This window comes from Conger conger, chromosome 1 (genome assembly GCF_963514075.1).
Source record: "Conger conger chromosome 1, fConCon1.1, whole genome shotgun sequence".
NCBI lineage: Eukaryota > Metazoa > Chordata > Actinopteri > Anguilliformes > Congridae > Conger > Conger conger.
Genome location: NC_083760.1, coordinates 23,200,961 through 23,265,431, shown reverse-complemented (window position 1 = coordinate 23,265,431; position 64,471 = coordinate 23,200,961). Strand labels below are relative to the sequence as shown.

Sequence of the window (64,471 nt, the reverse complement as noted above, 5' to 3'; positions counted from 1 at the left end):
CATGCACCAATGCAGGGTGTGGTTGGATGACTGGAGCCTAATGAGCACAGAAACCAGGAGGAGGGAAGGAATGTGTGTGTGTGTGTGTGTGTATGTGTGCGTGCATGTGTGTGTGTGTGTGTGTGTGTGTGTGTGGGTGTGTGTGAGTCCCACGGTCAACTGAACCAGAAACCGACCTCTATCTACACCAGAACACAACATTTACAGCCATTTTCTCTTTAAAAATATGCCTAATGGGAAGACAAGGGAGGTTGTTAAAAGCTACTGTCCATCAGAATAAAGAAATTGTCATTTAAAGCATTAAGGCATCAAAGCATCTCACCTGCAGTGAGTGGGTGATGCACATTTGTTTTTGTTTTTTTTGTTTAGCAGAGGACTTCATGATCCCCACACATACTACCCATGACTCACTTTCTTGGACCAGTCATACTGTTTTGCTGTAGATGCCAAAATTTTGATTGCTTCATATGAGTCAGTCATTGACTCATATGAATCAATGGTTGCAACAGCCATTGTGGATTTCAGGAAGTTGCACTGTGCCATTGGTTGGTTTTACAACACGGATTTTGAAGAAAAAAAAGAATAGAATAAAGCTTGTTATGAGCGCAACTCAGATGGCCTGAGGTGTGCACTTAACCCCCACTTGGGGTGTGAGGAGGATGGCAGAGACTGATTCCAGAATACTCCATTTACACTGAAAGGCCTGACATGCCCTGGAGCATGGTTGAGTGGGGTTTCATTGGGATGGGATGGTACAGTTGTGTTTCATTGGGATGGGATGGTAGAGTGGGGTTTCATTAGGATGGGATGGTACAGTTGTGTTTCACTGGGATGGGATGGTAGAGTGGGGTTTCGTTGGGATGGGATGGTAGAGTGGGGTTTCATTGGGATGGGATGGTAGAGTGGGGTTTCATTGGGATGGGATGGTACAGTTGTGTTTCACTGGGATGGGATGGTAGAGTGGGGTTTCATTGGGATGGAATGGTAGAGTGGGGTTTCATTGGGATGGGATGGTTGAGTGAGGTTTCATTGGGATGGGATGGTCCAGTTGTGTTTCACTGGGATGGGATGGTAGAGTGGGGTTTCATTGGGATGGGATGGTAGAGTAGGGTTTCATTGGGATGGGATGGTTGAGTGGGGTTTCATTGGGATGGGATAGTACAGTTGTGTTTCACTGGGATGGGATGGTAGAGTGGGGTTTCATTGGGATGGGATGGTAGAGTGGGGTTTCATTGGGATGGGATGGTACAGTTGTGTTTCACTGGGATGGGATGGTAGAGTGGGGTTTCATTGGGATGGGATGGTAGAGTGGGGTTTCATTGGGATGGGATGGTACAGTTGTGTTTCACTGGGATGGGATGGTAGAGTGGGGTTTCATTGGGATGGGATGGTAGAGTTGTGTTTCACTGGGATGGGATGGTAGAGTGGGGTTTCGTTGGGATGGGATAGGCTGGAACAGGACCTGCCAGATTCATGCTGCTGAATCTCAACACACCCTATGAGCATATGGGTCAAGAGCCGGTGAAATACTTTGAAAGCAAAAGTAAGTTGTGTGACCACTGTACATCCCCAGTGTTCACTGAGTAAAGGAATCCTCTGACCGGCAACTACAGTGTAATTTGACCCTTGTGATGTGAGCTTAGCAATACAAGCCAAAGTAGGATGGTATTGGAATCAAAGTAATTTTTTTCAGCTAAAATGAAGTGGAAAGAATAACACTTTAAACGGAGTAAATGGTGACCATGACCAAGTAAGCACAACGATAAATGGATTGTGACCTCTGTGCCATCTGATTGGTCCACGGCTGCAGCTGGTTTCACAAAATGGTCACTCAGAACAGTGCAATGGCAGTTGACAATGTAGGCACATTTCAGGTGGTGACATCATGCAGTAGATTTTAAGAGAGGCTTCAATGTAAATTGGTTACGTGAGAACGCATCATATTTCAGTGAGGGTTGAACTGTCAGACTAAAAGACCGGGTAGTTATCGCAGATGATTTGTACAATATATGTTACAACCTAGAATTATATTTCACAGGTGTTGTTAGCTTACTAGATCCAAATAAGCAATTTTACTGTATTATCCTGCCATAAACACCTTAATCCAAACATCACAGAATTTTAATTCTGATTTAATTGAGGTAAGACTCAAATTATATCGAGATCATCTCATATCTTGGTCTAAGAGTGAATCTTGCCAGCTTCATATGAATGCAAGAACATGTTTCTAAATATAAACTGTAAAATCTTTCCAAGGAATTTCCACAATGCCATTTCAAGATAAATTCTTAAAACGCAGTTATACCTGTTGACCAATAGAGGTCTCTCTCCTCCTGTATCTGACAGCTGTCTGTACGCTTGTGCGCTACCACAGAGACCGGTGTGTGCCAGGTTGTGATGAAGATGGAGCGCAGAACCAACTAAATTGAGAGGAGGCATTGACCCGGGGCTGTAGCACACTGGTGCACCCTTGTGGTCATGAAATGGAATTACCACACTCATAATGCCCTCAAGGTTAGATAAACGGAACTACACAGATTCACCTTCCGTAACAATGGCTTCTGTGTCTACTCCTGTGTCTAGTATCCTAGGTCTACTATTTTGAGCTGTTTGTGCAACTATTTTAAAAACATAATATATACTTACAGTCGGTGAGCACTTTATTAGGTATTTATTAGGCTTATATTTCATACATATTAGTCTTTTGCCTGGTGTAGCCTGTCTGCTTAGAAGTGTGATGTGATGTGTTGTGTATTCAGGCATTTTTGCCCGCAGAACTGCTGCTCACTGGCTGCTTTTCATTTTTCACACCATTCTTGGCAAACTCTAGAGATTGTTGTGTGTGAAAATCTCAGGAGATCAGCAGTTTCTGAGACATTCAAACCACCCTGTCTGGCACCAACAATCATTCAATGGTCAAAGTCATTTAGATCACATTCCTTCCCCATTCTGACATTTTGCATGCACTGCATGCTTTTATGCATTTAGTTGCTGCCACATGACTGGCTGATTAAATATTTACATTAACAAGCTGGTGTACAGGTCTACCTAATAAAGTGCTCACTGAATGTATGATTACACAAAATAATTATGCATTCAAGGAATTATGTATGGCTCACAAAAAAGGCTTTTATTTAAATTAAAGACTGAGTGTACATGGACTTCTGATAATCCACTAATTGGTGATTGCTAAGGACTTCATGCATGGCTTACAACAACTGGCTCATCCCTCCCCTACATTCACGCCTCTATAAGGTCAATCCTGTTTTAGCCAACTGGCTTGTGTTAACAGCACCATTAGTTCCCAAAACAAACAGAGTGAAGGAATCTCTGCCACACAGAGCTTCAGATGGTTTAAAGGGGTTTCATATGACCACGGCGTGGCCTTTAAAAGGCTCTAAATCCGCTAAGTCGTCCGTGTTTGAATTTAGGTTTACCTAGTTTGTCAACATTGTGGAGCCCGGGCTGCACGTCAGGTCTTGTAATACTCCGCACTGTCGTTCTTTGGGCTTGAGAGGTTTCACAGAGGGGCCTATCCTGGGCTTCCATTACAGTGGGTGGGGAGCGATTATGGCAAGCGCAACGGGACATTTTTCAATACCTTCCTTTTGTTTTCCTCGTTGCAGAGTCAGTGGTGTAATTCAATGTATATTATGTAAAGGAAACAAATGTGACCATGAGTTTTAACTGTCTGCAAAGATTGTGCATCGGCTTGTAATCTAATGGTTCATTTTCCAAGACTGGGAGAATGCTGAACTGATACATACATCATTGCTTGGTGGTTATAAGTTCTGCATTCTTAGGTGCTGGGTTATCATTGTGCCACAGGGTGAAAAATACAGTCTCACAATAAACATGATTATTTGGAAGGGAAGTATGCCACATACAAACCTCAATCTTTTATGCAAACAAAAAATTTGACAATAATCTCATAGACCACCATAATTTACAGAAATTCAACAATAGAAAGTTATGAAAAACCTATTTTGCTTGGAAATTTCCATACTAGACACATTTAAAAAATATGTATTTTCTATTTGGAAGTATGAACTACATTCATGAAGGGTCAACAATAAACATTGTCTTAAAAGATTAAACTAAATGATTAAAATATTCCTGAATACTGTCAGCGAATTATATTACTGTCTATTTTGCCACCTCTATTTTCATGAATTTGCTAACACGGCAAAATCCATTTCACATTAAATTAGACTTTAATTAGGGACTGCAGCCAAACCACAAGTGGAAGAGAAGTGTACTACAAATATCCGAAATTGTGTTCAGAGGATGGTGACGCACAACACTGCCCTCATATGAAAGGCTGTGTACATTAATTAAAAAAAATTTTTTATGTTGTCAGTCAGAATGCTTAAATTCCATGCTGATAGTACCACGGTATTCTGTAGGATAGCTAATATTAAAGGCAAAGGTATAAGAATATAATTTTGAGTCAAACTTTATGCAAGAAGGTGTATATGGATGTATTCCATAATTATTCACTCTGATATTTTGTAAATGAAGGTAATTGATTAGTCTGTCATAGGCTGACACTATACCAAAGTGTACTATGCTCTTTATATTGTTGTATTTGTTTTGTTTATTTTTTAGTTATTCATATTCATATTTAGAAAAGAGACTATGGTTATGGATGACTCATCTGACCTGTCCCCCACATTTTTGCACAACTGAACTCTCAAATGTGGTTTCGTACACATAATATCAACTCTGTACTGTACTGTAATACTGTAATATCCTTCTCTATGTTGTTGACGATGGACTGTTCTGATTCACATCCTGTATTGACATTCTCAGTCACCTGAGGAACAGTTGCTATTCTGTTTTGTCTCATATATGCACAAATGCATGAGCATCATGGTCATCAAATGCGTGTGTTTGACCAATTTACTGATGTCCTTCCTATAGATCTAAATGCAGATGTCACTTTAGTCACTGTTCCTATTGAAACACTAGCCAGTTGAGCAGAGCATGATAGACTATTAACTGCTTAATTGTATCATGCAGTAAAACTGTATGGAAGCATCTGCATTCATTATGTCTCTCCACTAATTTATTCAGGTTTTTCCTTTAATTTGTCACCTGTCTGTATGTTCTAATAATATATTTGTGGTGGAGGTAGACAAAGAGCTAGACCAGAATGAAAATTACTTCTAAACAACATAATGCTCAATATTAATAAATCAAACAACTGCAATGCAAGAAGTCCATTGCTTGACAAGATATATTTAGTGGTATTTGCAACATGAATACATAAAATGTGCTTATTTAAAAAAAATAAATAAATCCTGTGTTGTTCTTGTAGCCTTGTCATTTGGAGGTCTTGAGAGTGCTCATGTGTAAATATGTAAGTAGTTAATGGGCAATCTGCATTTGGCTTCATACCCAGGGCTGTGTTATCTGTGTTTACTGTAATATCTGTAGCTTTTTTCACCACCCTACTTTGAATTGTTTATTTAGCTCAATGAGATTATTTTAAACTGCATTTTGACTGCCATTGTCAAATTAATTATTTAATATAATAATTAATTCTGGTGCTACCAACTGCAGAATGGGAAAGTTATATTCTAATTATATAATATAACCACCCATATCAATTTTGGGAAACAAATCTGCAACAATATATTTACTATCACCAACAACTCTAAAACCCAGCTCATCCAATATAAAATTGTTCACCAAGCACATATCCCAACCCAACACAAAATTCCCACCAATCCAAACATTCTGGAAAGGCATCATCAAACCTTCTGGATCACAGCACTCTCCCCATCCCTGTGCCTGCTTGGAAACCTATCATCAATTCAAACACCACCTAAGCATCAACAACACATTTTAATCGCCTTAATCATGGCAACAAAAATAAAACAATACTCCTCAACTGGAAAAACTAAAACAAAGTTAATTTATCTCAATGGTTGTATCACTAGTCTACATTCATTCACTGAAATCAGGACTCCAGATCTGCCAGTGCACTAATTCCACTACCTCCACAATTTCACATTTCAAGTTCGCCAAATGGTGCTAAATGACCAAACCATACCGAAAACAACAATAATATCATTATACAATAAAATAAAATAGCCTGTTTGAACAAATTACAGAAGTTTCTTCAGTACAGAAGTTGAAAATGGTTTGTGAAATATCAGGTTTTTAATTTTTATATGTCTTTATATAATGCTTATTTTTTTTTAAATTTTATTATTATGTGAAATATGAAAAGGCTATAACTAAATACACAAACAATGCTTTGCCACATTTATGATATTGCGTATATGTTCAGTAAATGTTCCTGTAAATTGAGGCCCTGTCTGATCAAAACAAAACAAAAGGCATTGCAGTATCAAAGCATTTCCGCACATAAGTAGGCCTATTACATTATTAAGAACATAAAGTTCTATTATTAAGAACATAAAGTTTCATTTTGATAGGAAACTTTACACTTTACCAACTACCTTTTGGTATTTTTCTGGCTGGACCCAATTTGGCATTGTATAAGGTTTGAATAATTGATCTATTTGACTTGATTTTCCTTAACTAAAATATCTACTAGTCTTAGAAGTTTGGAAGTCATACACCAAGTAGTACTGTTGTAGTAAGCCATCAAATATTGAAAACAAATTGCATTTTTGAATGACCATAACCTTTTGTTTGGGCAGTATTATGAACAATGCTTTATTGGTAGATTTTTATCGGAATTACCTTATTATAATAGTAATATTATTATTATTATTATTATTATTATTATTATTATTATTATTAATTGGCTACAGTTAGTTCATAAAAACATTGTTATGAGGAACACTGAGATAAGACCATGGAATTCAAAGAGCTGGGCCACAAACAGCATAAGCTACTATACAGTAGATACTGTAGGCTCCCAAGCCCTCATATTTCACAAAACGTGGATGGCAACTCTGCTACTACCAGATAGGTGGCAGATCTGAGCCAATTGAGCGGCACACTCGCGCTGGCGGGGACCTGCGTTCAAAGTTTTCGACCGTACCATAATGTCGACCAGAAGAGGAAATAATAGTAAAAATTATACTAAACAACTAAACAACAACAATGTATCGGAAAAATACAAATAACAGACTTTTTTTTCTTACGAGTTTCTAAAATAATATCATATTTCACTATTCAGTGGCGACACTAACGTATGATGTTAACCAAATAAAATGTTGGACGCCCCTTTAAATCTAGTGAAACGTGTGATGGTGAAGGCAAACAAGGAAGACATGAATCCACTGTTTACATGGAAAGTTTGATTTAGCGTATAGAGTCCTAGAGAAATTATAATGAATTGTTTATTGTCCTCGCATACTACGCTTTATTTTTCATAGTTTACAGACTCAGTTCTTCAAACATGATGCTGATATTGCGACAATATGTCAATTTTCCTGTAATGTTCTATGTCGGGCATTCTAGCTTCCACGCAAGATTATCAACATAACAGTGAGCTGGCTAACAGTTACATATCAAACAACGTTACGGATAATCTGGAACCCTTTCTTGCGTTGATATTTTCAGACTGGTTGTCTTGGTAATAGCTACTAAGAGGGAAAATAGGCTACCGCTGTTTCATTCGTTTCGATTGGCGATCGCCCCATTCATTGGTTGACAAGCTATTGAATTGACAGCATTAGCCTGCTAACATTATCTGTATGCCATACATTCAATTAATTTAGTAAAACTGAGAGACTAACTGTACGATATGACGTCGGCGGAGCGAAGTACCTGGCTGTTGACCGGCGCCACGGTCGCCTGCGTGGCGGCGCTTTATCTGCCGTGCGTACAGAGGGCTGTACCGGGAGGAGATTCAGGTAGTTACAATTGGCTATGCAATCGCTCCATCCTAATCTGGGCAACATGCAGTCTGCTTTACTGGTATTCTCTAGTCTCTATTGACGATACACCTAGCCTACATATCTAGACTGCACAATCATAGTTGCACTTTAGCTGACATTCTGCCAATGCTTTATTAGCCGTAGAAATTAGATTTGTGTCTATTTGCATGTATTTACATATGAGTGTATAGATTATTATTTTAAAGATGTAAACACTAGTAAACACGAATGTGTTAGTTTTTCCAAGCATTAATTTATACACTTTATATACACCTCAATACACCTAAATGTGAAGGTGTAATTTACTTTGCCATCATATTTCCTGTTGAAATAACTAGTTTATTGTCTATTAATCAGAGGTAACGGGTTCAGGTGCATGTTGGGGGGCATTTCATACTCCATTGTTATATTTATTTTATTATGTATGTATGTTTTTAAGTAGGTATCGATCAGGATTTGTAACTTGAATCTTGTAGGTTCAGATCCCCATTGGATAACTGCAGCTCTACCCTTGATTAAGGTATTTGATGTAGCATGCAGATATATCCAGCTGTATCAATAATGTAATCATGTACCCTCTAAATAGCCTTGTTTTTAGAATAACGTCATGAATAGGAAACCTTCTGAAACTTTTGTGTTGTATTTTTATGCATTATGAATAGTCTCTATTTTATGTTCTGTTAATTTCCTCTGTGGTTTTGATATAATTTAGGGCCCCATTCATTTCTTTAACATGTGTTTCCGATGATGGGTAGGTACCTGGCTGCACACTGTTTCACACCTGTTATGGCTGATTTCGCTAATCTGGTATTTGCTGCCACTTTAACAAATTTGAAAGCCCTCAATTTACAAGCTAATCCGCAGGGCCTATGGTGTGCCAGGAGCGAAGCTGTCTGAGGTGGACAGAGATTAGGAAAGGGGGGCTAGGGTGAGGAAGGGGCCCTGCCGTCCTCCCTGCCACTGCCTGGGCAGCACCACACCACCCTGGGGGCAGCAGAGTGTGGGAGTGGGGGTGCAAGCATTAAAAACTATTAAACAAAACAAAACAAAAACTGAAACAAACTGAGTATTAACACTAAATATAAAGTCAAAGAGAGGGCACCTTGACGGGTACTAATGCACTGTAGTGGTTCTAATCACTGTTCATTTGCTGTGAGGGTGTCCGGCATCCCTGTGTCTAGTCACCAACTGAAAAGTTGTATTCGAAGGGCTTTAGTAGACTCTATAATGGGTATTTCTAGAAGCACCTGTGATAGGCTATTACTGGTTTATGCGCCTGTCTGTCCTGAATTCCATGGCATATGGGAGCATGTAGCTGCATTTGTAATGCTGGCGGAAGTTTGGAAAGCAGCTTAAATTGGAAAGGTGGTTCTCCATTTTGGCTCTGACCTCAGCATATGAAGCAGGCCCTTAATTGTAATTGTGCATGCAGCTCTGTGAGTGAGATTTCTCGTCTGGAGCAGGAGCAGAGCCTGCGCTTTTGTTTGGGGAAATTGGTTTAGGTCAGACAGCGTGCAGATCCACAAGTGTGTATGTTACATGGATACCTTAATCTAATCATCTGTGTCCATTATCAGAAAATATAAGCAAGGAGTTGGCATCATGATGCAAAAATAAAGAGATTTTAGTAGGATTAGTGAAAATCTTCAGTTGTGGTTCCACGGTGGTTTGTTATGGTTATTTCTGCACAAAAGATGGTGTGCATTGCGTCACATGGACACAATTATATCAAATGGTAGTTTGGATGAATGTGCTGTTGAAACAAGTGAGTCCACATTGTAGTATTATCTGCAGAATAAAAAAAAACAAAAACATTTTTATTAGGGATGTGCATGACAGGATAAATTCATAATGAAATAGTTAATGCCTGTTAAGAATGAATATTTGACACCCCTCCACAATACAATAAAAACAATTCCAATTCTATTCCAATTAAAGAATTTTAAGTCCATAAATAATATAATAAAATAATATGTAAACAATCTGTATACTTACTCAAACTTGGTTTTTAATTGTAAATGACTAACTTAGAAACAACACAATGTAGGGACATACATGTAGTTAAAAAGCAAATATGAGGATGCATAACTTAAGCTTTGAATCCAGAATTGCACTGTTGATACCAACTAAGACAATTGTGAAATAAATGATATATGGCTCCTCCTCCAGAGAAATCCTACATTTTGGTTTTATCAGAAATTTTTATAGCTACATATGTTTTTTCCCTAGTGTCCAGTTGCTTAGCCATCATCTGCCTCTTAAATTTACCAATTTTCAGAGCAAGCGAGCTAGCTAAAAGTTTCTAATATTTGTGTCTGTAACTCTCAAAGAGTAGTGGTTAATTCTTAATGCCATTGTGTAATCAGTTTTTATTCATATGCTAGCAAGTGTATAATTGACAATCACATTGGAACTGTAAGCGTTTGGAACTGTCCATCAATACATACAAGTCCACTGTAATTTACTTGATTATTTACAAATTGTAAACTCTCCATTATGTGCAATGAATACTGTATATGTTCATTGTTTATTGTATTAGATAATATTGGTTTTGGCTCATTATGCCTTTTGTTTGAAAACTCATTCAAATTCCACCCCAACTACAGTAAATTAAATGCAAATCGACAAATGAATCCCCAGGTTTCTACTTTGAAAAAAACAATCAATTGCAATGAAAACAAAAATTCCACCAAAAACTCAAACTTGACACTTATCACAGATTTTTCACTGATCTTAAACCCACAATCCGACAGTTTTCTAAGGAGCAAAATGCAGTTATCTTGGGTATTTTGTCCAAGGTGGACAAAATGATACTGCCATGGAGCAACAGCATATAGAATTCATTACATGGAAAATGCATGTGCCAAAGTTACAAAATAGAATTTTCACAAACCTTACTGGTACTGACTGCAGTGTGTGATATCAAGATCCATACGCAACAACCCATCACCATGCAGTAGAAGTAAAACAATGTGTATGTGTTGCAATATTTTTACCAGTTACCTGATCAGTGTCCTTCTGGCCAGCAAGAAAGAGATAAATCATTAAATGCATACATGGCAAACGTTTAGTTTCTACATTTACATATTTTAATCATACATTAGCTAGCTCTGAACGGTCCTTGCTGGCATACCAAGTTAGTCACATGGTAAGCTCAGTACATGGCTATAGCTATGTTGTTTTGAATGGCATCTTCTTTTTTATGGATATTTTATAGTACTCAGCATGCTATCTTATCGTTTTTACTGTAGAAGCTTGTTTGATATATTTGGACATTGAGAAAGATAAACATGTATTCCACCCAAAGTTGTAAAAACTAGAGACTGCCAGGTTGCTACTATGGATATTAGTGGCATTTAAGTGCAAGAGCAAAAATGGTTGTATCCCTAATGGAAATCCAAAGCTAGCAATGTGATTATGATTTGCTGGTTAATCAGAATAATTCTGGCGGGCTTGTGGCTTCTCAGCATCGAAGTGCTCTGTTTTTGCTTGTGTGTGCAGACACCAGTGGCAAGTGCAAATCCATGACTCAATGTGGCTTTGGAATCTGAAATATGACAATGTAGACAAGTTATTCTTATTTAAGGTGAATATAAAAAACTGTCTTGATCTGTGGGGGTAAAACTGCCATGCGGAAGTTGTTTTGTTTTGTAATTTTACAAAATGTTAAGGATTTAAGAATTTTGAAAGTAGTTAAGTGTTCAACTCTGTAAAAAAAAAAAAAAAGTCTAATAAAATATAGATTATAATAATGATAATAATGTATTTTACAAGCCTTTCCAGTTTAATATTTTTTCCTTTTAGCACAAAGGTTTTCTCATTCTAATAATAAATGTCTTAGAAATATAGTTCTCGATACAAATGGCAAGTCATTTTCCTATTCTATTCCTTACTCATTACAATTTGAGATGATATTGGGGGAAAAAGCTTGCATGATTATTTTTTTGTAAATGGGAAATATTTTTTATAATAGCTGTTGATGATACAGAATGAATTTATCTGAATGGTATTGTTTGTATTTAATGTGAGGAAATATTCCGTTGGAGGTATTAAATGTGAAGTGATTTTATGGAGTTTAGCTCCTTCCCCAACAGACTAGTCTAGTTGCTATTTACACCACTGCCCTTGAAAATAATCCAGAAAGGGAACTTTATTGTATCCTTGAAAATTCAAGTTATCGCCACCACTTCTATATTTTCCCCAAGATAAATGAAATGTCAAGCTTTTAATAAGCTGCAGAATGGCAGTGTTTTCTCCGCCGTAACCTTTTGCCTTGGCGCATTCATAGCTCCTCGTGGTACGTGATTGGGCGCGAGAGACAGTGGAGCGCTCTTTTTCCCGCCGCCCTCTCCCTCACAGACTCCGCTTATTCTGCATTTCACCAGCGATTATCAAACGCGACGCATAATGCAGACGTTCTCAAGTAACTTTGCCTCGAAAGTGGAGATAACCGTGACAGAAAGTGAAGATTATGTTAATAGATATTTTCATTTATTTTTGTTATTATTATTTTGGAAATTACAATGAAGTGACAGGGGCAGCGTTCAGGGCCCCGTTGTGAATTAATGCGTTCATTATGCCCGGGCGATGTCGCGCTGGCGAGGAGCCGGCGGATTGCTCCCGTGTCAGGATTATCGTTGCGGAGATGATCATGTGTGGGGGAGAGCGATTAGGACCGGCGGTGCGGCGGGAGCCCCGCAAGCCTCTGACAGTTGAACTGGGGTGCAGCGCGCTCGCCATGCCTCCGATTTATCAAGCGCCCGCGTGTACCCTATTATTCCCATCCACGACAGATCTTTCACAATGTATTGGATTTAAATGTCAAAAATCCCACCCATTTGCATTATTATTAACATATTTATGTATTTAAGTTCAGTTTTAGACTAGTAAGGTTAAAGATGCAATTTCACATTAATCTGGGAAAAATCAATTTGTTCACTCTATGAAAATAAATGTTAAAAACTACTTTTTTTAGACAGCAAATGGACTTCACATTGATATTAGCTGATAGTAATTGCCCTGTAACCATAAGTAAATTTGTATTGACATCTTTAGGCAATTACTAAGTGCATAAACTTCGTAGTTTCCATGCATACATTCAACCCTAGTCATTTCAGTAGCTGATGCAGTAAATTATATAGCAATATATGGCTGTTAAACAGCAGTCTAGGTAATGGGCATTTAGTGTCCCTATGTAATGTGCTTTTACAGTGTACAGTACATTGACAGGTAAGTTTGGCTCTGGTGGGGGGGGTGGGGTAGGGGCTTACCCCCTCCTTCCTGCCCTCTCGTGCCGCGCTGTCTGCCAAAGTCCTGGCTTATGCCCTGTAAACGGACCGCAGGTGAACCACGTGTTTTCAGAAGTGGCCCTTTGAAAACCGGGCCTGAGAGCAGCAGGGGGGCCCCGTGTGGTGGGGTGGGGGGGTTTTTGGATACCCGGCCAGCCCATCCGGCAGTCTTTAGGGACGGAGCGGGATGCGGTCCCAATAGCGCCAGCCCAGCGCGGGTCTCGATTTCACGTCCTAATCTCTTTAGGTGTGATGCGCCGGGAGAGGCTGAGCGTGGCTCGCGGGGAGGCTGTTGTCTAGGAATGAGAGTGTGGAAATGGCGGGATTATGCGGGGGGACTGGCGCGGGCGCCCTGCTATCACAAAGACGCTTGGCTCTCGTACTCCCGCCCCGTACACTCCACATTTCCCCGCGCACGGCATCTCTTCGCCAATTTGACACTTGGCCCTTTTCTGTCCATTGTGCGGCACACCGGCCCTTTAAGAATGAATTTCCCTCTTTCCCATAAAGCGGCCCAGAAAAGAGCGTCTTTAGAATGCGTGCGAGCGGATGAGTGACAGCCGGAGACCGGGCTGTTGAAAATGTAGCGGCCACGACTCACTGCGCCGGACGCCTTCGCTTCTCCCGGGCGATACGGAACGGCGAAACGACTGAATGGCTCCGTTGAAATATGCTTTTCCGTTGAAAAACCTTATTAAACCGCTTCAAGAGGGAGCTCTTCCCGCACATAAATGGCCGTTTAGACGCGATAACATCGGGGGAAATCGCAGCGCTGCTAACGGAGCGGCCAGATTTTTCCGAGTTCTGCCGGCATGTATTCAATAAAAAGAGGGGTTTGTGGGAGAGATGGGTTCATGTCCTTTTCATGGGATGTAAAGTGCATGGGCAAATAGAATGGGTGTTTGTCAGCACCGGGCCACTTTTGACAGAATGAACCGTGTAACTGTACGGAACGGGCAGCGCGGAGCCGTGTACCTATGAATGATATTAAATGGAGTATTTAAACAGTTGGTGCTGAGTCTTCCCCTTTAATCCAAGGGGTCTATGCTATAATGTACAGTGTGGAATAGAATTGATGTGGGTTAAAGGGTGGTAAGGGAACTGCCTACTGGTGCAGCGGCACAGTTCAGTGGTGAATCGGCCAGCTTCTTCCTGTTTAGCCAGGTCCTCTGAGCCTGTTTCGGTCCTCTATTCAGGCCTCCTGTGTCCTCCCTATAGTACATGGATATTGGGGTGGGGCGCGTGCCCACAGAAATGTGGGAGGTGTGGGGACGTTAATGGGGGAGTTTCAGTGTCGATTGGGGAGTCGGGGAGCAAGGATTTCAGAGATGAGAGAGCTATGAGAAGGGTGTGTGTGTGGTGGAGTGGGGAGGGGGCTGTTTGTGTGTATGTGCGTGCGCATGTGTGTATGTGTGTGTTGACGTGTATTAGTGAGCGTGTGTGTGCGTTCATACTTTGTGTGTGCACGTGTGTGTTTGTGAGTATTAACGATCATGCCTGTGCAAGCATATGGATGTATGTGTGTGTGTGTGTGTGTGTGCATGAGGGTGTATGCATGTTCCTATATGCAAAGGGGGGTAAAAGGGGGGTAGGGGTAAATGGGGGGTGGGCATCAGGGGAACAGGGAGCGCTGGAGAGAGTGAGCTTGCCGCTTAGGAAATGTCACGCTGGGAAGATTTGCAGGTTTTGATCCGGGCAAATTAATGCAAAACCCCAGTGCAAGTATTTGTATGGGGAAAACTTTGGAGGGGACTCATCTCTTAATAGTAATTATTGGGTTTACATTAATTTCCCTCTCTATTTTCTTCCACAGGAGAGCTGATCACCGCTGCTTGCGAGCTGGGGGTAAGCATTAGCCGTATTGTTTAATCAATTCGCTCATTAACTCTTATAAGCATTAAGGAAGTTTAATTAAGCATGGGCAGAAAGCAGATTAATTTACTTTTAGGCTACAGGTTTTTTTTCCTATTTCTATACACTTATTTTACTAAGTTAGGAGTACAGAATGCTATAATTTACAACCCGTTTTTCAAATCCAATTAAAGTCAATGGTAAGGCGATGGCTTTTGTAGGCTTTGCCTTATGTACGGTATAAGGCTTATTATACCCCCCTCTTTTTTTTGTGTGTGTATGTGTAAGCCGCGAAGAATGAACTAAATCGGGTTAACAGTTCTAATAAGTTTTATTATTTAATAAAGTTTATTACGCCGCTGTGATCCTTTTAGGGAGGCTGTGGCGGTGTCAGTGCGCCAGTAATCCGGCCGTTAGTGCCGCAGTCCGTGTGGCCCGCCCGTCCGCTCGTCTGTGTCCCCCTGGGCTCGCCCAGCCTCCCCCGGCCCCGAACCGAGGGCCCGTCCCCCCCTCCCCCGCCCTGCCCCTCTCCGGGGTCCTCCACCAGCACGTCCCTGCTGCAAGACTGCGCCCCGCCCGTCTCCACCTGCCTGCCACGTCCCAAACGGCCTCTCTCTCTCTCTTTCTTTCCTCTCCTCTCTCCTCTCCCCTTCTCTGTCACCCTCTCTCGCTTTTCCTCTCGGTCTCTCCTTCTTTCTGTATCTTTCCCTCATTCTCACATTTCTCTTCCCTCTCTCCTTCTTTCTCTCTTCTTGCACTCTCACCTCTCCCTCTCCTTTCAGCCGCTCTCTCACTTGTGCACTTTTCCTCCCTCTCTCCTTCTTTCTGTCTCTCTCGCTCTCACTCTTCTCCCTCTCTCTTCTTTCTGTCTCTTTCTCTCACTCCCTCACTCCCTCTCTCTGGCTGCCCCGGTTCAGGCTCCGTGCCTCCACACGTGCAGCAGCGTCCCCTGGGCGTGCTCAGGTGGGTCCGCGCGGTCGTGTCAGCGTTACCACGGCGCTCACCTCTCGCCCCTCTTAACCCCCCCTCACCGCCCGTTCCCAGTCACAGGGCTCCATCAGCGCGGAGGACGGGTCCGTGCTTAATAAGGCGCTTTATCAGCCCTGCCAGGGCTTAGGGGCTAATTGCCGGGGTCCCCCGCGACCTCTCGCTGCGGCGGGCGGCACCGCTCCGGTCGAGCCATCACGCGGTCAGGGCACGGTCGTCTGCCGTCGCCCCCGCCGCCACCTAGCCCCGCCCCGCCCGCCGGCGTCAGAGGTGCCGCTCGGGCGCCGCGCTCGTCAGAGAGGCAGTAATTAAAATTACAGGCTTTTAATTACATCTGGCGCCCCGTCCTTTCATCCTCCCTCGCTCCGCCGCCATTCCTCCCTTTCATCATTCTCTCTCTGTCTCCCTGCTTTTCCTGTCCCTTTGTCCTTCTCCTTCTCTCTCGCTCCCACCCGCCCCTGGTCCTCTCTCTGGGACCAGCGGCTGTTTTCGGTTTTCACTTCCATCGCCCTCTCTCTGTCCGTCTTCCCTTTCCGAGCTGGTATCTGCGGGTTTTGGAGGTGGAATCTCATTCAGGACTGTCAGTGATAGAGGCTTATGCTCATTATTAGTGAAATTCTATCCTCTTAATGTAATGTAGATCGTTCTGTAGTGTCCGGGGTAATTATTCATAAACAATTGACTATGAACATACGAAAAATATGAATATGAATATTTTTGTATTTTGAATAACTCAAAAAAGATGTATCTTGATGCTGAATGCACATCAGAATGAACCATTTTATTTTGCAATACAGAGTACAGCATATCACTTTAATTGTTTTACAGTCCAGTAACACATGTAAAATATTAAAAGCAAACAGTTTGGCTGATGGATCCTCCTCAGTACTAAATTATATTGAATGCAATGCTATGCAAAGCTTGTAGGAAGTGTATCTCTCACATTAGAATCAGTCCTTAACTTGTAAATGCAAATGTTTCTAGTGTTTTAATATCATTTTGATGAACCTGCCAAACTGCTTGAATACAAACAAATTTGCATTTCAGTTAAGGTTAAGGAACATTTTCTGATTGGACCCAAGCCTCAGTCTTATTACAGAAACTTGATATAAAAGGATTTCATTTTTTTATGTATGCATGAATGAATGCATTGCACACATTGAGGGATTACTTGTAAACATTTTGCCAAAATAATTTTTCACTAAATGTTTTGGCAAAATAATATTCCACAAATTATTTTTGGTTCAGAACTGATTTAAAAATATTAATGCTATGACTTTGACAAGGAGACAATCCAATATTATATTTGACTATATACATGTCTTTATTCTACCCACAAAAAAAAAAAATCTTTTTGTGAATCTGGAAATTAAGCGGTCTCAAAAACCTATCTTGACAGCCTTCGACAGCCCCCTTCCGTAAGGCTATTGGGCAGAATTAACAATGTAGCATTGCGAAATTAGTGCTGTGGAATTAGCATCTGAAAATGAGCATTTCGCTTCTCAACAGTCTCCAGGCATCTCATAAATAGCAGCCTGTGCGTTTGGCAACTGGATTTCATAGCAGGTTATACAGTCCTCCAGCGACACGAAGCAGAAAACACCTCCTCATGTGCTAACTCTCCAACAATCTTTTCCAGTCAGCCCACTGTGTACCAGAATAATCACAATTAGTAATTTAATGATTAAAAATTATGTGCGTTTGCAAGCCAATTCATGGAACAGTGCTCATGTCCTAAGGCTTGGCTCGTCAAATATTGCTTTGTGTTAAATATCTGTTTTATTCAGCAGTATTCAAGATTCTGTGATGGTAATACGTTGATATCAGAATATGTAACAGAATTTTTGAATGCCATTACACATTATGTAATTATTATATAACATTATTATGTAAAGTTACATGGTATTGTGGATGACGAAAAACTGATATTTACGGCACTTTACAATTTCAATTGTGAGTTGGTATAAAATAAAATAGTCTTTGTCTTCTCTGTTGGTTTCAGTGTTCATGCTTCCCTACTGTTTTTGTGGCAATTCTCATAAAACGGCAACTTTTTTACATGATAAATATGATCTGTAGGCTGTTTTGTAGCAATTCTCATAAAACTGCAACTTTTGTACATGGTAAATATGATCATCCGTGTGACGGCTTTGCAGTGTGCAGAGGGCTTCTATGGAGATAAACTGGCTGAACTGGTCTCCTATAATGCAGTGCTGTGAATACTTGCAGTTTGTGCTAAAGAGATTATATCTGTTGCTATGCACCAAGCGCCTCACACGTTTGGCCTAGAAAAGACTTCTAGATGTTGTTGTTCCTTCCATTGTGTGAATTTTCTATTCTTATCCAGCCAGTTAAGCCAGTATTTTGGTGGATTGCACCCCACTCCCGATTGTTCTCTCACTAATTAATCGCTGCTTATTAAGCTTAATTACCCTCTTATTTCCTCATGTGTCCAACCAGAGTAGGCGACAGTCGCATTTCGTATATCAGCTGAATTACAGTTTACAAAACCTGGCCTCCAAAATGCAGGAAAATTGCTGCGTCCTAGGTTTTAAACCAGAATGTGCATACATAAGAATAAAAAAGATGTATAAATACACACAGTTGGTTGCAGGTTAGCAATTTCAAGAATATTCCTATGGGAGACTTAAACCTCCCTGCTCATCATGTTTGTGTAAGTATGCCATATGTATGTATGGCTTTTAATGATGACAAAACAGGGGTCGTATTTGCGCACAGTGTGTTTATGCTTTGAATTTAGAAAGCGTGTTTTCCCTTCTCGGTCTAATAGCATGACATAAATGGGGATTTAGAAAAGTCACAAAACAGGCAGACCAGTTCACCATTCAGTCCATGGCTGGCAGTATTGTACCTTGCTGTTTGCAAATAGCTTTTCCAACTTATAAATGTGATGGACTTTGTGTTTTCATGTATAACTGCTTGAATCGTATATAAATTTTGATACAGTGGCGGTCCCTCTAACTGAAATGACTGGGCCCTGTGTCCCTCTGCACCCTTCAGGTGGCCCATCCCCCCGGCTACCCCCTGTTCACCCTCCTGTCCCACGCGGCAATGGTTCTGCTGCCTTTCCAGTCCTCAGCCTACAGCGTCAACCTGCTGTGCGGCCTGCTGGGAGCGCTGGCGAGCGGGGCACTCTGCTTCACTGTCTGCAGGTACTCCATTTTGTGGGCTGAAGGCATGATAAGTGCACCGCTGATGTTTACTTGAAATGGCTGGAAAGATAGAGTCTGAGCTTTTCTAAATAATGCCTACTGGAACCATTAATTTCTCAATTGTTCCAGTCGGCATTGTACAGTTATATCCAATTAAGCAATTAAGTGCTTTTAAGAATGGATAGCTAATCTTGGCTCTGGAGATTCATGCTCTGGGAGATTTCCAGCCGTTCATTCAGAATGGTTAGGAGTTATATTGATTTGGTCAGAGCAGCGATTAGGCCAATGTGCTGTGTGAGTGCACAGGTGGGCCCAACGCCCCTGGGACAGCTGACCTCTGTGACCAGGATCTGCCAGGATGAAACAAAATCCCATCAGAAGACAAGGAAGAAATTTGTGGTGTCGGGCTGCTGGTGTCGCTGTCAGCCTGTGGGGGCTCTCTTTCCCAATGCAAGCTGGGACGCGTCAGGGGACCCCTGGCGCAGGTGGGGGGGCGGCGGGGGCGGGGGGGTGGTTTTTGAATCTGTTACAGTTATCTCCTGAGGGCCATGACCCTGAATTCACAACTCAATTTCCTGCTAATCCCCCCACGACCTGGAAGTTATTTATCCAGTTAACCTTCCTGCTCTGCAAGGTGGAAGGTCAGGGACCAGGCAAACGTAGGAGGGGGAATACTCTATACTATTGACATGGTGCTATCAGCGCGTCCCCGGATGCACAAAGACTGAATGCACTTAATCAGCCTCTCTAAATTAAAATATACAGTCCGTCACTGGCTCCCGTTACACGTGGTCTGTTACCGCATTGGTGAAGCACAGCTCTCGTAAAGAGTACATCCTGCTTCTATCTATTGGGGCTTAGTTTGTAATCTAGTATAATTGGTGAACATCAATTTCTGTGGAGTGTTTGTTCTCTGTGTTCCTCCAGCTGCCAGTGTTGCCATGCCCTAGGCCCGGACTAACCTCTACTCTCTGACCTCCACCCTTTCTGTTGCCTCGCCCGTCCGCACGCTCAGAAACTCTGCCGACTCTCCCTTTGAAGGATTAGCTTGAATATTGGGATGGTGTGGCCCTGGTCCACTATCCAGCACACTGGACATCTGTCAGCGAGGCTGGTCGTACTGAATGATGGGTTTTCTAAACACATTCTCATTAGCACCTTATTGTGTGAGAAAGATTTTGACTCTATGTTTTGCGCTAGCTACAATGTATCTTCTTGGCTTTAAAAAGCCTGCCTGATTGTTCCTGGTGAAAACCAGATTGAAGTAAGGTGCATTGCTGGGTATGCGAAACATTAATAAATGGGCTTTTATGGTTAAATTATTTGATGTTTGGAACATATTAAGTGCTTTTGAGGTGATAAGCATGAGGTGATCAAAGCACTGGTTTGCAGCCCTTAGGGAGTCGTACACATCCATTGTTCCGTCGAGAAAGACTTCTTAAGGGTGACAAATCAGTGGTGTAAAATTTGTTGACTGATGTTTGTAAAAAGGCACAGAGTTTAGTTTATTGAAGGACGTCTGTTAAGACAGAACACTGTTGTAATGTTGGGTTATAGCCGTCCACTCCACTGCTGTGGATGGATTGCTCTGTGTTTTCTGGGTGCTGTTGAAATGGTTGCCATCGAGTTGTCCCTGACTTGTGGATGCGCCCCTGATCCCCTGTTTTATATTCATGGGCCAGGTCAACACTCCCTACCAGCCCTGGCTGTTTGCTCATAGCACCCCTGGTGTGTGTGTCCCAGCCCTGCCCCCCATCAAGCAGGCCCTCAGTCCTGCTTCAGTGAGATCTCTAATCTGTGCATGCCGACTCTGAGGCTGATAGGGGGTCCACATGGTCCTCTGAGTCTGATGGGATATCTATATGTTCCTCTGAGGCTGATAGGGGGTCTACGTGCTTCTCTGAGGCTGATAGGGGGTCTGCATGTTCCTCTGAAGCTGATAGGGGGTCTGCATGTTCCTCTGAAGCTGATAGGATGTCTACATGCTCATCTGAGGGAGGCTGATAGGATGTCTACATGCTCATCTGAGGCTGATAGGATGTCTACATGCTCATCTGAGGCTGATAGGATGTCTACATGCTCATCTGAAGCTGATAGGACGTCTACATGCTCATCGGAGGGAGGCTGATAAGATGTCTACATGCTCATCTGAGGCTGATAGGATGTCTACATGCTCATCTGAAGCTGATAGGGGGTCTACATGCTCATCTGAAGCTGATAGGGGGTCTACATGCTCATCGGAGGCTGATAGGAAGTCTACATGCTCATCTGAAGCTGATAGGACGTCTACATGCTCATCTGAAGCTGATAGGGGGTCTACATGCTCATCTGAGGCTGATATGGCAGGATCGCCTCCCTGCCCAAACGCTGAGAGGTACTGGGTGTTTGGACACTCAAACCCAACAAAGGCCAAAGGCCCCCTGTTCCATTATCACGCAGAGATCCCTCACGGAGTGGCATAATGAGTGTTTGTGTTTGTGCTGGGGTGCTTATATGTGTATGTATGCATGTGCCTGTATGTATGCATATAGGGTGTGAATTATGAAGAAAACAGATGGGGGAAATAGGGGGTGTGGGTGAAGTGGGGGAACCGTCAAGCAGGGGGCAACGTGAGCAGTTTGCACCCTGTGTGTATGACTGCTGTATAACACATTCTGTCTTCTTCAACTATCTATATTTTGTAACACATGTGTTTGCATTGACATTATCATTGTCCACAAGAATGGAAATCTTGATCCCAGAGCATTCCAGAATCTGTATATATTGTTGCACTTTGTTTCTCCCAGAATTTCGTAAGGTTGAGTAATAATCCAAAACTGTCGATAAATCACAAAAAACACTAACTGGAACTGCCAAAAAATGGCAAAAATCACACGACGTCTGACACCTGTAACTTCTGTGGCTAACACCCTGCCTTAATATTAGTTTCTCTTTGAATACGGGTATAATAAAATTTCCATCTGCCCAGGTTCCATCACATCTTTTCATATGTTGCTGCATTATGAAATTCAGTAGACGGTAACAAAATGAAAGAGTCATATTACTGACTATGTGTGTGGTTGAATGGCTGAACGTCCACTTAATTTTGGTGCCTGGCGGGTAACAGTCTGTCCTGAGTGCGTGTGCGAGGCCTGTTCCCCTGGCAGCTGTTGTGAGCCGTGGCCATTTCCTGTGAACGGCAGGGCGGTGGGCTGGGGGTCGGGGGTCAGGGTCCTCGTCAGGGGAGGATGGGCGCGAGAGAGGAAGCGCTCGCCATGGCGACTGGCCCCGAGCCCGGGGCTGCGGCCACGGCACCGCCTTTCGGGAGACGCAGGCCTGAGAACCGGCCGTCACCGTGCTGCCGATGGGAACGTCTCCCGTAGCAATGCCGCGGCAACGCTGGGAGGGGCCGCACCTAATCAGATTATTGGGGCAGGCATGGGGTGGGCTTTTCTCTCTCAGTCTCACGGCTGTGGTACTGTGTAGGGCATCCCTACTACCTGCAACAGTGCTACGGACAGGTGATGGATTGAGGGATCATTATGATGGATTGAGGGATCATTCATTGCACTTTTGAATTTTTAGGAAGAAAACCTTCATTTTTGGGGCTCTCGTGAGCCATGGAGGAGGACAGGTTTTTAGTTTAAACATGCAGTCACACCCTTTAAGCTCTTAAATACAAGGAGGTTTTTTACTCTATGTTTATGACGGTAAAAAGTGAACATGCAGAATTGTGCCATTATCTCCCTGAGGTCAGCCTGGGTCAGTGGCTTCAGACAAACTGGCAGACAGGGGACGCCAAGGTAGAGAGGGGATCAGGGAAATGGAACTGGGGTAGTTCCGGAATGGCGCTCTCCCTACTCTGTTATTGGCACGTGGGTCCCAGGTGCTCTGGCCATGCCTGGCTGGACTACTGCAGTGGCATACCATCCCACAGCAGGGGGCTCTGCCCACCAGACCTGTCTCCAGACTGCCGCTGGCACTGACCGCTTCCCCTGCATCCCCTCCACCGGCTGGTGGAAGAAATACCTGGTGTGTCCAGCCTTTTGCGGCCTAGTCCCTTCCACCTTGATAAAAGGCCGGTCCAAAACGTTCGGTCTCTGCCGTCGAAGGACCTCCCTCATAACATTCCTCCAAGGCTGGCCACTCCCAAGAAAAAACGTGGCCCTGGTGGACGGCTGGTTGGTGGGAGAGCGGGTAGGAAACGCAGAGCTGCAGGGCGGAAGCCGTCGACACTTTCCACTTGCGACGGCGCGGTTACATAAGGGGTGCACTAACGAGGCGGGCCTAACGCTGTGCCAGTCCCGCACCCGCACGCGGCTCATCTGCCAGGAGCCTGCCTGCGTGGAGCAGCTGATATCTCAGTGGACCGGAGCCCTGGACTCAGGCCAGTCTCCCACCCCCCCCCAACCAAACGCAACCCGCGCTCCTTATAAGGGCTCAGACCATATGGTCCCCACAGGACCAACGTCCTCACAAACCCCTCTGCAGACAAGCTGCAGCTCTCCTTCAGGCGGATTGTGGGACAGAGGAACTTTATGGGGACATTTTGAAAGGTGTGTGTGTGTGTGTGTGCATGATTGAGTGGATGCTTATGTGTATATGTGTCATTGTGTGATAGATGGAGGTTGGTGGTAGTTGGGAAGACATGAGATTATGTTTCTGTGTGGAGACTCCTACCCATCTAAGCAAAACTACAGGAAATTTGAATACAATTAACTTACATTATTAATAGAGACATGTTTTGGCAAGGCATTTCTTGGGTGCTTTCTTAAATACATTGTGTGAAAAGGATTAATTATACACATTGGAAAACCACAAGACATTTTTGACATCTAATGAGAATAATGATATGTCTCAGGAACTGTGTCAGACAACTTAACAAAACTCAGCTGCATGCAGCAAGAAAGGATTTATAATTCAAAACATTAATTTTTCTTACATTGATGTACTGCATCGGTTAAATACACTGCTTGCTTCATTTAGACCACATGTAAGGTATTCTTACTTGTATTACAGGTAACAGTTTGCAACTGTTAATGGCCAGAAATATAGCCAGACAATACTTTAAGCATTGTCTGTGCAGGTCACTATTTTTACGGTATCATCTAGCAGATCATTCATGCTTGTTGGTACCTCTTGAGTTTGTTGCAGTACACCTGCAGCAAATCCCTCAAAGTTTGGTTGCAGAGTTGAAAATCCCAGTACAGGTGATAAAGTCTTCCTGATTGTCTCCCATCCCACATTTAAAAAAGGAGGCTGTTGAATTGTAGGCCTCAAAGCCACAGAACAGGGCAGCTGTACCGAAAACATCCCGTGTACAGTTACCCTCCCCATGTCTATGTCTGTGGTCCCTGTCATGCCGGGCTCTGCTCCTGTACACTACAGCATGACCAATGGTGCCCCCAGGACCCATCCCACAATGCAGTGTAACAGATTTTTAATGAAGATGTTATTTGCTCATTACTGAATTTTGGGGTGTTACGGCGCGATGCGGCACACCACTGCAGCTAATATTCTTTTTCCGCCCGCAGGCTGGAGATATTCTTTTTCCGCACCGGCCGTGAATATTACATCCCCTTTTCACCACACAGTGTTTTAATGAGAGTCGCCAGCCAAGCAGCGGATCAGACTTGGCAATTATAATTTGCCCAGAATGACTTAATAGAGTGTATAGAGAACTCCTATATATCAGCGCTGCCTAATGACTTTGTCTGGGTGGAGGCGAAATTAGAAATAGTAATAATGGCAATCTGTGAATTGGGTAAACACAGGATTTTTTTTTGTTAGGTGCAGATTAAGATGGCATTCTTGTACAAATTGTCATGCGAGTGAGTGCATTGTTTGAGCAGGGATGGGATTGTGGTGATTAATTCAGCTGCACGCTGAATGCCTCTCGCAGGCTGAGAGGGACCTGCGCCTGTCTTTATCCTGCTCCTCTGCGGGGGCCTTGTCCTCTCAGGCTGTGGGCTGCAGATGCTGACCCCGCAGGAGTGTGCAGTTTACACACTTTCTCACAAAGAAGTACTAACACAAACACACACACACACACCTAAGTCGACCCATAAGCACACATACATATACGCAGTATTTTTATATACTGGCCCATTTGGATACAGTTGTTCACACTCACATACACATACATGCATACATTGAGCTCCATAATGTTTGGGTAATAGATATTTTTTCTCGATTTGGTTCTGTATTCCACAATTTTAGATTTGTAATCAAACAATGTAAAGGGCAGCATAGTGTTTGGGACAAATGACTTGACAGGTGTTTCTGATTAGTCAGGTGTGTATCAGTCAGGTGTGTATATTGGCTTTTGCTTGCTGTTTGAGCCTGTTATTGGTATTTGTCAACACAAGGACCTGAGTTGTGCCAGCCAAAAAAGCCATTATGAGGCTGAGAAATAAGAAAAAAGGCATAGGCTAAACCATGGGCTTACTAAAATCCTGCTGCTTGGAACATCATTAAGAAGAAAGAGAGCACTGATGGGCTCAATTATTGCAAAGAGCCATGGTAGGCCAAGGAAGCCCTCTGCAGTTGATGACTGAGAATTTTCACCATATTGAAGAAAAACCACCAAAAACTTTGGAGACACTCTTCACGAGGCAGGTGTGCACTTGTCAGCGAGTGTCTGCAGAAGACACAAATGGAACTACAGGGGTTACACTGCAAGATGCAAACCACTAGTTTGCTGAAAAAACATGAAAAACATGGTCAGGTTACAGTATGCTAAGAAGTACCTAAAAGAGCCTGCAGAGCTCTGGAAAAAGGTCTTGTGAATGCATGAGACCAATATTGACTTATATCAATATATACTTATAATTTTGAGGCCAAAACTGCCCAAGATCGGAAGCACCACCCTCGTCTGTGAAACATGGTGGTGGGGGTCTTAGAGTTTGGGCATGTATCTGAGCTCCTGGCTCAGCTGTCTTCAGTGATGTTGTAAGTGCTGATAGCAGCAGCAGAATTAATTCTGAAGTGTACAGAAGCGGATACATGTTATCTGCTCAAGTTCAAGCAAGTGCCTCCAAACTCATTGGAGGCTAATTAATATTTTACTATTAACAAACTCATTAATATTATTATAACATAGGGGAAATTACAAAAGTGACAAGAGGCAGCTTAGGTAACCATTTCAAACTGAAACTTTATTTTCTGTGCACACCATGACAATGTCGGTGCTGCTACTCTGGAACTCTTGCGTACAGAACGTCATTCAAGTTATCACATCCCTCCGCCTATAGTGGAAGGCTAAATCCTATTAAGTTCTCCTTGCTTTAGAGGGCCGGGGAAGATGAGCCACTCCTTCATCTTCTTGAGTAGGAGTGTTTGCAGTCATTTGAAAATCAGCAGGAGCTTGTTGCACCTCTGGCAGTGTGTTGGCTTATGGTGCTTGTCTCCATCCTCGTTCCCACTATAGGATGTGGACCTTTCAGCCTGACCTCGGCGGTAGGTGGTGCAGATTCCTTTCTCACCAGAAGGTGCTCTACATAGTGCCTCAGCACTGTGCCTGCAGCCTCTACCCTGTAAGGGATGGGACCAGTACAGGAAACCACCTCACCTGGAATACATTTGGAGGTTTTAGAGTAAGTCCCTTCTTTTCCTGACTGGGCGTTCAAATATGAGTACCGCTGATGACCTTCCTCACGTGAGGTGTCGAGCAGTATACTTCCAGGAATCTGGAGATCCATGTTTTGGGGATCCTCAGTTTGCCTCAGTGGATCCTCCACTAACCCATTTGTGGAAGGTTGGTGGGGGCTGAGGTGAAGTGTAGGATGCAATTTGATGAGTGAAAAGCTTTAAACTCTTAACCAGTAAATATTGCCGTATTGTCAAAGACAACTGTATAGGGAAGGCTGTGAATGGAGAACTCTCTCTGAGGTGTTTAATTGTCGTCACTGAGTTTGCGGTTTAAACTTGGAAAAGCTCTAGCTATTTAGCGTGAGCGGCAACGGCAATGAGGAACATCACCCCTAGAAAGGGGCCAACATAATCAATATGGATCTGCGTCTATAGCTTGCTGGGCCATTTCTGGGGCCTGACATGGCTCAGGCAGTAATAGCAGTCGTCGGGCAGTCGGAGGGTTGCCGGTTCAATCCCCTGCCCGGGCTGTGTCGAAGTGTCCCTGAGCAAGACACCTAACCCCCAAATGCTCCTGACGACCTGGTCGGTGCCTTGCATGGCAGCCAATCGTCGTCGGTGTGTAAGTGTGTGTATGAATGGGTGAATGAGAAGCATCAATTGTACAGTGCTTTGGATAAAGGCACTATATAAATGCCAACCATTTACCATTTGATCTGGGGCCTTTCATACCTGTTGATGTGTTTCACAAGCTCTCACTTGTTCTTCAATTGCACCATCCACTCCTGGCCATCACATGTGAGCCCACACTGTTACTTTCATTCTTCAGATCCCCAGACATGGTTTGTGAGGTACTTCCAGCAATATTTGGTAGTGGTGCCCTGGGGAGGCACCACTACCCTTAAGCCCGAGGGAATTATGCTGTCCTCCATCCTCAACTCCTGACTCCTCTGGAAGGATGTCTGCAAATCCTCTGCTGGACTGCGGTCAGGCCATCCCTCATTGATAAACTGACCAACCTTGAGAGAATGGGATCCCTCTAGTTCAGTTCTTCAACTGTTGAGCATCTATTGGAGCTGTCTGTAGTTTCAGTATGCAGACCACCTCGGGGGGGGCTATAGCGTCGTATCCGTGAGTGGCAGCCTGCCGCACAGGGACCCGACCTGTAGGCCAATTGGTATTGCATGAGGGCCCATCATTGTAGTTGACCAGGGATAGATGGTTGGATACTTTTCTGCTCACCAAGGAGACCAAGCAACGGTTTGTGGTCAGTTTGGATTGTATAGCTGCATCCATATAGGCAGGAACCAACCATAGTAATCATGCCCAGGTAAGCTAGGAGCTCACCAACATCTTAGAGGTTCAGGGCTTCCTTGAATGCCTTAACCTTCGCATCAAGAGGCTGCAGTCCATCAGCTGAGACTCGGTAGCCCAGATACTCCACTACTCATGTGCTTCTCGTCTGAGGCCCCAGTCAACAAGACATCGTTGAGACACTACGGTGTGGCCAGTTCCTGCCAAGAGGCTCTCCATCATCCTCTGAAGAGCAGCTGCTTATGCTGGAATGACCCCTTGTGGGTGTTAATGGTGACCAGCTTGCATGATTCCTCACCACTGTTTTATCACCAGCTGTTGGTGATAGGTAATTCTGAGAACAGCTGCCCTCCTGAAAGATTGGTGAAGAGTGCTTCTGTGCATGGGATGGGATAATGCTCAAGCCAAGCTCTAACATGAGCAGTTAATTTGGAGTCCCCAAGTTCTGATGGAGCCGTCTGGCTTGAGAACTGGAACAATGGGGGCAGCCCACTCTGAATAGGTAACAGGCTTGATTATCCCAGCTGCTTGAATCTTTTCTTCATTATGGTGAAAATTCTTTGGTCATCAATTGAGGTATTCCCAGGCTTCTGTGAGAGTAGCCTCTTTGCAAATACTCACCATTTCTTCTGAATGATGTTCCAAACAGTTTATTTTGGAAAAGCCTATTGTTTAGCCTATGTCACTGGCTGTTTTTGTTTTATTTCTCAGCCTCATAATGGCTCCCTTGACTGTCATTGGAACAACTCTGGGCCTCATGTTGACAAATGCCAATAACAGACTCAATAACAGAGAAGCTGCTGAGAAGTCAGCCATCCAATTACCTTTGGTCCCCTAAAATGTTGAGGACTTTGTATAAAAAGGGATGTGATTCCTAAACGCATCACCCAATATAGATATAAATACCCTCAAAGTAAAGGGGATGGTCTGCACTTTCACATCACATTTATTGTTCCTTTTCAAATCCAACGTGTTGGACCACAGAGCCAGAAGAACAGAAATTGTATCAATTGTCCAAATACATACGGAGTGCACTGTACATATTCACGGGTACACTGGCATGCATATGTAAATATACATACTGGCATGTGAGACATTTTCTGCTCCCCACACAGGCCTGTCAAATGAGAAATTCCAAAGACCATATTGAAAATGCTTCCGTTATGAGTTGCTTTGTGAGCCTGGAATCTCAGACCCCTCTGTTCTATTGTTTCTATGAACTGGTTAAATTTGCTGGAATTCCTCTACAGAGCCCTACTGGGACAATGGCACAAACGCCATACTGAGGTCAGTTTTTTTGTTTTTGTTTTTGGAAGGGGGGGGGGGTTATGTCAGTTTTGCGGTGAAGGGTTTGGATGGTTTCAGCAGTGATGGTATGTCCCCCCTGGACTGCAACAGTGTGAAGCAGTCTCTGGCTGCTCAAATCTGTCCAGGTAAGGTAAGGGGGGCCAGTTGGAATTGGTGAAGCCCTCCTACAGCCACTTCTGTTTGAATTATTTTTCCCCACCTCCTTAAGTGATTCTTTTCCAGCTATTTCTTTCAAACGCATGCCCGGTGGGAGCAGTACAAGGGGGGGCATTGTGGTCTGTGCACAACAGCATCATTGTTCCCCTCTCAGAGGTGAAGACCAGCTTGTGTCAGGGAGCTTACCTCCAGCCGCGGGAGTGTGTGGCCTCGTGTTGAGCTTCGCGGAGCTGCAGGGGGGATGAAGCAGCCGCTGATGGAAGGGTTGGGATTCCGAGGTGGCTCCAGGGCCCCTCGTAGGTGCACGATGGCTCGGAAGAGAGGGTCGGGGTGCGAAGGTCACGACCCCCGGCCGTCGGCCTGCACTGAAGGCAGGGATGAGAGGTGTGGGGTCAGCATGTATTAACACCCTGCGTGTTGTGACTCCTGACAATCATTGTGTTCCTGACTCTGGGCTAATTCATGTGATGTCCCTGATGGTGTTAGACTCGGAGTGTACAAGATAATACGGGGTGTTCAGAGGCTAGCCTATCTGCTTAATTCGGCTTTATTTTACTTTTTTAGGAAATTCATTTTGAACGTAAAGACGTAAAGATTTGACCTTTACCACTGTGCTTTTTTGGGGATTGCCCTTTGGCAACATTTAGCTCTACTGCCTCAAGTAAGTCAGGTGACAGGTAGATCCCTGCTTTGTGTGATTTGTAACCATCCACAATACGCATGCTATATCTTAACTGGGGAACAAGGGAATGATTCTGAACAAACTGTAGTTTTGGTTTTATCGTATATACCAGCTCTGCTAACTAGTAGCGCTGGGTGGGGCCTAGGTAGTCTGTCAAACTTAGAGGCCATCAGCGATGGCAGGACAGAAATCAGCGACGGTCCTGCAGAAAGAGCTGTCAGCGTCTCGCGGGGAATGAAGAAGTCAAACGGAGACCGTGAGCGAGCTGGTGGCGTCTCGCTCGGCAGCTTCTCCCAGGACAGCCTCCCACCCCAACACCAGCCCCCCTGCAGAGAGCGCGCGCCAAGGGTTAATTACCGCGCAGGGGGGGTAGAATTGAGGGTGCGGGGGGTCTGCGCACCTCAAGGAAAAGCTGCCACCAAACCCTCCAATGCTCCCCCCCCCACCTTACCGCCCGAATGACAACTAATTCCTGGAGTGGTTCAGTGAAAAAGGCGCTATCTCCTAGCAGGAGACGAAAGCCCCCCCCTTCCCCGCCTCACACACACCACCCCGCTTCCAATCCTCCCCCCAATTCCCGCACAGGAGACGAAGGAGAAGAAGAAGAGAGGAAGGGGAGTGAGAATGAAGGGGGGGGTAAAAAACGAGAAGTAGTCAGCGAGAGTTATTTTTTCCCCCCTTCTCCCTCTCCTTTTTTCCTGATTTACTGCGCTTTCCTCAGAAAGCTCCATTGTTCCCTTCCCTAAGTCTCATCAGGCCTTTTGTGGCTGACTATCACAGCGGCAGGCAGAGAGCTGGAAATGTATAAATGGTATCATGCCTGTGATTAATGGCGGTGCTTATGAGTCAGGTCTGATAACGGGCCCGCTCTCAACTCAATTTCAGATACCGTTAATGGAATCTGTCTTCTGCGATTGTAATGTGAGAGCGCCTAATTTGCTATGGAGCTTGAAGCTGTCACCGGCAAGGGATTGTGGGGTCATAAGGGACCTGGCAGCCGTTTGGCCTGCAGCTTGTATCTGCCGCTCTGAATAGAGCAGCTCTCTGCCTGTCAGTTAGCTGATAGGCTGATGAGGACTCTAAGCCACTCCACACAATGGAGGATAGGGCCATACTGCCTGACTTCCCTAATTGTCAAGCCTGCTCAAATTTCAGAGCCAGCATGCTGGGGACTGGGCTGTTTTTTTTTTTTCTCAACTTTTTTTTTTCTTCTTCATTTCATCCTCCATCCTCACACACTCTCTACACACCTCCCCCCATCCACTACACTCTACTCTTTTTTTCTTACCCTCTCCTTTTTCTCATTTGTACTCTCTCTTCCTCTCTCTCTGTCTCTCTTTAATAAGTGGTGGGTCTTAGCGTATGACAGATTATCCCAAGTTTGCCTCAATTACTGCTAAAGAGATGGAGGAAGGGGAAGCAGGGGGGGCAACTTTTGTGGAAACATTTAAATTGCTAAAGATATCTCCCGTGGTGGTGATCTATGGTTGGCTGTGCTGCAGAGGGGGACAAGTACAGAGGGTCCATGGCCAGCTCTCTGAGACTATGGGAATGTTGTGGGGTTTTTCTTTTTTTTTTTTGGAATATGGATACAATAATTATTGCAAATGCCAGCAATCTGGTATTACTCTCACAGCCTTGCTATAAACGCTTCGCCAGTCTCCATTTCGATTTTATGGAACCCTGTATATTGGAGTGATTAAGCAGCTGGACTTGGTGGGCTGTTGTAGCCTTGAAAATGGGTCTCAACCCAAATATCTATACTGTACATAAGCAAATGTATACTGGTATATTAAATAAAAATATATATTTTTTGTGAAATGGAAAATTGGTATGAGCATATAATTTTCCTTCGGTAAGAAAAGCTCCGGAAATGTTTTAATGTAAGTAGCACTGGAATAATACACCCCTTCTCTCCTCTCTCTCTCTCTCTCTCTCTCTCTCTCTCTCTCTCTCTCTCTCTCTCTTTCTCCAGGGTGGGCGGGGCAGGGCCGGGGGCTGTCCTTGCCGGGGCAGGTTTTGCCCTGTCCAGGCTGGTCTGGCAGTGGTCCATGGTTGCTGAGGTCTTCTCCCTTAACAACCTCTTTGTAGGGCTGCTCTTCTCCCTAGCTGCCTGTTTCCACCATGCTGACAGCGCCCCCCAGAGGAGAAAGGTGACACCCCCTCCCCAGCCTCACAGCACCTGTTTTACTTCTCTAGCCCTCCTCACACAGTGGTGTGTGTCTTCAGATTTCTGTGTTGTGTTTTAAGTCGACTTCTCTCCTGCACTGCCAGTTTGCCCAGTGGGGGGCGCTGTGCTGTGGCTTGGGCCTGTGTAACCAGCACACGTTGGTGTTGTACATGGCAGTTATCATCCCATGGGTCCTCCTGCGACTCCACTCTCACCAGGTGAGTAAAGACCCAAGGTGTGCTGCAGTTCTGAGCCTCTCGTGGAGCGAGCGTGCTGTGAGACTCACTGTGTGTCGCCCCCTGTCTGCCAGGAGCTGTCACTGCGTGGCCTCGCAGTGCTAGGGTGGTGGTTCTTAGGAGGGCTCCTACCTTACGTCTACCTGCCTGTGTCGTCCTTCCTGAACACGGCGCGCTGGAGCTGGGGAGACCAGACCTCCTTCCCCGGCCTGCTCACTCACCTACTGAGGGCAGAGTACGGGACCTTCAGCCTGGTAGGACCCTGTCCTCCCTCAAATTCTCCCTGTATCACAGCCGCAAACGCACACCGTCACACGGCAACCACATTTTTCTTCAGCCCAGTTCTGCCCTGTTGGCCTCACACACACTGCAAGAAAGGTCTGTCTTAACAAGGGTTTTAGTCTTGTATAGTCTTGTACTCTCAAGTAGAAAATATTAGCTTGTTTTAAGTTACAACATTTATTTACATGTTTAACACACTGAGTCAGTTTCATTGGCAATGTTGTGCCGTACAAATATTTGTGTATTTAGCAAGGTCATTTTTAAGACTAAAATACTTGTTGAGATTTACTTATTTTTTGTTTTTTTTAAGTTCAGCGCAGTGAACTTTTTAACTTCACACTGACCTTTAAAGTAACCCCCTGCTCAGAAGCTGGGGCTAATCTCCGGGCCTATGTCATCTCACTATCACCGCACAAAGAAAATTAACTGCTATGAGCCACTTTTGTCGCTTACCGAGGTACCTATGCACTAGCGGCCATAATCCACACATGGGGCCTGGTGGCTAGCCCAATTTTTCGAATCTCAAATTTACTTCTAAGCGTTCTTAAGCGCTGGGCTCCTCTGCAATCCCATCCGGCTAAAAGCCCTCGCAGACCCTTCCATCAGGCTCCCCTGCTCCCGTAAATACACAGATAAACGTAGCCGTTGACATCCTGCTCAGCCCAGACGGACTCTCCTCTGTAATCACGGCCGGCAGTTTTCGCTGGCTGCCCTGTGGCCTCCGTGTGCGTCTGGTTGACTGTGCCCTCAGGGCCCCGGGGAGATTAGAGCGTGACGGACCTGCTTCTCTCTGATTTTTGTGACAACAGGCTAAGACGGAGAGGACAGTGAGCCTGGCCATGATGCTGCAGTGAGTACGACCTGCCCTACTCTGTTCGTCCACTTTCCCCCGCTCTCTTCCCCGTCCTGTCTTTCCATGAAAAACATTCATGTTGTTCTGCGTTGAGCGATGGTGATTGTCAACAGATATTTTATTTGTGTCATTATTTAGGCACTGGCAATGAAACTCATGGGGATTGATGTTTAGACCGTTTTAAAAAAACAGCGATGTGTGCGGTATCTGCTGTTGTCCTTTGTGCCATGTTGTGTCCTGCCTCTCAGGTGCATGGGCTCCCAGTGTGATATCATCGCGTTTGTCTGTAATTTGTTGTTTGTTTGATTTTGTCTGAATGAGTTTGTTTGCTGGTCTGCATTTCGAAACCGTCATGCCGTTAAACTCCGAGGGCGCAGCCACGGAGCGCCAGAGCCGAGGAGGACCTTGTCCGTAATCGAGCCTGTCCCCGCTTCTTTTCTCCAGCCTTTGTTCTTCCTCTGACTCCATTCTTCTATCGGAGCAGAACTGAACCTGTTTAGAGGGCCAAATCTCCATGTTGTGTTTCTCCAGCAGTTGAAATGATCATAGAGCTCTGGTGTTAAAGCGTGACAGGCAGTGATGACAGACTCTGCAATGCCGCTGGAGAGATTGCGTTTTTTTTTTCTCCCCCATCATCCCTGTTCTGCCATTTAGCGCGGATGATGGACGGAGCGCTCAAATTAAAGCGCCCCCCCACCCCCTGCCTCCCTGCTGGGTGACAGACAGGCACACCTTGATGTTGAGTGAGAGGGCTGAACACGACGGATAGTGACAAGCGTTCTGCTGTATGGACATAACCTCACAGAGGGAACCTCACATGTGCTCTCTCTCTCACACACGCAAGCACGCACACACAAACACGCAAATGCACTTACAGTACTGTGTAAGCATCTAGGCATTATTTTAATGTAAATTTAAATAATAGATATTTTAATATTTATTTTTTGGACATCATTAACAAGAAAAAGAGCACAGGTGAGCTCAATAATCGCAAAGGGGCTGGTAGGCTAAGGAAGACCTCTGCATGGTGACTGAAGAATTCTCACCATAATGAAGAAAACCACCCAAACACCTGTCTTAACAGATTATAAACAGGCAGGTGTGGATGTGTCTGTGATTACTGTCCGCAGAAGACTTCACAAATAGAAAAACAGAGGCTACACTGCAAGATCCAAACCATGAGTAGGTTGCAAAGACAGGATGGCCAGGTTACAGCTTACTAAGAAGTACCTAAAAGAGCCTGCAGGGTTCTGGAAAAATGTCTTGCGGGCAGACCAAGATTGACGTGTAACAGAGTGATCGCATGAGGAAAGTCTGTAGGCCAAAAGGAACTGTCCTAGATCCAAAGCCTCCCCCCCTCTTCTGTGAAACAGGGTGGTTATAGTTTGGGCATGAAGGCTGGGTCACTTGCTTTCATTGATAATGTAACTGCTGATAGCAGAAGAGCACAGAAACATCTGCTCAAGTTCAGTGAAATGCCTTCACACTCATTGGACAGAGGTTCATCCCACAACAAGGCAATGATCCCAAACATACACCAGTGCGTTTTCTTCATGATGCTCCAATTTGTTTCAGTTGTGCTATTGTTTCTGAGCCTCATAATGGCTTTCTTGACTTTTATCACAACAAATATTGATTTGATTTTATCTGTTTGCTGCCCTTTTTTGATATTTAACACTGTTAATTTCATTATTTTTGAAAGCTTCTTTGCTTTTGGGAATTTCTCACATGTGACTTTTGCACAGTACGATATAGCAGATGAAGAAGCTTGTGTTGTTAAGGGACATACAAGGAGGGGTCTTTGTAGTTATCAGTGTTCACTTTGTGACAGCTGGACAGGTGGGGCACATATTGTGAAAATGTCTGTCAGTCAGCGTGGTGTCTGTCTGTCTGTCCCAGGGCTCAGCTGGACCACTGTGTGGCTGACCTTCCTCCTCCTGTCCTCATCCTTGCTGGCCTCGCCATGTTCCTGTCCCTCAGAGACAGGTGACATCTCCACATCGCAAATGTATCTCTACTCAAAAGTATTTACAGCACTCACTATTTCACTGGACCTTTTTGTCACGTGTCTAATTTTGCATAACTTAACTCATTATATTTAGTACAAGGAAACTACAATAGAAAAAGTAGTTGCCTACTCATTTTCATCCGCCATTTCATTAGATAGCATTGACAGTGATGAAAGCGTGTAAGGTTGGAACACTGGTAATATAATAATAAGCCAACCTAAACATCCAAATCAAGCCTTTTCACTTTTAAGTATGTCCCATTAGTCATTGCTTCTTCAAACTTGAGAGTATGTTCGTTTCTACCCTGTATCACAAACATTCTGGAGAAATAGTTGTGTAGCAAGGGTGCATATCGGCATCGAAAGGGCGTGGTGTCGATCGCTATGTGGTGTTGAGCGCTATTTCTAATACTTGGAAGAAAAGGACCTTGCCCTCCCAGTAGAGACAGAGCAGGTGGGGTGTGTGACGTATGGACAGTTGGGTAAGCCAGATATGCGGGGAGAGGTGTGTGTGCGCGTGTACGTGCGCCTTTGCACGTGAAATAGAGGGGTGAATCACTGGTTGTCTCAGGCCAGGTTCTGGGCCTGGTTGAGGGGAGGTAGGGTGTCCATTACAGTACATGCAAGAGATCCAGAGGGTGCTGAAATTTTGCATCACCACGGTGCGCGCATCGTGGGCAGGGGGAGGGGGCTAATTCATTACGGAGGCGTGCGTGCCAGCGTCTCTGTGAGGTGTGCTGATAAAAGCGTGCGGTGCCAGGGGGCGCACGCAGTCGTCAGGGGCTCCCCCGGGCGACCCGGACCCCCTGTCTCCATGCTCATTGAGCGGCAGGTCAGGAGCGCTTTAATAAGCGCAGATAGCAGCCGCTTCAAAGAGGGCCTCATTCAGGGAGATAACAGCCATTCAGCAGCAACGCACTGCAGCACCTCCCCAGGGCCAGAGGCTTGCTGCTGGGGGAAACAGTGCTCTCGCACACTTACATACACGTACACTCACTCAGCAATGCACAAATACACACGCACACTCACTCATGCACAAATACACACACACATACACTCAGTTATGCGCAAATACACACGCTCACTCACTCATGCACGAATACACACGCTCACTCACTTATGCAGAAATACACACACATGCACATGCACACTAACTCACTCACTTCTACACACACATACTCACTAATGCACCAACACACACACTCTCACTCACTTATACATGCATTGGATTGACCCATATTCACTGACTTGTGTACATACACATGACAGTGTACATACACAAACACACACACACATATATATGTATACACATAAACTCACTTACACAGACTCATACACGCTCACTTGTACTCACTCACTGCATATCATAAATGCCATGCTGCTTGTGAACCTGCAGGAGGCGCTGTGTCCTGCCCTGGCTGCTGGTAAGCATGGTGCTGCTGTATTCACTGTTCTTTGCCTGGAGGGCCAACCTGGACATCAACAAGCCGCTTCTCCTGGGTGTGGTGAGTGGTGGGGATTGACCTGTTGTTGGAGTTATTATGTATTATGAGTTGTATTCATGATCATTCTAATGTAGCCTTATTCAGCTACGGCAACTCATCTAGCGCATTCTTTCAACATTTTGCAGAATATTTTGTGGTAATTCTGTTTCTTTGTGTGAATTTTGTGGATTGTGTGATTTATGTGGTCCTTTGAACCTTTTATGCAGATATCAGTACTGCATTTGACTGATGTTGCAAGATTTGCTGTGTGTTTGCAGCGGCCGTTTGCTACCTGGAAAGTCAGCGTTAGGTTAATTGTTGAAGTGCCATTGTTTTACACTGTAGTCCTTCAGATCCTTCTACCACTCAGTCCTCAGGCAATCCAGGTAGTTTGACTGGACAAGTGTGGCTCACTCATGGCATCACGCAGGGTTTAGAGAAACCTTTGTAAAAGAACTCCCTGCCAGGAATAACAGACTAACACGACATGCCATTGTATTCAGTAATTACTCAGCAATAAGTCCTCAAATTGAAAAAGCTATTGTAAGGTCAGGCACTGCTGTATTAGTTGTGAGGAAAATACCCTATTGGCAAATCTGGTCCTGAGGAGGTTTCACCCAAATCCTTAATTACTAAATTAGATTAATTATTAAGCTTAATTAGTCCACATGTTAAAGGTATTTAGCACTTGATGATTTAGAGAGAGACCCGGAAAATCGTTTGGATTGTAACTCTTTGGGGCCCGTTAAAGGATAGAAGCCCTTCGCACAGCGGAAGCACAGGGGAGAATTATGGGGAAATGAGCTAGTGACCTGTTGGGCTGTGCTGTTCCCCTGACCGTTGTTTGTATGTGTGTATGTGTGTGTGTCTGTGCTTGTGTGTATGTGTGAATGTATGTATGTGTGTGTGTCTGTGCTTGTGTGTATTCGTGTTTTTGTGTATGTGTGTGTATGTATTTGTGTGTGTGTGTGTGTATGTATGTATGTGTGTGTGTATGTACGTGTGTGTGTGTGTGTGTGTGTGTGTGTATGTGTGTGTGTGTGTGTGTGTGTATGTACGTATGTGTGTGTGTGTGTGTGTATGTGTGTGTGTCCTCCTCAGGTGGAGCGGTTCTGGTTGCAGGGCGATGCAGCCCTGTGTGTTCTGGCAGGACTGGGCCTGTGTGGCCTGCAGGAGGCGCTGCAGCGGTCTCTGGGCAGGGGGGCCCTGTGGAGCGCTGGGGGCTGGGCCCTCACCACCTTGCTGCTAGCACACCTGGCGCACTCCAACCACAGGTGAGCGGCAGCGGAGAGCCAGGGGATTAGCGAATCAGGAGAGCCACCTGCAGTAGTGTAGCCAAGGGCTTCGGTCATGCCCGGGGAAAGGTGAATCACACTTCAGAAACCAAAAAATGACAAGTATTTAGCCTTATATTGAGACTTCAAATCTTATTTCTTTTACTTTTCTGTTAAATGAGATTTGAATATTGTGAGACAGTTTGACTCAGTTCAAGATTTGCCAATGGAATAAGACAAATTTGTTAAGCAAATATCAAACAACCTAATATTTTATACTTAAGAGAAAAAAATAAGATCTTAAGTATTATTATTGGACTAAGATTCTTGTTAATACAGTCACTTTTTGTGGTGTACTGCTGAATAAGTGCAGACAAACTGTGGCAGGGGTGTGTTGGTACAAGTGTCAAGTAAGAGTTCTGAGTATTACACTGTGCAAGTGTGCACTCTAAGCAGGTAAAGTACACAGCTGAAAGGGGACTGGAGCTGTGGGTGTTATGGAAATGGGTTTAAGATTTCACAGTTTCAATCGCAATGAGCACACTGCAGAAGGAGTGGTTGAAGCCTCTGCACCCCATACTATAAAAAACTATAAATAAGTCTATGTCAACAAAGTATTTTAGTCTTTTGGCTTAAAATCTTATTTCTATTACTTTATGTTAAATAAGAGAAAAATTTTGAGTGAGACGCAAATGGGGTAAGAAAATTTCATGTAATTACAAGCAAACAGTAACTTAAAACAGGCTTATATGTCCTACTTGAGAGATTCTCATGACAAGATTAAAACACTTGTTTCGGCAGTACACTTCACTGTACCACCTTTCACGCCTGGCCATTACAGGTCACTGTCCCAGCCTCTAAGAAGTGCCCCACACTGCAAAACATGAGTGTCTTAACAAGCCTTTTAATCTTGTAATAAGAATTAAGATTGATTTTTTCTCTCAAGTAGAAAATATAAACTCGTTTTAATGTTTGCTTGACCAGTAAAATTTTCTTATTCCATTGGCAAACCTTAAAATGAGTCAAACGGTGAAAATGAGTCACCTCATTGGCAATATTCTTGTCTTATTTACCAAAAAGTAATAGGAATATGATTTTAAGCCAAAATATAAGACTAAAATACTTGAGTTGAGATCTACTTATGTTTTGTTTTTTACAGTATGGGTTGCAGCAGCTTCTGCCAAAGATGGACTTTACTACCCTCCTGCATATTTGTTGTCTTATTTAGCTAAAAAGTAAGAGAAATAAGATTTAAGTTTTTTGCGGTGCAGTCCAGCTGTAGAGCAGAGTGCCTGTTACACCGTGCTGTCAGGCCCCCCATCTGGCCCACTGAACAGCACCCTGGCCTCCTGGTTCAGGAAGGGCCTGAACGTGCATTCAGAAAGACAGTAGACCCCTGCAGAACTCCAGCGTTCGGCTTCTCCCTTTGTAGGGGCGGAATAATAGCCGGGCCGCCCAATAATGAAGTCATTAATGCGTGATCGGAGACGTTAGCGATCAGAGTCGACAGATTACGCTAACGAGGTACTTTGCGAGACATCAGAGCGCTTCTTTGATCAGGTGTACAACCTGGACAGCGGTGTCAGTTCGCATCGCGCCCGCCTGCGGCTGATTAGAAAGTCAAATCACAGAGGATCTCAGCAGGGGCTCCTGCCTGAGGGAGAGAGAGAGCGGAGGAGGGGGGGAGAGAGAGATGGAGAGAGCGAGGGAGCGCAAGGAAGGGAAGAGAGAGATAGAGGGGAAATGATGACTTGTCAAGGAACGCACTAAAAAAATAGATGCTGCTTAAACAGAACAATACCTATGTCAATATGGGTGCACTGCACATTCAGCTTGTGTACTCCTATGCAGACAAGACATCAAACACATACAGCTACTCCCGAGATGGGAGGCTGTGTGACTGAATAATGTTAGGACGGTGTAATAAGAGTGTGGTTTGCAGTGTTGCTGCACCGTATTCTGCTGCGGTACTGATAAGTCTATGAAAATGTGTTTTTCTGTGCATCAGTTCTGTCACAGTGCCGGCTTTCTCTGCATGCTGATTCCGTCAAAGTGTCAATGTGTGTGTCACAGGGAGTGCGATCTGAGCCGCAACGATGTGGTGGAGAGGTTCGCCCGGGGCGTTCTGGATTCCATCCCCCAGAATTCCATCGTTCTGACGCGCGGGGACCTGCCGGGAAACACCCTGCGCTACCTGCACTATTGTCAGGGCCAGCGGCCAGACGTGAGCCTGGTCGACCAGGAGGTCAGAGCCTTGGTCTGATTGGTTCTCTCAATTTGACAACTCAAGCTCAGCTCCTCTGATTGGCTGCTTGAGTCCAGGAAGGTGTATGTGACTGGCTTTGCCGTGTCTTCTCCCACAGATGATGACGTACCGTTGGTATGTGGCGAAACTGGGACCGCACCACAGCAGGGTGCGCTTCCCTGGTCTCTGGTGGGACCCTCTGCGACCGGAGGAGAACGCTTTCACTCTAGAGCAGTTCCTTGCCAAAAACTCACAGTGAGAGAACCTTCATTCACCTGATGTATATGGGATTGTGTTCAATGAGTGGAGGTACAGAGGATATACTAAGGAAAACTACAACAGAATGAAAGAATTGTCAAAGCTGGATATTGTTCCTGCCACCAGGTGGCAGTGTTTGCTTGGCAAACAATGGCATCTTAAAGAGCACAATATTGACCAACAGGATTAACCCCCAGGGCTTAGTTTTTGTGGGAAAAGGGTACAAATCCATGTCCACCTGTGTGCCAGGTGCCAGTGTTCTAGGCCCTCTTCAGAATAGACTGCATTAAACTTGCTCAGGGGGCTTAATTAACCTGATATATACGGAAACCGTGAATTTTGTCCTTGGTAGGTGCCTGGGCCAAGTTCAAAAACTTTAGAAAATATCCTTTTTAACCAGCTGGATATTGTAGCAGTTCTCTTTAAAAATTGTGTCAATTGTGTGGCAGCAGTGCCTCACCCAGTAAGAAACCTAAAAAGAAGTCAATTTCAAGTATTGTAGACTTATATTTATACTTAAAATAAGAAAAATAATAATGATAATAAGGTGAGAAAGTTTTGACTTATTTCAAGATTTGCCAATGTGGTGTGAAACTCGCTTGTTAAACAAACAGTGACATAAAACATGCCAAAATGTTCTATTTGAGAGAAAAGAAAGTCTCATTACAAGACTAAATCACTCGTTTAGACATTTTTGACGGCGTAGTTTCTGGGTACAGCCGTGCAGTGCTCTCCCTGGTGTCCGCAGGAGGCCGGTCTTCACCTGCATCGGGCTGCCGGAGGGGGACCCCAGCTGGCAGCGCAGCTTCTCCCGCCGGCCCTGGGGCGTGTGCGAGCAGCTGGTGCCGGCCCAGACCCGCTTCCACCCGGAGGAGTGGGCCCAGCGCACCCGCAACATGTACAACTGGACAGAGCCGCACGACAGGTGCGCCCACGCCTCCGCTGGACGTCGCTCTGTCCTTTTGTCTGCTCCTCTGAAGGCCCAGCCAACCTTTGTCCTTAAATGATTGTTTTTGAAGAATTTTTTTTTTTAAATTGTGAGTAAAGTATGAAAATGTTTCTTGAATCCTGACCTCAGTCTTGTCTATAATATCTGCATATTATTCATACCTGTCCAGACTGGTCTGAGATTGCAATCTCAACCCTCCCCCCTACACACACCCCTGGGTCTGCTAAAAATGACAGAAACTGACTTTGCTCCCAGTCCGGCCCTGCATGTCTGCCTGTATCTTCTAGTCTTATGCTGCTCTGTGGTATGGCATCATTGTACAGTTGATGCCTGTCCCCATGACCCCACAGTTGCTGGAATGTCTGTTTAATAAAGAAAGGCTCTTTCCCTTCACAGCTTTCATCCTGGGACCTGGGAAAGAGTGGCGAATGAGGAGATGTGGCAGGCCAGGTAAAAACAGCTGAGCTGCTCTCCTCACTGCTGCTGCTTTTCAGCTTGCACACCTGCACTGGTACACACCTACACTGGTACACACCGGCACTGGTACACACCTACACTGGTACACACCTGCACTGGTACACACCTACACTGGTACACTCCGGCTCTGGTATACATGTGCACTGGTACACACCTACACTGGTACACACCGGCACTAGTACACACCTACACTGGTACACACCGGCACTAGTATACACCTACACTGGTACACACCGGCACTGGTATACATGTGCACTGGTACACACCTACACTGGTACACACCTGCACTGGTACACACCTACACTGGTACACTCCGGCTCTGGTATACATGTGCACTGGTACACACCTACACTGGTACACACCGGCACTAGTATACACCTACACTGGTACACACCGGCACTGGTATACATGTGCACTGGTACACACCTACACTGGTACACACCTGCACTGGTACACACCTACACTGGTACACTCCGGCTCTGGTATACATGTGCACTGGTACACACCTACACTGGTACACACCGGCACTAGTATACACCTACACTGGTACACACCGGCACTGGTATACATGTGCACTGGTACACACCTACACTGGTACACACCGGCACTAGTATACACCTACACTGGTACACACCGGCACTGGTATACACCTGCTGTGTTCGACCCAGGCATAGCCTTTCCACAGCTACTGTGTGTTTCAGAATGAAGACGGCCTTCTTCCTGTATGACCTGGCAGAGAGTATGGAGGGAGAGGCCAAGGCACATCTCTTTGATGTCTCCTACACTGTAAGTCCAATTACACATGGCCAGGCAGTTCGGACTACTGCCTCTACAGCTGTAATGTCAAATACGTTGGATAGCTGCAGGTTATTTGTTACATTGCTGTTGGAACTGTAAAGTACCCAGACTGCAGCCTACGTCTGAGGGATAGTTCCCTCTTTGACATTTGAAACCAAACAATGTGAAGAAAGTAAATTTTGTCTTTTTTTGGCAGCTGTATAAGGACGTGGTGGAGGAGCATGAGGACCACCCCCCTAACTGGGACAAGAACATAGCTCTGGCCAGTGAGAGGTTGCTGAGGTCCGGTGGCCGGGGCCATAGCCAGGACAGCCTCCTAAGCCAGAGCATCAGCTACTTCACCCTGTACCTAGACAGGGAGCCCATGGACCCCCAGGCCGAGGCGATCCGAGGTGCCATCTCACACCTGCTCAAAGAGCGGCAGAGACTCAGAGAGAGGCACACTCCCTGAGGGTGGAATCCACTTTGAGAACCTAGGCTGCCTGCTTTTGATGAGTGGGAGGAGATGTGCAAATTCTGTTATTCCAGTAGATAGGGCATAGTTGAGACGAGTGGGATCTGTGCCTTCAAACCAGAGAAATAAAAAAATGTCACCGACGAAAAGCTTCCTCATTGGCAAAGTCATGTTGGAGAATGAGGCAGGGGGTTGGACATGGACTGTTTTGCTGGACTCATGATCCAAATGTGCCAAACTGCTACTGTTTCTGTGGATGTCTAAAATAAAGATTTCAGAAGAACGTGTGTTTGGTTTTTAAAAAATGACTTATCCAAAAGTCAGTCGTGTTTCTCAAGCACTTCCAGGTGTCCTTTCTACAACTGTCTCCTTGCAAAGCTATGCTGTTTTCACCCTACAGAGAAAACAGCATATTCAATGCTGCTCTTAACTCCATTTGTCTCACCACGGCATGCAATGTCATAGAATATGACCGGGCCAAGCTAAATTTTTGTCACTAAAACCATAATTACATAGCACTAGCCACCTATTTATATCTTTTTTTTTTTTACATGTTAGGGCCACAGCCCTGAGTTTGAGGTAGGTCCAATTTGGGCAAAGCTATTAGGATTAGAGAGGGCAGTTAATCTGGGACAGACTTGCACTGGCGTTGGCACTTAAAACACCCCCATCTCACCATTGCTGCCGATGCTCGTCCTTTTAAACACTAAAAACTAATGGATTTGATGAGGTTTTTTTTTTTTTGACTGGACTCTAATCCCCTGTGGATTTAAAGGAAATGTGAAATGTTGAGCCAGAGACCCTTTTAGAGGAACCCTGTGTGCCTGGCTGTGCCCCCCCCCTCCCTTCCGTGAAGCACACACGCAGACTGGCTGTGCTTTCCTCGAGATGCACGGTCACGCAGACATGCTAAGGCACACACGGAAACATGCTTTCTCAAGCATGCGAGGCTAGCAAACACGCAGGCCCCTGGTCCTGTACACACACGGAAACATGGTTATAGTCGCACAGACATGCGGGCGATTTGATGTGGAGGCACATGAGCACGAACATGGTTACCCAGCTTCTGACTCAAAAATGGTATTATTATACACTTTTAACTGGTTGATGCTTGCAATAATTGCTGAATAAAGACATGAAAGAATAAAGAATATGCCACACAACCCCCGCTGGAGAGTGTAGGATGCTGGTCTTGGTTCATTTTGCCAACTGTTTCACACGACAATTAGACAGTGAATTAGTGGACTGGGAAGAGGATCAACATTCATTTTGTTTTTTTATGGACTTCCGATATCTGCCCGTTTAAAAATTCAAGAAGCAGACATAGCCAAAGCTGAACAGTTACGGAAATACACACTGGAGTATCAACATGACAATTTTTGGAGCGCCCCTGATTGTAACTACAGAAATCTCCCTTGAGAGAAATCTCCATATCTGTTAAGTGCTTTAATGCTTATGATGTGACAGCTATGGCCTTCAGATCCTAGTTCCCAGAGTTCCTCATTCATTTGATCCCCAGAATACTTAACTGCATTGAGTGGGATGTCCCCACTGTCTGAGGGAACACTCAGGTGTTTCTTCACCAAGGTCACTCCTGCGGTGAACGCCAACCAACCGGATGTGCCTGTATTCCCTACAGCATCAGCTCCCATCGCATCATGAAACGGAATGGATAGCTCCGGATTAGCAGCCAATAAATCCATCAGTCAGCTCCTGTGTGGGTGGTCCGCATGGGGCAGTAGTGTTTTGGTGCAACCCAAGTCCCCCGTCCCTTGTGTCTGGTCCTCTTACCTGAAGTCTCCCAGAAGGCCGCCTGTCCCAGAGAATGGGTGTGGAAGTAATACTGAGCCGTCTCAGGTCGCCGGAGTGTTACAAGAGGTCTGTGGGGGTGGAACAGGAGAATGACATCCATGGCTTGGCCACTGCATCTCACATTCTCCATTGTGCTCCCCCAGTCTCAGAAAGGAGACATTTTTGGTCCTGCTTGAGCATGCTCTCTGTTTATGGGCCTCACAGCCATCCTGCTATGACATCCATCTTTTCTCTTGTCCATCCCAGTATCTTTTTTGCTGTAGTTTTGTACTTCAAGGCAGACATTTTTTCAGCCCTGTACTCGTACCGTATTATAGAAAACCTCCAGTGGAATTACCTATTACCAGAAGGTCTACAGTAGGCTTCAACCAATTTAATGATTCAACTGCAGTAACTCCAATAACAAGTAGCTGTTGAAATGTTAATGGTTGGGAAAAGATAAGATAGGTTAAGATGCTTAGACTAAGTAAATAACTTAACACAGCAGTTTTGTGTTTAGTCTTTTCAGACTTGTGTATTTGGAAGCTGCCCATTTCAGTCTGGTGTATACGCTGGCCATGTGTGCATAGGCCCCTAATCCCACAACAAGCACTCACCCACCCCCGTCAAGTCTAGGCTCAAACCATCCCAGAATATGCACAAAAACCTGCAAGGCCAGGAACAGTACAGCCTTCTGCAAGATGCAATTTTCTCCCCAAATGGAGGTTAGAAGCCTGTCACAGATTGTTCTACTGCCTTGCATCATCACTGGTTAAAAAAAGGAAACCGTCTCCTGCCTTCACGGATTAAACACACTAATAAAGACATACCTCTCTGTGCCCGTAGTCTGAAAAAAATGAATATGTAACTGAATTTGATTCCGCTGCTGGCTGGCTTAATAACTGCTTTGAAGAAGGTGCAGAGAGGGGATGTGGGATCAAAAGAGCAAAAGGTTGTGAGAGACAGATCTGTCCTCTTCCTTGTTTGCCCATTTGTATTTCTCACTTTGAAAAATCTCAAATCTCAGTCTGTAGATCTGGTATTTACATATTTGCCCAATAGGCAAGGTCGGCACTGAAACTGATGTGCAAGGTACGTATGACAGGGTATGACAATCCACATTTTATCTGCCACATTGGCTCCCTTTGGTCATGATGCCATTGTGTCTTCTACCAGAAGTGTTTGGTAGGCTGTTATGCAGCTTGTGGGGCAGGTTAAATGCTGAAGAGCATTGCAATGCAGGTCCGGTGTTGAGCTGTATGGGTTTCAGTGCAGGGAAGAGGCCAAACCAAATGCAATCACACTCTTATTCTCACCTCGATCCCTCGGAAATCCTCCTATGCATTTGTCGCCTCTCCCCACTGTCCCTCTCTCTCTTTCTCTCTCTCCCTCTCTTCTCTCTCTCCCTCCCTCCTGTCGCGGTGAGTGTCAGTTACCCACCCCAAGTCAGCGAGCTGCCGGGGGATTGTGGGAACCCGTGGAATCGCCGTGACCACGAATGCAGGCAGGGAGCCACGGCAACGCTGGAATGTGGAGCGTCTGAGCAGATAAGGGCTGTGAGCCCAGCCAGAGAGAGAGAGCAAGAGAGAGAGAGGGAGAGATGCAGGCCCATGAATGGGAAACAGAGACAGCATAAACAACAAGAAAGCGCGTGCACGAGAAAGAGAATAGCAACAGAAAAGCATGTGAGAGATAGAACACTGAGAGAGAGGTTTGGGGGGTGGGGGGGAGGGGGGGTATTGGAGATGGGAAGCCAGCCTTATTCCTCTTTGCATTTCATTTACATCCCTGGCCGTATCGTCCAATCGGATTGGGAGCAAAGCCCAGGGCTTAGGAGGGGAATAAAGAGACAAAATGCCTCTGCTGCTCTCATCCCTCTCTGATAATACCCCTTCTGTTTTTCTTTTCTCTTTTCTCCTTTCTATAAGTAGATACTGTCCGAAATGCCAGAGGAAAAAGCGACACCTCCGCTTGCTGCTCGTCTCAGATAGACTGAACGGGAAAACAGGCTGAAAAGACGGCTTTAGCTGCTGGGTCTATCTCCCTGGCTGGGTGTAAAAAAGTGGGAGGGGGGGGAGGGGGGGTAGTGGTGGATGAAGAGGCATAATGTACCGAGCTGGCCACAAATTCTGCAACATCTTACGTTCTGGAAACTTCTTTGCTGATCAGTCCTTAAGCAGGGAAACCTGATTCAAGGACGCGTGCGCCACAACAAACAGTCCTCTTCCTTCGGCCTGCACATGCCAGAGCCTGGAAACTAGATGTATTTTTCGCATGCCGTTGTACTCTCCCTTTAAAAAAATACTGTTGCTATTGTCAGTCAACTGTGTGGTGGCCATGTATTAGCAAGTGAAACTGCAGGGTGTATGTGTGTTATGAACTGGTACCACTTCACCATCGACACTTTAGATTTTATTTGTATATACTATACTACGCTGTCAAAATATTTAGCCGCTTGAAATAATGTTGGATGACTCTTGGAGTATGTTGGATGTCAGATGAAAATAATGAATATTCAAATGAGGTCATTTCACAAATTATTAGTTACAATGCCCCACCGTTGATAGTTTTATAGAGAGGCATTTTGGTGTTTTATACAGGAGGGAACTAAGAAAGCTTTCTTGTGTGGCGTCCTTGGTACGGTGACCTACTTACCAGTCCAGAACCAAGCCTTGACCATGGCAGTGCTGAAAGATGGGAAACACAATTAATATTAGTGTTACACAGAGAAGGGTGCTTTCAATCCAATAATAATAATGTTGTCAAGTGTGAAAATGGCTCATATGTTTTTTATAAAGGTTACCCTGAATGACATTGTGTCAGTGTTGTAAAGGTAAACACTGACATTATCTCCTCATCCAGTGTTCTACAACTCAGTAACTGTACCGTAGCTCAAGTTTTGTGCTGTGTCACAAAAAAATGGCACTTATACCAGAACTGATTAGCTGAGGCTGATTCCAATTATTTCATCTTTGAATCAATTAACTCTTGTTCAGCCGTGGTAGGTAGTCAGAGAGCTCCGGATACTGTCAGATATTGCTGTTAATAATACATCTTTCTTAATAGCCTGTAATATGGACAACAGTTAGGAAAATGTATAAATACTGGTGACACCATCGTTTCATTCAAGTTGAAATTTATTCAAATGAAATTCAAATGAAATTTACAAAAACAAAAGAATGCTTATGTGTAAATTTGAATTTAAGAAAAGTAAATGAAATGAAACTCAGATTGGACAGTGAGTCCTTTTTTCCGACTTACCCAGTCGAGATGTTCGATTTCATTTTCATTTTTGTGCGTTCACTGGCTCAATTTCCATGTTAGAAAAACGTGTTAGCTTAGCATAAAGACTTGAAGCCTATCGTAGTCAGTAGCCTACATCCTTCAAAGTGAAGAAATACACGTTAAAGCAACTCCGAATCAGTCTTACTTACACGTATTTTAAATACACGTGCAGGGGGGAATTTTTAATGAGAGACGTTATCATTTAAAACTACCTTCAGAAGATGCGCAGATAACTGTCAACTGTTCCAACCGTCTAACTGTCTATCCCCCCCCCCCACAAAAATTATGGGAAGTCCCATATTTCTTTATGTTCTGAATAATTTCTACTTGCCATCCATAATTCATTGAAAAAACAAAGCAAGTGACTGAAAATCCAAACCACACTTCTTCTGAGTAATCAAATGTGGCTTGTTTGGTTAGTGTGCAGCAAATGTAATTATATTAATTTTTTTAAGTATCAACCATCAACCATCAACCAAAAAAAAAAAATATCATACTAGTGCATTTGGGATGAAACTCATTCTCGGAATGAACATAATTTGTGCAGTGCTGCTTAAGCTAACAGAAAAAAAGTGAATTTCCTTTTGGCCCATCAAGTTTCATTGTTTTAGAAAGTTAATAAAATGAATGAACAAAATTAACATATTATGCTTGCTGAAATTACAGATAATTTGGGATGCAACTGCTATGAATCTACTGTATGTCTTCTACTGGGTTTGATACTTTGAATATGGTGTGTCCACGCACATATCCCAGTTGTATTTATTTTATTATCCAAGGCACAACAGCAATAGCTTTCCAATAAGTAATACTGTATTATTTTAATCTAATTTTATGTGCAAAAATACTACACATGACTATGTGACCATTTTTGGTGGTGCTGGTGTGAGCAGATACCTACACTCTGTGTATGATTATTGTAAGTTTTTGTCTGGGTTTCCACCTGTGTGGGCTCCATCTTCCCTACAGTGTTAGGAGACTGTGTGTACCCCAGGGTGTTGGTCTGTTTTAATGTGTGTATTTGACTTAAAGGTTTATACTTACCTTTGTTTGTCTTTCAGTGAACCTGAACACCACTGTTTCTCTCCCATTGTGCTGATGAATATTTGTTTTTGTCAAGGTGTCCGTTTGTACAGGTGTGTTAAAAAGGTTTGTTTTCTGTCCTTTGTGTCAGTCAATGCCTGAGTGTCTGCATGTATTTTCTTTTGTTACAGTATTCTGCTTTGAGCATAATGGTTTTTAGCGATTGTTTTGTGAATATGTGTCCTGTGTGTCGGTGCATTGTGTTGTGTGTTTTCAGTTTGCGTTTCCCTGTGTGACACTCCAGACTGTGTAATTGTGCTGTTAAATGTGTTCTGTGCCCCTCTGAGTCCCTGCATTGGGCTCAGTGTGCTCTTGTAGTGGCGGAACGTGCCCCTGATGTGCCGGTATGTTCCTATACGTATATCATTATGTTTTTCCCATTGTGTGCCAGGTGGTGTGTAGGCTCCTGAGTGCAGCTTGTTGTCTATGAATGTAATTTGTGTGCATCTCTCCGTGTGAATGTCCACTATGTTAGTAGATTGGGGTCCCCTCGCTCTCTATATCCAGACGCTGTGAGGTGATAAGGTGACCAGAAGCCCCCTGGTGGCCCTTGGGGCATTTGTCCCCCCCTCTACCCCTATCCCAGTGCCCCTGAATTGTCCTCCCCTCCATGTAATCTCCAGCCCCTCGAACAGCCTCATCACTTCCCCATTTATGAAGCCCTGGCACAGTGAAGCTGGGGAGGGGGATTTTAGGGGGGATTGTGCCATCTATATTTCCTGCCTTAAACTTGCACCCTCTGTTAATATCTCCCCCTACACTTCCACACACTCCTGTGGGAGGGCTGATGGGGCACTTGCTTGCCTGTCTGTGGTGGCTCGCTTGCCCGGCGAGGGGTGGCAGTGGACAGTGGCAGTTAGGAAGGAGGCCATGATGGCTCTGTCAGTGCCTGGGACTGACTCAGGTTGGCAGAAATGAGGGCAGAGGCCTCCTGGCTTTTCTAATTATGCCCTTTTCTGCTGCTCCCTCTACTGTGACGCCCAAGTGTGTGCACATGTGTGTATGTGTGTTTGTATGTGTCTGTGTGTGTGTGTATGTGTGTTTGTATGTGTGTGTGTGTGTGTGTGTGTGTGTGTGTGTGTCTGTGTGTGTGTACATGGTTGTGTGTGTGAATGTGTGTGTGTACATGCATGTGGGTGAAAGAGAAGAAAGGAAGGAAAGGTAAGTGAGGACATTCTGAATGAATGTGATACATTCACATTGGTCACATACATACACTGCGACTCACATGCTATTCTACCCTCCCACGCGAATCTCTTTTAAACCTGAGATATAATGGATGAAGATTTTATGACAAGCATACTATTATATACGTAAAAATATTTTATCAAATGATGTTAGTAACCGCAGGATATGTGATTATAGCCTTCTCCTACTCTCAGTAACCCTTAGGAAAATTTAATTCTTATGCATCATTGCCTTTGAAAACATTTTATGGGCTTTGTTTGCTGGTGTTTGATCAGAATGCTCATTTCAGTCCAATTTATGAAAGCCAAGAAGTTTTGTATCTTCTGTGCCTTGATATTTTTACATGTCACAATGGTATTATCAAAAACAGTTGAACTTTTGAAGCCGGTATGAATGTAATTCTCGTTTAATGTGTATAATGAGCTACAAGGCGTGAATAATTTCCAAAGAAGAGCCAATGTTTTAGGGTCTTTGAAAATATATGCCCCTAAGAAAGGCTTGGCTGAAACATTGGGCTTTTGATGCAGGCTCTTTGTGGAAAGGCATGAACAACAACAAAGAATCTGAGACAATATTTTGAGTGTGTTATGTATTCTGGAGAAGGACTCACTACCAGATCACTCCCATCAAGTCTCTTGCTTCTGTGTGATGGGCCAATCAGCTGTTGCCTTATTGCCACTGTTTATTCTCTTCTGTGGAGGCTCCTGCAGGTCAAGGAGGTCAGGGGTGAGAGTGACACTATTGAGATGAGCCGAATCAGGCTCCTCAACCTGACTGTCTCATTATTCTTACCTTTCTCATGATTGTTTCAATATAATTTCCTCTCTAACTCACCCCATCAACTCACTCCATCATTTCTTCTCCCTCGATTCCTCCCTGTCACATCACGGCCTCACTTGTTTCCCTCACCCCTTTCTCACCCTTTATCAATTTCATATGTTTGTAATTGAATGTAGAATTTGAAATGAAGGTTACATACCTATATTCTGTTGGAAGCTGTATGTTGTTTTTTATTGGTAGGATGTCCAATAAAGGATGTAATTGTACTGCACTGTGCAGCACTGTAAAGTCAGGACCTGCTACCTTTATAGTGCTGGTGGTGTCAGGCCGCATGTGCCATAGGAAATAGTTCCATCCGAAAATAAGATTGAACCTAATTTTTGAAAAATATATACATTATAACCTCTGGAGGCATAACATGGCTGTATAAGCTGCTTTGGAATTCCTTGCTTTGGACCAGAAACCCTGAATTAGCTGATACCCGGCATTGAAAAGCTAGCCGTTCGTCAGTATCTACACCAACCTTCATCACACACAGAAACCAATCAAAAACATGTAATAAAACTGAAATAATATTTTTTTTAAATCCTGAAATTGAATTATCCCTTTAAAGCTACCAGGGCTACGCTTCACTGAAGCGATACCAATGTCCACAGACATACAGCCATGATTCCAGAATTCCAATAACAGCAGCGTGAATCCTGCTCTCAAATTCATGCGGGCGCTCGATAGACATTCACAGCCCGGCAAATTTCCCGAAACCGGCCGGGAAAGGAAGCGGAAAAAGGCCCCATTTGACGCTCCACGCATGGACACATTTGAATAATTGAGGGGTAAACGGACACATTAGGTACCTCAGCGAACAGCCCTGGGCCCATCTAATGGCTGCCTCTCTGCCTATGCACAAGAGTGCGCCGTTGGGCCCAGGGTAATGTCTTTGTCGGGTTCCTTGAATCGGCTGGAGCGAGGGGTGGGGAAAAGGGGGGGGGGGGGGGGGGGGGGGCATGGTTGGCAGTTTAGAGCAGTTTCGCCGATCGAGATGGCTGCATTTCCCCCTCAGGTGATAATTTTGTGCCACATTATGGAATTCAGCCCCCATTCAGCACACAGAAGCATTTTCATAATTTGCTGCCTCTGTGGACCCACTCCGGGAGCTTCAGTGTGTCTGAACAGGAGCCTGCGGACACAGCATCTGCAAGTGCTCTCCGGAATACTGCTGTACACCAGCCTTCGAAAGAACGCGCACTGCAGCGTTTGGCTTCCTTTTAGAGAATGTTGAACCAGCAGCACCGTTTGCTGTGTGGAGTTAAAGCCACAGTTCCAGGTGTACGCCACACGAACTTAGATTTTGTTAATGTTCTAAGGGTGTTTCTAGCGCATTCCGGCAGTGTTGTCGCTCCTGTGTGCTTTGCCGAACGCTCGTGTGCTGTACAGTCACCGGGGAGCCGCCTCATCGCAGACAGAGGCAAACTAATCTAAAAGCTCCCAGTTTACAAATGGAAATCCCACTATCCAATTGAGCTAATAGAAGGACTTGAATGGGATAATAAGATATTGTGTAATACTGTATAAAGCGCATGTAATGCTGTGTTGGTGTTTGAGCCTCTGTGTCCCTGGGTTCTGCTGTCTATGGTAATTACTGGGCCCGGAGGCCTAGCTGCGGTGTTTTCCGGCTGGGACGGGGTGCGTGTTTCTCAGGGCTGGGGTTTATCGGCTCCCCCTGCGCCCCGGACATCCGGAGCTCCGAGGGCTGTGGTCCGGGATGAGGCTCAGAGGGAAACGGTACCGGTTGAAATGACACGGCTACACGTGCGGACCTGTAAACACGCACGGTTTCTCTGCTCGCACGCTCAGATTCGAGGCTGCACGCCCTTCCTCCTGCTATCACATGTGCAGTTCTGCAGGCGTGCAAAGACAAGAGAGGCTTAAAGCAAAACGAATCAAAACAGACAAACGGAATTGCAGATTGGCAGGTATCACTGGGCTGTCTTGCAGTGATAAATACAGTGATGTGTGTGACTGTGTGTGAGTATGTGTTCATACGGACAGGACTGCGTTGAGAAGATTATCTGTGGCTGGGTGGGCATGCCTTGGTATGTGTGTTTTTAGCAGTGTCTGTATATATGCATTTTTGTATCTGTACAATCCTGCATGTGATTTTGGCAGTTGATGGGATAGACTAAAGATAAGGGTTGTTTTGTTTATACTTTTTTTCCTGAATGTTTTATATGTACTCTCACCACAGACTCTGTTTACTAAATATTATCTTGTGTTATAATAATACAATATAAATATGGCCGCTTAAATATGGATGTAATGGAATATGGTGTGCTCAATCCTTGAAAGCATCAGCTAAATAACAAATTATTATAAATTATAAATATTGTGAATTTGTATTTTTTTGTTCAAAAATAAAGTATATGTCTGTTATATCTGTTTTTCATTCTTTTTAAATCAATTTTTCAATTTTTTAGAATTATCCCACCCACACAAGACCATCTAATATATAGTATATATTTTCATATATTTTTCCTGTCTTGTTTTTTGCTTATTGTTTGTTCTTAAGTTTGTCTATTTTGAGAGTTATCTGTGGGTGTGATTGTGTGTATTCCAGGATATTCTTTCTCTTGGTGAGTGTTCTTGGGCCTATTGTATACTGTGTTCTTGAGTGTGCTGTGTCGTGTTGTGTGTTCTGAGAATGACCATGTAGGTGTGTGTTCTTCAATAGACTGTACCTGTGTGTTATAGAGTACGCATTTTCTATGTCTATGTATTCTTATGTATTCTGAATGTATGTACGGTAGGTGCCTTTGTATTTTTAGGAATATAGTATGTATGTATGTACAGTGCTGTGCAAAAATCGTATATATTTTTTGTTTTTCTGCATTACTGTCTCAGTAGGAAAGAGCACATGTGAGATTTCCGAACATTCATTTTCCAGAGATTTAATATTACAGTGAAATCTTAGCATTTTGTTAAATAAAGTAAAAGTGACATAATAGACCACTTTTCAGATAAAAACTTGATTGAGGCTGTCTCGGATTACCTGGATAGCCAGAAGCAAGACAGCCAAAGTCTGCAGAAGAGCTGTAGCAAGTTCTTCAAGTTTGGTACAACCTATCAGCTGATTTTCTTACAAAACTGCAGGGCAGTGTATACCAAATAGAATTGATGCTGTTTTAAACTCAAAGGGTGGTCACAACAAACATTTATTTGATTTTAGTTTTTAACTGTTCACTGCTCTTTAGAGTAAAATAAAAGTGTGCCTAACACTTGCATTGTACTGTATATGCATGAATACATATCTTAGCCCTTGTAATCTCTCATCTGGACTTTTTTTTAAAACCGTGCTAGCTGGCTTAACATTACAACATGGCCAAGAATGCTGCTACCTGCCTTATCCTTTTATCCCTTTAAAACTAACCCTTCTCTCCCTTTATCTCTCAGATCATGAGGCATGCCCCTTGATGGTGGCATATATGTCTGTAACTTAGCCTTTGTGAAATGCTATTTAATAAATTGCTCTTTGCATTATAGTGTATGTGTGTGTGTGTGTGTGTGGGTGTTATTGGGTGTACTGTATGTGTGTTATTGAGTATACTGTATCTGCGTGTGTCTGCAGGGGAGGGCTGGTCAGCAGTTTGCAGCCCCCTGTGGAGAGGCTGGGGATTAGGGCTAAATCCTGCCCTGCCAGATGGGCAACACACTCCCAGCAGCACAGCCCCTCAGCCCTGGTCGCCAGCCCACGAGGAGGGGGGCCTCCTGTTGGTCCCCAAAAATGTACTACTCACAACAGCGGCCTATTAACCCTTTAGGGTGTGAGATCGCAAATATGTGATTACAGTGTTTGTTACTGAACTCTGGTCACTGCTGGCAATTGAAAGCCCTTGAGTTCTAGAACACAGACTTATAATTTTGAACGAACATTATAAAGCTTACTCTTAAAAGTGTCTATATACTGCTTTGTACAAGGTTTGCGATGCTAACAGTATGCTAGCTGGCAAGAATAGTCTAGGCTCCGGCCATTTTTGTGTTCAGATTTGTAGGAGCATTCCCCACTGTCAGCCATGTCCATTGAGTGAGCAAACGCTGACGATTGGGACAGCAATGTGATTTTTATGTGTGGTGGTTATTACTTTGAGAGCTTTGGGAGGTTAAAGACTGGTGTTAATGGAAAGGCCCATGAGGCTGACTGGAAACAACTGGAGATTTGTGATCACAGTGTGACTTGCCTGGGACTGGTGCTGCACAGGTGTTTGGCTGCAGGAGGTGTGAGAGATTCTTCTGTGAACGTCCTTGGTTTGAAACCCTGGGCAGTGTGTGTGTGTGTGTGTGTGTGTGTGTGTGCGTGAAAGTGACAGATGACAGGGAAGGTGCCAATGAGCTGGGTAGACTGTTGCTGTTAACAGCCTCGTTGGGACCGTTTCTGGCATTGTGGTCAACTGGGTCTGTGCATGACATGTTTATTTGGGTGTTTTTGATGTCACAGTGGATTTAGTTTAGTTATTAATATTTTTATGTTAATTTTCACAAGATGAACCTTTAAAAAAACATCTAATTTTATAGGTGGTCCTAAGAAAGACCAGAGAGTACAGAGTTAAAAGAAAAACAAATATATCACACACGAAAAACGAAAAAAAGCTTTTTAAAAGAGGTCAAAATCTCATTATAGATATTAGATAATATATACATATATATATATATATATATATATGTATATATATAATTCTGGTAATATAATTCTTTAAGGCTTCCCATTTTATCTGCCATTGGAAAAGTGTGTGTGATCCACCTTGGCTGGTGGAAGTAAATCAAAATGTTTGTATCAAAAACATGTAAATATAAGAAAGTGGGATCAATAAGCTGGAGTTCAATAAGAGCACAAAATTAATGTATATCCTAACAATTAACTTCAACCATCAACCATCCTCTTTAATTGGCATCCATTTTATCTCAATCAGTTCAAGTGCCTTGTCACTGAGGAGGCTCTATGGAGTTAAACTCACAATCCTCACAACTATGAGGCACAGCTCCCAACAGGAGGCATGAGGTCATAAATCATTGAGCAGAATAAAATCCCAGGAGAGGATATTGTACTCTTCAGCAAGGTGAATGCATTGTTGCTTAAATTGCTTCAATGAATAGCAGTGTAAATAGACTATATAAACAATATATGTTGCAAAAGGATGACTTCTAACTTTTATCACCCAACTATTCATATTTTCTTGGAATCATAAAAACAAGAATTAATCCATTTGATTTTGTGCTTTACAGACACTTAACATGCACATATTTTCTATAAAGACGCAGTTATGGAAGTATCAATACACCTTGCTGTGATGGCCTGGCAGTGAACTCATTTTAAAATGGAAACTGCTCCAGAGAAAGATTTTTTAATAACATCCAGACAAATGGAGGAAGGAAACCAATAATATGAGTCCTTAAACAGTTAGAATTAATTAATTAATTAATTATCCTAACCCACTTATCCTGAACAGGGTCGCAGGGGGGCTGGAGCCTATCCCAGCATACATTGGGCGAAAGGCAGGAATACACCCTGGACAGGTTGCCAGTCCATCACAGGGTACACACACCATTCACTCACACATTCATACCTATGGGCAATTTAGACTCTCCAATCAGCCTAACTGGTATATCTTTGGACTGTGGGAGGAAACCGGAGTACCTGGAGGAAACCCCCGCAGACACGGGGAGAACATGCAAACTCCACACAGAGAGGACCCGGCCGACAGAGATTCGTACCCAGGACCTCCTTGCTGTGAGGCGGCAGTGCTACCCACTGCGCCATCAATTATTAGTTAATTATTAGAATTATTAGTATTTAATATGAGACTCCCAGGTGATACATTGCCTATATTAAATTGGGTTGAATAAGCACTGGAATGTACTGGAAGCTATTTTGACTGGTGTGATGTGGAAGCGTAATTTACTGTAACCCTATTATGTACATGTACAAAAGCAACTGCTTGCCCAGATTATTTACCTATTTCATTACCTATTAACTCTCTCACATTGGTATAAATGATACCTAATACGATCGGGGCAATGCATTGCTTGTGTACATGATCCATTGCATTTTTCTGTTTTTCATCAGAAATCCTTCTTTAGTTTTTATCTGATCCCAGCCCTGCACTAGAGCAAATTTTAATCCTGTCAAAGCAAATGTTTCCAAAACACTCTGAACTGTAAATCTCACCTCATTTTACCCATGTATTGTAGGTCACTATGACCCTGGCCAACATGTGATCTATATAAGCCATGTCAATTATTTTTCATCCATAATACATTTCTTGGATGACAAAATCTTTCAGTGAAAATGTGAACAAAAATCTATTTTATTTCATTTGAATTGAATGGCCCTTATGTTAAGAGAGATACTGTACAGCACTCAGGGAAACCAAAATGTAATGTTCTTGTTTGAGGACACAGGGTCTCAGGAGGTTGTTACTCCAACCTTCCTGAATTATCGCCTGAATTAACATGTATAGTAAACACCAAACCTCTGATTAGTGGGATCCATAAGCCCCATGATTACCACTCAAGAAACCTAGACTGAGAAACATCAAGGTGATGTGTGATGATTTCCATATTTCACGGATGAAATTTACATTTTTATCTTCATTCAGAAAGCTAAACCAATGTGAATTTCAATTATTCTCCAGTCGTTTTTAAATATTTTTTCAGTTGCTGTTGCTTAGCTGGTCGCCATGGTTGTGTGACAAGCACAGGCATGCACTGGCACATTCCTAAATATGAAATGATAGCAGGAGAAATGTGAGGTGGCCTTTCACGCTGATCCCCAGTCAGCAGGCTGAGGTGTGCTTGGAAGTGGGAGAATGTAAAAGGGGCTAATGGCCTGTTTTGATCAGCCGTCTGTGTCAGATTTCAGCCCCCCGAGGTAAGGCTACGGCTGAGGAATTTGTGGGGACAGCTGGTGTCACACAGTATGGGCCAAGGTGTGCTCTGTGGAAGTCTCTTAACCAAACTCATATGGAACTACTGGAGAAACAGCAGCCACATGCCACATGCTATAATTCCTTATGAGTATTCCATGAATACATACTGTTATGCACTGTGATATTTATAAAAGTAACTGTAAGAAATAAGAAATGAAGAAGGCAATAAATAAAAAGGTATATCTTTCTAAACCTTGTGCAATGTACTGTGCTACCTACCACTGCTTGGATCTGCAGTCACTGTAGCTGCACTTTGGAAATCTCTGCATTACAAGAAAGGAGATTACAAGGGAGACGTGTACAAACAAATAAAAGAGATTACAGACTGTATGCATGTTCAGTTTAAAGCCCTTTCAACATGCATTTTTTCACAGTGTCTTAGGTTGGAATTTCCTCCCCAAACAGCACCAGGATCGTTCCCTAAAACGTCTCCATTCTACCCCAGGTGAATGGCGTATCTTCATTTTGATGCGGCATCGTGTTCTACTGGTCTCCTTTCCCAGTGGGACTAGTCTTGTTCAACTGGTGTTAGTTGGGCTTTGGAGTTGCAATGACTGGGGTTTTAACAGGCAGGAAAAAAGGAAGAAAGGCTCGCTGTTGTTCTTGAAAAGCTCTGTTTATCCGGGATTAGAGACACAAAAATGTTAATAATTGTTCCTCATAGAACTGCAAAGAAGCGCCTTCCTAATCCCTTAATCAGGCATTACACCTCTCAGTGCACCCATACTCACAATCGCCTGCTCCTGCCACACCCACAATCACTCTCACAACTGTCAACACAACCACAATCACTCTCACAACTGTCAACACAATCACAATCACACTCACAACTGTCAATACAACCACAATCACTCTCACAACTGTCAACACAATCACAATCACACTCACAACTGTCAACACAACCACAAATACACTCACAAATACCACCACACCCACAATCATGCTCACTACTGCCACCACACCCACAATCATGCTCACAACTGTCAACACAACCACAATCACTCTCACAACTGTCAGGACAACCACAATAACACTCACAGCTGTCACCATAATCACACTCACAACTGTCACCACAACCACAATCACACTTACAACTGTCACCACAACCACAATCACACTTACAACTGTCACCACGCCCACAATCACACTCATCATACTCTCAACTGCCACCATGGACTCTCAAAACCGCCACCACACCTGTGCAAATGCAGCAACGGCCTAACCCAATGTGCACACTCAGACTGACATTCATAAGTGCACACAATCAAAACCACCAGTGTAAACACCGCACGCGACCACAACTGTACATACTCAGACAGCTTCCTGCACCTTCAATAGCCACAGCCCCAGGACATGAAACACCGAAACACCGCTGAGTCCACACACATACCCCTCCACACTAACACGCACACACACACATACCCCTCCACGCACACACACACACTCACACACACCCCTCCACACTAACACGTACACACACACACACACACTCACACACACCCCTCCACGCACACACACACTCACACACACCCCTCCACGCACACACACACACACACTGGTAGAGAGCGCGCCCCTCGCTGTGCGCCGCCACATCACGGTTCCTCAGACAGCCTGAGACGCGAGACGCTGAGTTGCAGACAGGCGCACAGGCAGGCTGACGCTCAGATGGGCAGGAGGGCAGATTCCCTGACACTGCTGCATAGCTGCCGCAGAGCCTCTGACATCATGCAGATGCACAGGAGCAGGGCTTTTCTAATAGAGACGGGCAGCGAGCTGTTCTGACAGCCAGTTGACAGCCCCCAGGGGGAAGGCTGGAGTAATTATGAGTGGGCCTAGAGCCCTGTGGTGAGTGTGTGACAGAGACAGACATGAATCCAGCACCACCATGCTGGGTAAACATCAATGTATGAACGTATGTATGAGTATATGAAATTGTGTGTGCGTGCGTTTGTGTGTGTGTTAATTGAGAATCAATCCTGGCCAAAGCACAGTCCATGAGAAGTTAGAGTGCAGAATATAAATAGTAATATAGTATAATTCATAGCAAGCATCTACCTAAAAGGCAATAAGAGTTCATCCAATCTGAGTGCTGTATAAACCCCTAAGTAATCATAATGATCACAAACTACTCATCAGTCATTAGTACAAAATGACAGGCAGAAGTGCTGTAGGACAAAATTCAGCCTGGAGATTATAGAAAATTCATATCAGATTAACATAGCTGACATCTAAAAAGTTAAGTCTGCCACGCTATTGGAAGATGTCATCTACTGAGTACAACTATTTTTCATTTTATTTTTAATTTTTACATCTGTTACTCTCGTCAATTTGTTCTCTCGTGATATTATTGCTCTTCTACTCCATTTCGTGTTCTACGTGTTGTTCAGTGAAGTGCCTGTGGCACCATTGTTAAGAGTGGTATACTCTATCAAATAGAAAATGATTGAAGGATTGGCTGATTGAAGCTCAACTAGTGTGTGGCTGTTGCTTTGAGTCTTGGGCATCAGTCCCGCTCCTGAGGTACATTTCACAGCCATGATGGATGGGCAGCGGGGTTTGTGTGGGTGGCCTCCTCCCCCAATTCCAGGAACCCTCCTCAGATTTGGGGGCCACCAGTGGGTTTCTAGCTCAGCTCCCGTCAGCAGTGGCTAGCCACCATACCGGGGGGCAAATTGGAGCTCTTATTAAAGGATGTTGGGGCCACAAAACTCAGCATGTCAGCTACCCGCTGGGTGACCCACTCTGCCTACCGTCGTGCTAAATGGCACCCTGGGTAGCATGTAAACACAAAATGTTGTGTTGCGGATAGAATTGGACCGGCAGGTGCTTTCGCAAGCTGTCTTTTGTTATGCTGTTGATTGTGTGGGCGCACGTGTGTGCGCGTGAATGTGCGTGTGTGTTTATCTCATGAGATTTATCATTAAGATGCCTTTCCCGTAAGCACCGCTTGCGTCAACAGCAGGACCCTTCTCACCCCCGCTGCGTCCCGCCCGACCGTGCATTGTCTCCCCCACCCATTTTCCTTTCCTCTTTTGTTTTGTTACTTTCGGGGGGCCCATTGTAACGAGGTGGCGCGTGTTTATTGTTTGTTTTTCTGCCCTCCCAGACCAGCTCAGGACCGACATGAGAGGCTGGACCGGGATTAACCTGGGGGAATTTAATTAGTGAAGCTGTCGACGCTGCCCTTAACAATTCAATCTCCCAGGCCGGAGCTCCGCTTGCCATGGGCAGGGCGACGTGGTGGGGTGTGGGGTGTGCGTGTGGGGGGGGAGGAAGTATGTTTCACAAACAGATTAGTCAGGCAGCTTGAATGCCCTGGTGTAGGGATGGGGGAGAAGGAGAGGACGGATGGAGAGAAGGTTGGGAGATATGTGACAGATTGTCTCTCGGGATGAAGGGGGGATGGGGGTTGGGTTTGGGGGTGCAGGCGGAGCGTGGGTCAGGCGTGTGCCGGCCCGGGGTGGCATGCCCCCCGCTCCCTCCCGCCCGACTCCTAAGGCAGGACGGGTGCAGACAGTGTGGGTTTGGAGTAATTGCAGCTCAAATCCGAAGCCAACACTCTTGCATTGTAATCCTGATGCTAAGCTCCCCATTAACCCATCTGGGTCCCCCCTGCACCTCCCCCTCTTCCCCAGCTACCCCAGGCCTCTGGTCCAGTGTGTGAAGTGTGCCTCCCCTGAGGGTGGTGGGGGGAGGGTGGGGGGAGGTCCAGGCAGACTGCGTGAGCCGCATGTTCTGAGAACGTCTCTATGGCCACTGCGTTGGCAGGCAGTGATGATTCCAGTTTCAAGTCTTAAAGTCATGTCCCATGTCAGGCTGGCTGAGAAGTCTCAGAAATTTCACATACTCTAAATGGTAAATGGTTGGCATTTATATAGTACCTTTATCCAAAGCGCTGTACAATTGATTCTCATTCACCCATTCATACACACACTCACACACCAACGGCGATTGGCTGCCATGCAAGGCACCGACCAGCTCGTCAGGAGCGTTTGGGGGGTTAGGTGTCTTGCTCAGGGACACTTCGACACAGCCCGGGCGGGGGATCGAACCGGCAACCCTCCGACTGCCAGACGACTGCTCTTACTGCCTGAGCCATGTCAGGGTCCAGTTCTGGGTGTAGATGTGTTTGTTTATTGCTAGGACTTCACAGGCTTTGTTGGATATTGAAGCTAAGAGCCCAATTCATAAAGCCATTTGGACAACCAAAATTAGAATTTGTGACAGAAATATAGGAATGGCAGCTCAAGGTTTCAGAAGAGGCATGTTAAAATAGGACAGAACCCATCCTGGTGAAAATGATGGTTTGTCAATATCTGGGTGAAGAGTTGTGGATGTGTTAAGTCACTGTACATGCTGTTGTGTATATGGGTATGAGGGTATGTACGGTGTGAGGATGTGAGGATATGTGTTATGATGTGCATTTGTGCATGAGTATGTGGATGCCCATGTGTATGTGTGGTGAGGGTGTGTATGTGGGTATATTTACTTGTGTGTGGGGGTGTGAGTGTGTTTGCATCTTCAAGCGAGTATAAAGGTTTATACAGTATACAGGTGTGAGGGTGTGTATTTGTGGGGGTGTGAATGTGTTCGTATCTTCATGCAAATATAAAGGTTTATACAGTATGCAGGTGTAAGGGTGTGTATTTCTGTATTTCTGTACTGTGTGTGGGTGTGATGGGTGTATATGTGAGTGTGAATGTTGGTCTGTGGACACACAGATGAAGTCAGTGGCCCTGTGGCGGGAGGGAGAAACATCTGCTTTGTGGCGGACAGAACAGTATGTAGCTTGTTCAGTTCCTCCTCATCCTATTTTTCCCTTGTTGCTATCTACTGTAACTCTCCAGTGCAACCTCCCTTAAGGAAATGGCCTGTCTGCAAGCTACTAATTAGGAGAGCAGGGTCTTAATGAGGTGTCGCCTGGGCTCATTAACAGGCCAACGTATATACATGCTGTCCTGGTGCTGGGCCGCAGGGGGAGTGTCCTGAGGGAACAATGGGAAACAGCTGACCAATAAGATGCTGTGTTGCACTGACGTGGAATGGAAGGCTTCCGTCAGCAGCATTGACACGATTCCACAGTTATGAACACTATGTGTGTGTGTGTGTGTGTGTGTGTGTGTGTGGGAGGAGGGGGGTAGGTTTCACAAATCCACAGTTGTATTATCTTGTCATATTAATCTCTATATTTTGTAGTCTTTAACTGTGGAACTTAACTACCGTGGAAGCAGAAACACTGAAGGTGTCATCTTATTTTGTAATGTTTTTCCATGTAATCGCAGACACTGTCCATTCAAGATGATGAGGTCAACTTTTTGTCCACAGGTCACTTTTGAAAAGTCACGGAAGGTCAAGTTGTCTGTCATGCTCCAGTGCTCCCTGGTGCTTGTTTAAACGTGATTGTCAGACCCCACATACTGCTTGGTGGTGTAGATTAAAATTGTTTATGACTTTTAAAAAGTCTGATAGAGGATTGAAAATATTGTATTATTTAAAATAGAATATCTCCGAAACCTTTTCTGACCCGTTCCAATTGTATCAGATATTAAAAGGTCAGGCACATAGATTGTGCAATATAAAACCATTTTAATCTCTTATTTTTTCAGCCTATGGAAATATTGTTTGTCATTGTTTTTCCCCCGAGGGGTTTTGTTTGGCATGTAAGGCAATGTATTCTACATTTTAATAA

The 64,471-nt window shown here is 44.4% G+C and overlaps 1 protein-coding gene across 1 annotated transcript; it reads left to right on the top strand.

The window, feature by feature from the left end:
* Positions 1–7,252: 7,252 nt before the first annotated feature.
* tmem260 (transmembrane protein 260) lies at positions 7,253–43,961 on the top strand. Its single transcript, XM_061258268.1, has 16 exons — positions 7,253–7,838; positions 14,964–14,995; positions 19,010–19,161; positions 32,166–32,343; positions 32,465–32,578; positions 32,671–32,850; positions 33,688–33,728; positions 35,631–35,717; positions 37,136–37,244; positions 38,325–38,497; positions 40,571–40,742; positions 40,861–40,997; positions 41,749–41,925; positions 42,346–42,399; positions 43,128–43,212; positions 43,421–43,961. Exons 1-16 carry the CDS (start codon positions 7,730–7,732, stop codon positions 43,673–43,675), a joined length of 2,055 nt encoding a protein of 684 aa, XP_061114252.1. The 5' UTR covers positions 7,253–7,729; the 3' UTR covers positions 43,676–43,961.
* Positions 43,962–64,471: the final 20,510 nt, after the last annotated feature.

Excerpts from the sequence above, each read along its gene's own strand:
- tmem260 (XM_061258268.1), top strand. The coding sequence starts at position 7,730 with ATGACGTCGGCGGAGCGAAGTACCTGGCTGTTGACCGGCGCCACGGTC. Across the intron at positions 7,839-14,963 it reads TGTACCGGGAGGAGATTCAG|GAGAGCTGATCACCGCTGCT; the intron begins GTAGTTACAATT and ends TTTCTTCCACAG. Across the intron at positions 43,213-43,420 it reads TCTTTGATGTCTCCTACACT|CTGTATAAGGACGTGGTGGA; the intron begins GTAAGTCCAATT and ends TTTTTTTGGCAG.